Raw genomic sequence first — 72,089 nt, forward strand, 5'->3', positions numbered from 1 at the left:
AGAGTGGCTCTGAATCCTCACTAGAAATGCCTACAAATACCTTCTGTAGCATGAATTGTTAGAAGGTCTTATTAATATTAAAAAAAAAACCTAAGCCAGGTATTGGGGTGAATGCTGAAAGATCAGAGAAAACAGAACCAGCCACAGCTACCTCACCTTGCCAATTTCTCAGCTAATCCTGTTTCCTCAGACTGAAAACCTCTGAGTCCTCATCCAGAATGAATCTCAGCTGAACTGTGCTGCTAGAAGCCTAAAAGCTTAACCAGGCTCTAGTTCCTGGTCCTCGTGCCTTATATACCTTTCTGCTTCCTGCCATCACTTCCTGGGATTAAAGGCATGTGTCACCATGCCTGGCTGTTTCCAGTGTGGCTTTGAACTCACAGAGATCTGGATGGATCTCTGCCTCCAGAATGCTAGGATTAAAGGTGTGTGTGCCACCATTTTCTGGCCTCTATGTCTATCTAATGGCTGTTCTGTTCTCTGACCCCAGATAAGTTTATTAAGGTGCACAATATATTGGGGAACACAATATCACAACCTTTGAAGGTAGACCTCACTAGTGCCTGGTGCATTTATTTACTCATCTGATCAAGTTGAAAATCAGAATTAACCATCACAAGTCCACCTTTGTCAATTTGACAACAAATATTTCAGTTGAAGTCATAATATTCTACATCTGGTTGCCATAGGCTCATAGGCATCTCAATCTGCCAAGCATATTCAGTCCATCATCTTTAACAGTCTTATTACTGTTTCAAAGTACTTTCTAAAGCAATCTTTTAACTGTGAGCCTTCCGCAGCTCCATGTCTGATATCTAGGGCTCTTGGTGGTGTTGTGTGCCTCTCCACTTCCAGCTCTTCTGCCTGCAACATACGTGGCCTCTCTCATGAGCCAATTACACTTAATGACTGCAGCTTTCCTGGGAAAACTTCCCATGTTCCTGGCAATGTTTATTATCTCCAGGTCTCCATTATGGTGTAGAGTTCATTTTCACAGATTTGCACATATCCAGAGAACCTGACTCTGCTCTATTTACTTTCCCTGGTCTCAGGAGATTTCTGGAACCTTGATTCAAACATCCAGGACTTCTTAACCCTTGCAGACTACGTGCCTAGAAAACAAAGTGGCTTCCCACTCTGGATGACATCGGGCCTCCTTGGGCAATCGCTTCAATGTTTCTGTGTTCCTCTGAGGCTGAACCTGTGAAAACACTTCCCTAGACTGCCTTGCATGAGTAGAACGTTTTAGAGGCTTTGTTTTTCTTTATTTGCTGAACTTTCAAATGGAAGTCCAAATGAGTTTGCCGTGTTATTCCCTGTTTGGCTAGGTCTTGCAAGATCCCTTTCCTATTGGCATTATAGTTACTTTGCCCATCCTGTCTGCCATTTTAACCAAGTTCACACCCCTTTCCTCACAAACTCCATGTTTTTCACATATTGTTGTTCTCTTTTGCTATAAATCTGGTAAATGCAGAAGGCAATGATGTCAAAACCTGGGTGGCTATCTATCTTGAAATTTTCTCCACCAGGCAACATTACTCTTGAAATTGACTTCAGTCAAGTTTTCAGATCATGGGCACAACATGGCCAGATCTTTTTCCAGAGAATAACATGAATAGTCTCTAGCAGTTCTTAATGCAGTCCTTAGTCCTCTCTGGAAGCCACTTCTGAGCAGTCTTTGCCGTCCAAATCCTCCTTTAAAATACCTCGTTAAGCTCTTCTTCCAGACTCCAAGGCTTCTCTAGTCAAAGCTCCAAATCTGTTCACATTCCTTCTACAAACTGGTTCATAAGATCTGAACCATTCGATCAGGGTTTATCACAGCAACACACACTCTATATAATACCAATTTTATATATTAGCTGCTTCTCTTGTTATAATCAAATACCTGACAAGAAACAATGTCAGGCAGGAAGGAGCTGCCTGGCTCATGGTTAGAGAGGGTGCAGTCCTTCATGGTAGGGAAGGCACGCAGTGGAGGTGGCTGATTCCTTGCCTGTAGGTATGAGACTAATTGTTCACATCTAAACAGATCAGGAAGCAAAAAAAGGGGGAGGGGTCCCAGGGCTCAATTGGCCTTCTCATATTCCCTTCTGATGCAGTCCTGGACCCCAGCCCATAAAAAGATAATGCCCACATTCAGGGTTAAATTTACCTCTCAGTTAATCTTTCTGAAAAATGCTTTCATAGACACACCCCAAGGTGTGCCTTACTAATGCCCTGGGTGTTTCTTAATCCAGTCAAGTTGACAGTGAAGATTAACTATAGCAAAGAACCGAGACTGGAAGTTTTGATGGGTAGATGCCTGAATCTCAAGGGCCACTTATGGGCTCCGACGGCAAGTCCTCGGGCACTGCTGTAGAACTCCTCTGGTCTTTGTGGAGAATGAGTCGCATCATGCACTGACTTCCTCACTGAGATCAGGAAGGTTTCTGCAGAGCATGGAAGTCTGTGTATAGCTAGGATGTCAGAGGCTTTAGCATGAGCTCTCAGGAGAGACCACAGCCTGGAGAAAAAGTATTCCATAGGAAACATTCTCAGCAGTAGCACTGTGCTGAATGGATCAGATCTGCCTCCTGTTTCTCCAATTTACTTATTTTATAAATCAAAGAGCTCTGATATTTCACTGTATTTAAAACATTACAGAAACCTGGTTCCTCCTGTTTTGTACAATATCTCTATAATACTTACTTATAACAAACATCCCTACTATTCTAAAATACTGATTTAAAAGCTAATACCTTTTAGCTTATGAGCTTTAAGTTGAAATTCAAGTCCCTGGAATATTAAGAGAATACAGAACATATATTTTATTTGATCCACCAAACAAAATCACATTATGAGATATGCCATGCTTCTTATGCTTGATTCCATGCGATGGAATAATGATAACAAATAACCCTAAACAGCCAGGTCCTACCACCAGCCAAACTTCTCTGCTGCTCTGCTCACTTGTCCAGTCTGTTAGAGACCTCAAACACTCAGCCTGCCACGTGACCCCTCCACAACTTCCTGTTGTTCTGCTGCACGTGGCCATCATCGTGAGACACTTAAAACACCAAGATGCTAAACAGGCCTCATTGTCTCAGCAGCTATCTTCTCTATTCCACATGGCTGACAAGGTTAGAGACCCAAAAACATACCAATACCCCCTTCCCTGTTACCCCAGCACACTTCTCTGCTGCACAGCACAGACAGGGCAAGAAGACCTGAAGCATCTGAGATCCTCACCTACCTGACCAGAACATCCCTCTGTTCCATTTGGCCAACAGGGTTAGAGACCCAAGACTAACTTCCTGCTGACTCAGGAACCTTCCCCACTGTTCCCCTCTCCTTCATATGACCCACCATCCTTCATTGGGACTCAAGGTATGTGGGCAAAGATACATCAAAACTTAGAACCAACAATCTAACTCCAGGTTACCAGATGACCCATCATAAAAATAAGCAATATAGCCAGGCAGTGATGGCGCACATCTTTAATACCAGCACTCAGGAGGAAAAGGCAGACAGATCTCTTAGTTTGAGGCCAACCTGATCTACAGAACAAGACGAGAGAAAAACACATAGAAACACTGTCTTGTTGGGAAAATAAAAAATAATAATAAATAATAAGCAATATGAAAAACTGATATAATATGTTCCCCTTCCCAAAGTCACCAATACTATAGAAAGGAGAAAACTCTAGATGATATTTAAGACATAAACAAGAGTCCAAGTTCTGAAAGCTCACAACTGCCAACTCAGGTTATTTGACCCAGCAAAACCGTCTTCTACAAATGATGTATAAATAAAACCAGACTAAATGATCCAGATTTTAAAATGATACTGAAAGGGATACTTGAGACTGAAGAGAAGAAAAAAAAATACTCAAGAGGTCACAGGGGAAAAGTAAACAGTACCAAGATAGTTCATGAAAAGAGGTCTAAGAAAACAGAGCAAAATAAACAAAATGGAAAGAATAAACACACACGTGTAAGTTGTAACTCTAAATATGAATGGTCTCAATTATCCAATAAAAAATGGGATGATAATGGATGAGTCATCCTGAGAAAAAAATAAATAACAGAGAGACTAGGCTTAAATGACACCAAAAATCAAATGGGCATGACAGACATCTACAAAACGTTCTACCCAAATCTTAGAACTGAGTTACAGACGGTTGTGAGTCATCATGCAGATGCTGAGACAAACCTGGGTCTTCTGCAAGAGCCTTAGTGCTCTTAACTGCAAAGCTGTCTCTCCAGTACCTTCTTCTAGTTGTCTTTTCAAAGAAAAAAATTAACACAAATTTTTCTCATCAGTACATGGAACTTTCTCCAAAAGAAATCACATATTAAAACACAATGAAGCCTTTAAAATTTTAGGATATTTGAAATTATTACTCCTGAAATAAAACTAGGCATCAACAAGAGAAAATTCAGGAAGACCAAAAGCTCATGAAGATTAAACAACATACTATCAAGTGATAAATAGGTCATTAAAGAAGTTAAGAAACAAAAGTTAAAATCTTAGAACCAAATGGAAATGAAAACATGACATATCAAAATCTATGTAATACAATGAAGGCACTCCTAAGAGGAATGTTTATGGCCCTAAGTACTTGGGAAAACAAGGAATGGATGAAAAGAAATAATTAAGATTAGGTCAGAAATAAATGAAATAGAAACAAATATAAAATAATTTGAAGAGTCACTGAAACACATACTCGGTTCTTTGAGAAGATAAATAAAACAAGGTTCTGGAGAGATAGCTCTGCAGGAAAGAACAAGTATGGCTCACAGGTTTGGTTCCCAGAATCTACATGGTGACTCACAACCATCTGTAACTCCTGGTCCAGGGTCTCTGATGCCTTCTTCTCGTCTCCACAGGCTCCTACACACATATGATACACATAAACTCAGAGAAGTACACACATATACAGATGAAAAGTTAAAAATAATGTTTAGAAGATAAGCAAAATCAACGAATTCCTAATCAACACCCAAGTTTACTTTTTGTTGCTGTGGTGAACACCATGTCAATGTAACTTGGGGGAAGATAGGGTTTGTTTGTCTTACACATCTGATCACTATCCATCACTGAGGGAAGCCAAGGCAGGAACTTAAGCCATAACAGAGGCAGGGATTATGAAGGAGTGTTGCTTACTAGCTTGCTCAACTTGCTGACTCGGTGGCACACCCTTAATCCTGTCACTCAGGAGCAGAGAGCCGTCTGGATCTCTGTGAGTTCAAGGCCACACTGGAACAGGAGCCAGGCAGTGGTGGCACATGCCTTTAATCCCAGTACTGGGAAGCACACATGCCTTTAATCCCAGGAAGTAAAGGCAGGGCAGAGAAAGGCATATAAGGCGTGAGGAAACAGGAACTAAAGCAGCTCAGCTTTAAAGACTCAGAGGCTTTCAGTCTGAAGATTTGTGAAAACAGGATTGGATGAGGAGTTGGCAAGCTGAGGTTGGCTGTGGCTGCTCTGCTTCTCTGTTATTTCAGTTTTCACCCTAATATCTGGCTCCAGGTTTTTTATTGTCAGATCATTTAACATTTGACACACCCAAGGACTTGAGCGGTCCCACTTTTCTAGTTCTGCCATTTGCAGCACACAGTTTGTTCAGAAGACTAAGTCAAGCTCCACTCCACACCTGCTATTGTCCTTGGAGGAGTCTCACTGTCCTAGCATCTCCGATATGCAAGGGTCTTTGCTGCGGCTGAGGCTACACCTTCATCAGTGATCTGTCCTGGCCTCTTCAGGGTCTCACACCCTGCCACATGCTGCCAAGCCTGCTTTTCTCCTTGACTTCTTCAATCCTGGGGTCTCCTGCTCCTTCACCAATGGCTTCTCTTAGTCTCTTCATGGAGACTCCAAGCCTGACATACAGTGCCAAGCCACATCTTTCCAGACTTCTTTTTGCATTCAAAACTAATACTATGTGGGAAACTTTTACACTTTTCCAGGTTTGTCCCCAGCTTTAGATGTAGCCAAGGCCCCTCTAAAGCTCAGGTAACATCCAGAAGATAAGATGGGTAGAATGCAATGTACCAGAGTATAGAAGGAAGGCAGTGAAATTCCATCCTTTAAACACGACATGAGCAATCATGAACTCACAGCAGCTGCAGTTACTTGCACTGGGCATGAACAAAACAGGCTCTCACAACAGTCAGTCCTAGACTGGGGAGAGGCTGTGGAACCCTAGCCCTGACTGCTGAACTACAAGCTAGTGATTAACTCTGGGAAAAGGAGAATCATTGTCTTCAGTTGTGTAATCACTGGGGTACACCAGGATCAAATGGGTAGTTCTGATACCAAGTCCACACAGACCACCCTGGCTGAACCCAGAAAGAAATAAACAAAACAAAAAGGCATGGATGTGGAAAAAAGGTTAGTAGGAAAGGGAAGGTGGATGGAGTGGGGAGATGAGAGAAGATGAAGTTGAGAGCAATCAGAACAGATTATCATGCATGTATGAAATTATAAAAGAACAAATTTAATTTAAAAATAGAGGCAAAATAAAAGAAACACACCATGTGACATATGAACTGTCACACTGAGTGACCCAGCAAAGGATCTGAGGTTTCTGAGGAGCCTGGCAATTTCAAGGGACAGAGTTTGGGATTTCCTCAAAATATTTTAGGCACTGTATCTCTTCTTTTTAATTTTTAAATTTTTATGTTTAGTTATAGTTATGCGTGTGTGCCCTTTGTTTGTATGTGCATAGTGTGCATGTAGTGTCTGTGCAAGACAGAAGAGTGCATCAAATCCCCTAGAACTAAAGTTACAATCAATTGTGAGCTACATAATGTGGGTGCTGGGAGTCAAACCTGGGGCCTTTGGAAGAGCAGCAAAGTACTTTTAACTGAGCCATCTCTCCAGCCCAGTGTCTCTTCTGACCAGCAGCACAGTCACAGTTCTGCACAGTCACGGGTCTACAGAGCATCTGCTGTTATCCTAACAATGACTGTGGACTCCTCAGCCTTGGGTGGCATCTCTGAGGTTTGCTGGATTAGACCTCTCTGTCTACATGGTCCTTTCCCAGAAAATGGTTTAGCCAGAAGTCACCTTCTTGTCTGCCATGCATTTTACTAAAACTGAAGCCAAGAAATACAGAGCTCGAGTAGGCAGAATTACACAAAAGAGGTGGAAGAGCTATCTCCTCTCAAAGCTCAGCACCCATGGTAACGTCCTCATGCAGGTGAGCATCGTGGTGCAGGACACTGAACTGCTTGCGATCAATCTAATGTGCAGGTAAGAACTCTCCTAATTTTAGCACAGATCCAGATAAACCACTGTCTCAGTATATTTCAGCCATGTCCCACACTTACCTTCAGTTGAACTACAGCCTGCCTGGGGCACCCAGTTAAAATGAGGAGGCATATTGACTATAAGGTCTTCTCATGCTGAGATGAAGAAAAAGTCCATAAATACAGTCCCATTTTCCATGGAGTATGTAAGTTGGACAGCATTCTCAGAATTAGTTATGAATTCAAATGAAATATGCTTTTAACAGGTCTCATATTCTGTAGCACAGTGGCCACTAACCATGTCCTTCCCCTAAGTGTTGTGTGAGAGTTCAAAGTAGACTCTTCTATGTTCCAAGCCTGGGGGCAGCAGCCATGTCTCCTACTACATGTTGTTAGCCAGTACTTAGATTCATTCAGGAAGAACCTTAGATGTGCTATAGTTCCATCAGCAGCAGGAATACCAGCCAGCTTTGGAAGAGCCCTACTGTCAAATGGGAGGGAGATGATGTGGACTCCACACCTTCCTCTGAGAAATCTATGCAAACCTGGACTGGCCTGACTGCATAAAGACAGTTAATCTTTAGAAACTACCTAGCCATGCCCTGCCTTCCTCTACTGAGAAGCCAAAGAAACTAGTCTGAAGGTGGAGACATCCAGAGTGAGACCCAGGGCAGTTAATCCCACAAGTGCCTTCTGCCGCAGATCTCTGTCCTCATAGATTCCTTCCAGAACTCAAGCCCAAGCTTCTGGCCTTCCTTGAGGCTTGCTGGAATCAGACCTTCAGAGCCAGCTGGCCATTGTAGAAGCATTGGGAAGGCACCAACTGCCAGAGTGTGCAGTTGACTGGTATTCTTTGAGAAAGATGTTTCTAGATGGCTTGTTTTTCATTCTGTGTCTACAACCAGTTTGTTTTACTGACAACCACCTGACTGTAAGCGTTTGGAGAGCAGGCATGGCACCTTGCTCCTGCTTCTCAGGGAACACAGTGCCTGCTGCAGTGCACACACCACAGAGCCAGTTAATATTTAATGGGCAGAGCTGGTGCCTGCTCCCAGGGCAGCCCTGGGGTCCATTAAGCTGCCCTGTTTCTCTCTCCTCTGTGGAGATGTCAAGTCTCATCCATCTGCTCTTGCGTTGTTCCATGTTTAAGGCTGAGAAATCGGTCATTCGTGAAGCTTCTATTGTTCATTCCCTCACAATGTGCCCCGTTATTACAGCCAAAGATGGAAGGAGACAGACTCAGACAGAGTGACGTCCAAACACAAGTCCACGTTGTTTGACTTGGGACTCAGTTTTCCAAATTACACATTCATCATTTTATGGCTACTTTGCTGAAAAATGAGGACCAAAAATGAGGAAAAGCAATGGTAAGGAGAAAGGTGACCATTATTTTAGCTTTTATATGGTTGCCCAAAATGGTTTCAATTTCCCCAAGTCCACATGGACTTCCTAGCTCTTGAAGGTATCCTGGAGAAAAGCCAAACCCACACCTGGGAGCAGAGAGCAAGACCCTCACCTGGAGAACACTCAGACTCTCACCTGGAGAACAGTCAGACCCTCACCTGGAGAACACTCAGACCCTCACCTGGAGAACACTCAGACCCTCACCTGGAGAACAGTCAGACCCTCACCTGGAGAACACTCAGACCCTCACCTGGAGAACACTCAGACCCTCACCTGGAGAACACTCAGACCCTCACCTGGAGAACACTCAGACCCTCACCTGGAGAACACTCAAACCCTCACCTGGAGAACACTCAGACCCTCACCTGGAGAACACTCAGACACTCACCTAGAGCACTCAGACCCTCACCTGGAGAACACTCATACCCTCACCTGGAGAACACTCAGACCTTTACCTAGAGAACAGAGACAGACGGCATCTGGAGAACACTCAGACCCTCACCTGGAGAACAGAGACAGACGGCATCTGGAGAAGAGAACTAGAATTAAGAAGAACATATCACAGCCAGCATGATGAGAATGTGAAAGCATAGCTCTAGTTTTCCCTTGATGGGGCTGTTTTTAAATGATAAAATACACTCTCTCTTGGTGCTTTATTGTTTCTAAGAGAGTGGGTGCATTAATGTTTTTCTTTCTTTCCAGAATTCACTGGGGATCTGGTGAAGTCTATTGGGAACATAATTTGAAAATCACAGGACCTGGGCACCACACACTCCCTTCTCCAAATGCCAGTCAGGACCAACCTCCCTTGGCTGGAAAAGAAGGGTGACAAGTACCAATTAACTTGTGGCTTTGTTCAGGCCACTTCTTCACGCCTGTTCTGTTCTTTTAATTGCTTTGCCCCTGCCAAACAGCTTCTGCAACACTCCTCCACCAACAGCATCGAAAGCACATTTAATGAATTGGTTTGAGGAAGACTCGGTGAGTCATGCAACACCTGGAACCTAGGGATGATGTACAGACACTCAGAAAGACACCAGTAACAGCTCCAGTCACAAAAACAGACTGAGTCAGGTAGATGAGCCGATGGATAGGAGCCACAGTGCAGCTTGCAGAGTGCATCCTCCAGAAGCCGCAGGCACAGAATCCAGTGGTACCTCTCCACACGGATGATGCTCTCCTAAGCCAAGAGCAGGCCAGCCCAGGAACATGGACCCGTGCTATACAGGGCCAGCCCAGGACTCTCCAAGGACTGTGCCAGGCTTGACTGAAACACAACCTGCTAGAAAAATGGAGTCCTGAGATGGTGTATGATACAAACACACCATCAGAGAGGAGCATATCTGCTTAATGCAAACCTCAGACCCGCCAACCTGCCCAGGGAAATGTGGTTCTAAGGTTCATTCTAGAAAAACAAATTTTAGTGAAACTGCTCAGCATAGGAAGAGAACCTCACCATTTCACCTCAGTGAGACAAAGGGAGTAATGGAGGACATGGAAAGATGATGGCCCCTGGTCCTACAACTCCCTGTACCAACAAAACAGTATCCAAAAATGGGGAAGGGAAGAAGGAAGGAAGGAAGGAAGGAAGGAAGGAAGGAAGGAAGGAAGGAAGGAAGGAAGACAAACAAGGCTAGTTCCCTGGATGTATTTTATTCTTTTAGAAAAACAGAACTCCCCTGCTCTAGTCAGAAATCTAAGAAAGGAATACCAAACCTGGCCACAATCAATACCCATGGTCTCACACATCAACCACCTTAACTCTTTCCCATGTCATCATACAGTCATTGCCACCCTTTTGTCCTAGCCTGGTAGGACAATGTCACACCTGGCCAAGAGAGCCTATGAGTTATTCAGTGGTGCTGTGCCTAGGCAGGCCTAGCTTCTGCAGCTCCATCCTATACAGACCACGTGCACATAACTCCTCAGGCTTCATTTTGGAGTGCTGCTGTTGTGATCTTGGCACTCCTAACTTAGGGGCAGAGTGCTCCATTGTCATTTTCACTGGGTCCCATCAACTCCAGGGTTGGCCTGTGAGGACTGACTGGCTCTTTGTCCTCAGCATCAAACACCCCTCATTTATTCATCACAGCACCTCTGCCAGGAGCTCCACACACCCCTGGAGGTCTAGCCAGTAAGGCCAACATGGGGCTGCCAGAAACCCAAGGACCCCACTGCCACTGGAGGACCCTGGGCACCCTGTGACCACCCAAACTCATGCCAGAGTTATATTGTCATGTATACTATTTTGGAGTAAAGACAAAGATTTTTGTAGACAAAAAAAATTAAAATTATTAAAAAGAAAACCCTCCCAAAATATGGTTCCACTGACTTTCAGACTCACAAACAGCAAAAATCTTACATCATGGTTTCACATCCTTTCTGTTGTCCAAATCATGCGGTTTGCCTTAATTCTTCAAATGGGCAATTGCCAGTTGTCTTATTTTTATAGGAAAAATTCTCAGTTGTCTTTATTCAAAATCCAGTCACCAAGCCCATGGAACAGAAATGCACAGAATAAGTTTACTTTTGTCTCCAAGATGTCTCCCACAGCTGCTCTCTGTGTTCTAGAAAGGTCAGGAGGGAGCATGTCGGTAGAGTTCTGTTTCCTGCCAGTGGAGAGGGCCCACAGGAGGGGGGACATCCCCCACAGAGATCACCCTGAATGCAGACACAAATCAGTTCCCTGTGAGGGAGCAGATAGTCACACCCTGACCCAGCATCACTAGGACCAGTGGTGGTTGGTTCAGGCCTTGAGCTTTCTCCCTGGTCATGGGTACATGCCAGGCTGAGCCCAGCTCCTGGGGGATAAGTAGGTTTCCCATCTCCCCTTGCTTGGCATCCAACCCAGCTGAGATGCACTCTTTTGGGTATCCTGTAGGCCAGAATGTCCAAAAGAAACAGATGCAAGCCTCATACACATTATTGCATTTTCCATGGCTACACTAAGAAATGGGAAACAGGTGAAAGTAATTTTAATAACATATTTTATTTAACCCAATACAGTCAAGAGCTTACTGCCCCATGGAATCAGTGTGAAGCCGCTACTGATAAACTTCCTTGTTTCTGCACTGAGTCTCTAGTTCCCTATAAAAGGCCAGTGGGGAGTCCACTCAGAACATTGGCCAACCAGCTCTCAGTGACCATGAGTCCTGGTTTTGCTGTAGAAAACAGGACTCCAGGCCATGCCAAAATGCATGCCCTGTGTAATTTTAAATACAAAAATAAGCATTACATCATATTTTAAATGTCCCAACTCAAAGCCAGGACTAGTGATGCAGATCTGTAACCCCAGCTACCATGTGTGGTGATATTTTCCTTGTGTTCTAACAAATAAAGCTTACCTGAATATCAGAGGACAGAGCTAGCCACTAATTAACCACAGAGGCCAGGCAGTGGTGGCACACACCTTTAATCCCAGCATTTGGGAGGAGAAAGCAGGAAGATCAGGAGTTCAAGACCACCCTACGATATAGGAGATTGATCCAGCCTAAAAGAGAAACAGCCAGGTGGTGGTGGCACACACCTATGACTCCAGCTCTTGGGATCTCACACCTTTAATCCCAGCACTAAGGAGGTGGAGACAGGAAGTGATATGACTAGGCAGAGAGGGGAATATATGGAGGAGGAGACAGGAGCTCAGCCCTTTTAGTCTGAGGTTTTGGTAGAGGTAGAAGTCTCTAGTGGCTGACTCCTTTACTTCTCTGATCTTTCAGCAATTACCCTTATATATGACTCCAGATTTTTATTATTTAGACCAACTAGAATTTGTGCTACAACTGGGAAAGCTGAAGCAAGAAGATTCCACGTTCAAGGCCAGCCTGGGTAACTTAGTGAGCCTATATCCTAAAATCTTACTTTAGAAAAAAAAAATCTGTGTGCTGTATGCTCACACATGCACATGCCACAACACATGTGTGGAGGTCAGAAAACAACTTGTGAGAGTCAGTGCTCAACTTCTACCCTGTGGGTTCCAGGGACTGAACTCAGGTTGTCAAGCTTGGCAACAGGCACCTTTACATGATGAAACATCTTGCTGGTCCCACATCCTAAAATTTTAAGAAGTAAAAATGAGGGCTGAAGATTGTATGGTAAATCGATTGTCTAGTCTGCCCAAAGCCCTAAATTTAATCCTCAGTACCAAAACTCAAAACAAAACAAAATCCCAAATCATTTATTTCATTTTTTCCCACTGATTTAACTGACTGTTTAAAGGATGCCAGCACAACACAAAGCCTAGCATGGTCCTTGGGTTTGCATGGAAAAGCAAACATCCAGTGGCAAACAACTCTACAATGCCCCAAGCCACTGTGGCCTGAGTGTCCTTTGCTTGCCATTACTTGCATGGTGTGTAAGAGAGACAGACAGATGCAAAGGGCTAAGTTATGGGCCTGAGGAGGGAAGGAGATAAAGCAGGACTCTTCTAAGATGACTTGGATGTGCCTGAAGCAGGTATCCCAGTCCAAGAGGCATACCTGTGACAAGGACACTGGTTGAGTGATGGGCTAACAGGCACCCCTGAAGAGAGTGAGAACTATAGGTGGGAGAGAGGACAAGGCTGAACTGAGGTGGCCTCAGGGGGAGCCTGTGAGAGCCTGTGGGCTGTGAGAATCCTTGCAGAATTGCACAACTACTAGCCTCTTGCAATTCCTGATCTGACAGGCTTGAGGGAGTTTTACAGCAGAGTTTCAGAGAGGTGCTAACACTGGTACTTCATCTGAAGGACCTTGCTACTGTAGTCCAGAGACCAAACTAGAACCAGAGTCAGCTCTGAGCATGGCAGGAAGTAGTCAGAGACTATGTAGGTAAGTATGTGGCCTCTCAGGCAGCAAGGCTCCAGTTGGTGCCCCAGAACTTGTAATTGCCTTTGAAGGAAGACAGTGAATTAATACAAAGATCGGGGCATTCCTGGTACAATGGTACCTCCTTGCCAGCCTTGAGGACCTAGGGAATGCATGCCACACTCCGTCTCCACTGACATACAGTCACCAAAGACCACCAACCAGCTGATCAGACACAACAACACAGATGGAACCCCAAACTGGACTCCATGGGAAGGAGACCCAGACAGCTCTTCTCAACAGTCCAGGACCTCAAGAATAGACTCGTAATAGACTGAGACCTGACATTCACAGGAAAGATGGTGGAAAAGCAAACCTAATCAACAAGGGTCCACATGAGTCTTGGCCAACATTTAGAAGCATGGCCTGTGGGTCTCTGAGATTCAGGCATTAACCAAGCTTCCTTTTGGGGGGTCACCAGGTTGGTTAGAGAACAAGGTGGATACTCAGGAATGCAGCTGGCTATTTTTAAGAGGTTTCTATGGATTGTTGTGTTTCCAAGTTGCTCCAAATGAGCAACAACCACCAGACACGCCCATCCTGGGGGTAGGGCACAGAGGTCCACTGCCTGCCAGCAGCATTTTAAAGGAAACTTAATGATATGGTTGCAAATCACATCATTGAAGACAGGAGTGGTTACAAGCTATAATCCCATAAAATAAAGATGTGGACAATGGCTTCTTTTGTGCCTGAGATAGAAAAATACTGAAAAGAAGACTCCATCTTGGCAGCTACTTTCTGCTCACTGCTACAGTAGAACACCCAACAAAAGCAATTTATAAGGACACAGTTATTTTGACTCACAGATTGAGGGTAGAATCCCTAATGGTGGGAAAATCATGTTGGCAAGAACTTAAAGCTACTGGTCACACTGTTTCCTTAGGCAAGAAGCAGACAGTTGGTGCTCAGCCTACTTTCTCCTTTTTACTCCATTCAGGAGTACAGCCCATGAGATGATGGTAACCACAGTGGGTCTGCACATCACAGTTAACCAAATCTAGAAACTTTATCTCAGACACATCCAAAGAACAGGTGAGTCCACATCCTGTTATGGTCTTATTAACCATCGTATCTCTACTCTCTGTCCATCATTTTTTTTTATTTTTTTCCTTTATTATTATGTGTTTTAAATTTTATATATCAGCCATGGGTTCCCCTGTCCTCCCCCCTCCCGCCCCCACCCCCACCTTCCACCTAGCCCCTCCCATCCATTCCCATGTCCTCAAGGATCAAGGCACCCCTGGGGATTCATTGGGAAAGAAAGCTTAGGGGAGCAGGAGATCCCAGCTGGATCAAGAACAGAAAGGGAGAATGAGGAATAACAGATCATGATAAATGAAAACCACATGAGAACAGGAATAGGCAGAGTGCTCGAGAGGTCCCCAGAAATCCACAATGATATATCCTCTGTAGTCCATCATTTTTAAGTCATAACCTTCTATCCCATGTCTCTATAGGCTTATGGCCATTTCATACTACCAAATTCATTCAGCCCAACTTCAAAAGCCCCCAGAGTCTTTAATGGTTCCATCACTGTTCAAAAGTGTAAGTAGGAAATCTCTTCTGAGACTCAACCAGTCTCTTAACTGCAAACCCCTATAACAAAAATAAGTTGCATGTTTCCCTTATACAATAACACAGAGTAAACATTCCTATTCCAAAGTGGGTAGTAGAATATAGCATGAAGTATCAGACCAAAGCAAAACTGAAAATCAATACGGAAAAGACCAAACTCTGGCTTTGTGTCCAGCAGTTTGAGTTCATGGTGGAATCACCTGGGTTCCAAAGGGCTTGAATAGCCGTGCCATTTAGCTTTAAAGGATATAGTATACTTAGTTCTCTTGAGCCAATTCCATTCCATATATGGAACTTTCCCATGTGGAGGTCCACACTCCTGGCATCTCTAATATCCTGAGATCTCCACTGAAACTTAGGCTTCAGTGTCATGACTTCATACCCCCTCAGGTCCCCCATGCAGGACATGCCACCCTTCCTCATATTGCCTGCCTTCTGTGAACTTCTGGAACCTTGGCACAAGCCTCCAGGACTCCCACACTTGCATCTAGAATGCTTATACAACCAGTACCATGTGGGTAACACTGCTAAGTCCCTCTGGCAGCTTGAAATGCAGTCGGGGCCCCTTGGCCCACAGTTGCATCATGACTTCCAGGCTGTCTTAGTTATGTTTTATAGTGCTGTGAAGAGACACCATGACCACAAAAACTCTTACAAAGGAAAACATTTCATTGTGGTGGCTCACTTACAGTTCAGAGGTTCAGTCCATCATCATCATAGTGGGACATGGTGGCATACAGGCAGACATGGTGCTGGAGAAGGAGCTGAGACTCCTACATCTTGACTCATAGGCAACAGGAAGTGGTTCACTGGGTGGTGGCTTGAGCATATATGAGACCTCAAAGCCTCCACAGTGATACACTTCCTCCAACAAGACCACATCTACTCCAACAAAGTCACACCTCCTGATAGAACCACTCCCTTTGGAGGCCATTTTCTTCTAAACCACCACACAGGCTGATCACAGGTAAATGCTTCCTTCAAGATTTGTTACCTCAATTTAAGCTCTCTCCCTTCAAATGATTTTGGATTTTTACAAGATGGAGCTTTAAGTGATTATAGTCCTGCCTCATGGAATCTTGCCTATTATTCCAGTGCACAGCAGGGTATTTCTCTGTAATGATCTGTGTAAGTTACTGTTGCTAGGATAAAACATCAAGACCAAGGCAACTTGTAGAAGAAAGAGATTTGTGTGCTTGTGGTTCCAAGGAGATAAGAGTCCATCATGGTGTGTGTGTGTGGGGGGGGGGCCTGGAAGTGGTGTAAGATTTTCAGAGCTTTCTCCCAGTTGTGCTCTTCATGATCATGTGCTTAGGCCTTTGGAACTAATTGTAAGGAGTAATGTAGAAGATTTTGGGACTTTGTGCTGTAAGCAGAGCTCATCAAGCTCATTCTATTGAGTATTTGGAAGATCAGAATGTCCAAGAAATGCATGCAGTGGAGGGCCAGCAAGGCTAACCACCTAAACTTAAAAAAAAAAAAAAGGAAAGAAAAAAGAGTAGCACCCACTTGGGGTCAAGTGTTCAAACACCTGAGACTATGGAGCATATTATCATTCGAACCACCCCATGATGCTGATCTCTTTAACATTTACAATTCCTTCCTTTTCCACAACTCTAACTCCCTCATATTTCCTTCCTCATCAAATTTTGTATTTCCCATATCCTTCTGCATTCTCTCACTTTATATCTGAATAAAGCCGTGGGCAGAAGCTGTGCCACAGCTTGAATGGTCATTGTCTTGGAATTTCCTCTACCAAGGAAACTGATCTGTTTTTAATTCATCCTCACTCAAGTGCTCAGGATAAAGAATGAGGCCAAATTATTTGCCAGGATGTTACTTGAGCACTTCTGGCTCAGTTCCAGACAGAGACCTTGTTCCCCTGTGAAATCTCATGAGTAGGGTTCTGCCACCTGCATTTCTCTGGACTTTCTGGTCTTCCAAAAGCCCAACTGGATGACCCAATAGCTCTTCTTACAGCACAAAATCCAAAGTTCTTCTACATTACTTCTGAAAATAAGTTGCAAAGATCTAAGAACCATGTGGTCAGGAATAATCCCATTCCTGGTACCAATTTTCTATATCAGATGCCAGTGAAAATACCTAATGAAAGAAACTTAAGGGTAGAAGTGTTTGCTTTGACTCACACTGAGAGTAGAATCTCTCATGGCAGAGAAGTCATGTGAGCAGGAGCCTGGGAAAGATGATTGTGATGATGTATTGTGTCCCCCAAAATATTGTGCACTCTAGTAAAGTTTATCTGAGGATCAGAGGAAAAAGCCAGCCACTATAGTAAACACAGAGGTCAGGCAATGGTAGCACATGCCTTTAATCCTATCACTCAGGAGGCAGAGATCCGTCTGGATCTCTATGAGTTCAAGACCACACTGGGAACAGAGCTAGGCATGGTGGTACATACCTGTTATCCCAGCACTAACCATAAAGGTCTGGAGGTCTGTACAGACAGACAGGAAGTGACATAGCTGGGCAGGAAGAAGAAATGATATAGCTGGGTGGAGAGAGGAAATGAGATGGCAGAACAAAAAGGTATATAGGCATGAGTATACAGGAAGTAGGTCTCTTTGGAGACTGAGGTGTCAGTGAGGTGAGGTTGGCTGTGGCTATTCCTATGTCTCTGATCTCTCAGTTTTTCACCCCAATATCTGGCTCCAGGTTTTTATTAATAAGACCATTTAGCAATTTGTCTCACAGATTATCACATCACATCCTCAGATAAGAAGCAAAGAAAGGTGAAGCTACTGATGCCCGGCTCCCATTCCTAGTCCCTTTTATTTAGACGAGGAACCCAGCCTATGGAATGGTGCTGAGAACCAAGTTAAACTAACTCCTTCCCAAACATGCCCAGTTCTTTTCCTCAGTGCTAGTGACTCTGGGCCCTCTCAAGCTGGGGCAATTAGCCAACACATTGGGTAACCTGGGCAGCATTCTTCAGCTCTCTCACCTGACAGTGACCCTCAGCTCACTTACCCACATGGTGACTCTCAGCTCTTCTTCACTTTGGACTTTTTTGCTAAGGTGGTGCCTGGGTAGAATGGAGCATAGAGATATATGGACAAGTGTCAAGCCAAGAGACAGGCCCTGCATGGTCAGTGGGCAAGGTGTACTGGGACAAAGCTCTGAGGAGCAGCAATCCCAGGAGAGCATTAACCCAGACAAGAAACCTCAGCAGGCACCAGCGCTGATGGCTTCATTTCTTGTTGGGCTTCAGCAAGTGAATAAAAGCACCTTCCTGATGTGTTGTTCAGACTCATGGGTGGACATGTGGCCTAGAAAGACAGCAATCACAAAGTAGCTTGTAGCTACATAACCAGAGGATAGATCCTCACTGCCTGCAGGTAGACCAAGCCCAGAGATATGTCACATGATCCTTACATGCTTCACCCCACACTGATCCAGGAGGACCACAAACATGCCACATGGTACTCAAACCTTGAATCCTACTGCTGTGCTCAGTGACTAGGGTACCAAATACACTACATCTGAAGCTCCCATCCTCCATCCCAGCACTGTGCCTAGTAAAGGACCAAAGACAAGGCAAGGGTACCCACAGCTCTGTGGCCAGACAGACAGAAAGTAGAGAACTGCTATAGTCAAAGTAGAGGGCCCAGACCACGACTGCAGCCAGCAGGAACTTGGAGGATGCCAGGTTTACTTTGCATAGGTTGGGAAGTCACAGAGCGGACTAGAGTGGGTCAGGGTGGGGGAAGAGGTGAGGTCTTATTTAAACCTTCCTAGAAAGTGGAACTGTGGAGCCAGGGAGACGGCTCAAGGAGGCAGGCACTTGTACACAGACCTGACAACCTGAGTCCAGTCCGGAGATACCACTGCGTGACAGGAGTGAAATGACTCACGAGAGCTGTCCTCAGACACACACACACACACACACACACACACACACACACACACACACAAGCACACATATACACACATATACACAAACACACACAAGCACACATACACACACAAACATATATACACATACACACATACACACACACACACACAAGCACACATATACACAAACACACACAAGCACACACACACACACAAACATATATACACATACACACATACACACACACACATATACACACACACACACAAGCACACATATACACACAAACATATACACACATATACACAAACACACACAAACATATATACACATACACACAGACACACACACATAACCACACATACACACACACACACACACACAAACATATATACACATACACACACACACACACACACACACACACACAAGCACACATATACACACAAACATATACACACATATACACAAACATATATACACATACACACAGACACACACACATAACCACACATACACCCACAGATGTACACATGCCTACACACAAACACACATGCCTACACCCAAACACACACACACATAAGCACACATATACACACAAACACATACACATACTCACACAAACATACATATACACACAAACACACACACATATACACACAAGCGCATACACAAACACACACATACACACGCAAACACATACAAACATACACATATGTGCATGCACATACTAAATTTTTTAAAACTAAAAAGAAAATGGAGCAGACCCACAGCTAATTCTGTTTCTGGCCATCAACATTCCCACCTACCAGGGAGGACAGAAACTCCCTGGCTTAGATGGTGTAGCATGAATCTTAAAAGTTCTTATTAATAAAAACAAACCCAGAGCTAGGTATTGAGGTAAATGCTAAAAGATCAGAGAAACAGAATGAGCTATATCCAACTTCACCTCGCCAATTCCTCAGCTGATCTCATTTCCTCAAACTGGAAGCCTCTGTGTCCTCATCTGAATGGATCTCAGCTGAACTGCTGCTTAAAAGCCTAAAAGCTTAACAGGTTCTAGATCCTGGTCCTCATGCCTTATATACCTTTCTGCTTCCTGCCATCACTTCCTGGGATTAAAGGCATGTGTCACCATGCCTGGCTGTTTCCAGTGTGGCTTTGAACTCACAGACATCCAGATGGATCTCTCTGCCTTTGGAATGTTAGAATTAAAGGTGTGTGTGCCATCATTTTCTGGCCTCTATGTCTAGTGGCTGTTCTGTTCTCTGACCCCAGATAAGTTTATTAGGGTACACAATATATTGGGGGACACAATATCACCACAAGATGGTACCATTGTCTCCTCTGCCTCAGGCCCCACTCTGGTTCAGCCACTGAGAACTTCTGTCTCTGACATGTCCCGTGCTCCCGGGACATCACCTCAGATTCTCCTTCTGCTGGGGTTCCTACATCACCACCACAGCCTACATCACCACCACAGCCTACATCACCACTCCCTTGGCCCAGAATGCCTGGACCTTTGTTACTTGCATGCCTCCTGCATCTCCAAGATCCTGTTGTTACTCCTGTTAGGTTTAGAACACAGTTAAAGAGAGACACAGAGTTGGACTGACATTCAAGCAAAGGGTTTATGAGAACCAGATGGCAGCAAGGTTTAAAGGAGAAGCCTCAGCCTGCCCAGGGAGAGCAAAGTGTTCTTTTAATGTCCTGTCTTGATCACTGTTCTATTGCTGTGAAGAGACACTGTGACCAAGGCAATGTTTATAAAGGAAAGCATTTAATTGGAGGTTTGCTTATAGTTTCAGAGGTTTAGTGTAATAGTATCATCATTTTAGGGAGTGTGACAGCATTACAGGCAAGTGCCAGAGCAGCAGCTGAGCAGTAGCTGAGAGCTACGTCTTGATCTTAGGCAAAGAGAGAGACTCTGGGCTTGGCATGGACTTTTGAAACCTCAAAGACTACCCCTAGTGACACACTTCCTCCTGTAAGGCCTGATCCTTCTAATCCTTTCAAATAGCATCACCTCCTGGTGACCAAGCATGCAAACACAGGAGCATATGGAGGCCATTCTTTCTCAAACCACCACAGGTCCTTGAAAGGGCTAGGGAGGCAGAAGTGGTATGCCTTAAGGGAGCAGATCCAAAGTTGGTTGTCATTACCCAACTAGGCTAAAAGACAGTTTTTCTTGTAGTTCAGCCTAAAACTAGCATTTAAAGGGACATTTCTGGATCAGGATCCTCTGGAAAAACTATAGACCTAGTTATCCGGAGATGTGGCAGGAGTCACTTGTCCTGCCTGTAGCCTCTCTGTCTATGCCTTTGCCATGTTGAATGGCCTGTTCCCAGGGTCAGGGACAGACTCTCATCTGTGTGATATGACAGTGATGCCCTGATCATCCCCTCTTCCAGCTCTGTCCACAGTCCTGGCTTAGGATTTGATGTCTCCAAGTCCTGCTCATCACAGTCTCTCTGACAACAGGAAGTTTTTCCCAGTGTGGATGGAGAATATTAGAAACACAGTGGAAGGTGTGTGTGTGTGTGTGTGTGTGTGTGCATCTGTGTGTGCATCTGTGTGCATCATCAGTGTGCATCATCTATGTGCACCTGTGTGCAATGTGCATGCATGCATGCATGTTCCTGTACGCACATGCTCCATTTACATAGTGGTTTATATTTTAGTAATTCCTTTCTGAATCAATGAAACAAAGAGAGATACTCAAATGGTCTGAACACCCTGCGATTGAATAGAGGGTGCTGCCCTAGAGAGGTATAAATTCTAAGTGCACAGCTTCACCAGCCACGTGGGTGCAGCAATTAAGATCATCAACAAGTCATGTGACACACCACCACTGGGCTCACATGGGTACAGCAGCAGAAGAAAGTGCAAGTGACCAAGGGTGAGAAGGAGGTGAAACAACAGGCCTTGCCCAGGACCCGTGAGACAAAGACCTTTGTGGTCTGGTTGCAGAGCAGACTGAAATGCACAGCCCAGGTGTGCATTTCCCTTCCCAGACAACCCAATACAGCTGCTGAAGTGCTTACCAACAGCATACACAAGAATTCTGGGAGATTTCCGGGGGCTCTGCTCTCCTACCCAGCACCATCGCCCATATCTGCACAGCTATCTTGCAGAACCTCAGAATTCTCGGGCTGGACTATGGAGGAGAGACCCTCACAGCAAGTATCTTAATTTGCTAATGTAATTTCAGATCTGCTCTCTGTTGCTTCAAGGGAGCAAATGGATGAGCAGTATGTTCTGTGTCTCTTGAGGATGCAGGGAATCTTTGAGGGGCTGTCGGGTTGTCATTCACTGTGAACACTGGCATGCACAGTTCAGCTTCCTTAGCATATTCTCCAGATCTGCATGGGCTGCCCATACTTAAAAACCATAACGCGGTCATCCATGATGCTCTTCATTCCGTCTTGATCAGCCACCCAGCCAGGCCTGCCAGAGCCATCAGGGCATGCAAAGCAGGTGGAGGGAAGGCGCTTTGGCTCATCTCCATTTCTGATGCTTCTCTGGCATGCTGGCTGAGGCAGACATGCAAATGATACCAACAACAATAAAAACAGACAGACACTTAAAGAGGCTGCTCTCCTATTATTTTTTAAGTTCCTAGAGAGCTCCACCCTGCAGACATTAGGAGGATCCAGATGAAACTTGACCACTATGGACACTCTCACCCCTTCTTCATCAAAAGCCGCCACCACCCCCTCTGTCCAGTTTGGAGAGAGTGTACCCACCCAGCCTTTGAACACGCAACAGGTTCCCATCATCTCCTAGGACATCAGAAAGTCATGAAAGTACAGTGAATGTCCATCCTCTTCACTTTAAAAACATAAATAGCAACTGTGCCACGCTGCTGGTGGAAGGCTCAATGCATGTTGCAACAGCAGGTGGGCTGTGTGTTGGTGAAATTGCTCCCACATCACACAGAGTGCAGACTGAATGTGGAAACTAAACCAGTGGATAAGGGTAGTAAGCAAGGGGAGCAGAGGCAGAGGAAGTTGGTAGTAGAAGATTCCAGAAACCTTGAAGCAGGGAGTCAGATGAATGTGTGGAAAACTGGTATGATTGTGGCACTGTGCCTCACGTCTGCTCCATGTGTCGTACAGTGACACTGTACGTACTGTATAACAGCAATGTATACTGCTGGTGAGATGAGGATTCCGGACTCAGGAGCCACGCCCTGGGAGAAGGATGCCTCAGACCATGTGGGGACCCTGCACAGCCAAGGCCACTGGGAGGAACAGCAATAAAGAAAGGCACCTGATTTTGGGACCAGCACCTGTAGTTCTGACAGTCGCATGACCCACGAGGCCATGATGTACTGCTAGAGGCGTTTTAAATAAATAAGAGGGTCCTGTGCCTTTTGTAATGGAGCTGACACCATGCTTCTCTAGGGCCACTGGAGTCAGTTGCAGATTGAGATGTAGAGCCCAAAGGAGTGTCACCCTCTTTTCAAATCCTGAAGACCCCACACGTGGGGAAGGGGGAAACTCCACTCTCTACAAACCACTGCTATCAGGACACTGGCAGCTATTTCCCAGGGCCCAGGGCTTCGGGTGCTCTGGGACTCTGTACCTCCTCTCTATACTCTGAGAGCTTGCTGGGCAGCACCCTATCCTCTGCGTCCATCTTGAGGACATCAGGCCACCGCCACTCCCATTCATAATGAGCGCCAGGGTCATTCACATCTTCTGACAAAGATTCAGCCATTAGCAATTCCCAGGAAAAACCCACAGTGGGGAAACTCTGATTAAATGGATGGCAGGAATATAACCGTTGTGGGCACTCTGTCCCTCTTGACCCCAGCACCTTGAGAAGCTGATGGTGAAGTCTTCAGTGTGTGAGGAGCCTGAGTTGTCCTGGAAACACAAACAAGCACAAGATGCACACAATGTGCTAGATCAGTAGTTTTATTTATGACTGAAAAAGTCATAGACTTTTCTCTTTTGTTAAAACGGAGGAACAAGAAGAAGTTTTTCTTCTGTGGGAAATAGGAATGAGCCCACAATTCTGAAAAATGTAACTCACATTATCTCAACTTCTTTCCAATGGTAAAATACACAAAAATCAGTAAAAAAAAAAAATGCCTAATTAAGTGATCACTGTGTTCTGGGAATTAAACTAAACAGGACAGCAGTTTGGCTTAAGTAACAGTCTCCATGTCATTCATTGTAGAGGCCAAGGTGAGGCTGACCCAGAGGCCCCGGTCTCCAGTTCCTGATCTAAAGCCGTTAGAATTTTCTTTACAGGATACACTCCTGTATGCTAGGGAAACTCGGGCAACAGGTGTGCTAACCCAGGCTGTCTTATCACAGACGACACCCGGCACCATCCCAAGATGCACTGCTGCTCTTTCCTTAGTTGAGGCTTCCTAGATACAATGGTGTAGCCTCAGCTCCTCAGCTGGCTGAAGATGGAACTGACCCATCCTCCCGAGATTGCCACCCACTTCTGGGTCAGACACAGAGTACCATTCAATTACCTGTGCCTTCAAAAGCTCAGAGCCACCATGCTGGAGACATTCACAGGGCTTTGGAAATGAAGACACGGGTCCTTAACTTATAGGAAGATGCCACAGGCAGCTAGCTATTCCAGAGCACAAAGCTGCTCCCCATTGAACACCCAGATTCACTGCAATCTCTGTCAACATCTGCAGAAGCGAGTTTGGCTCACCTCACAGCCTCAGGGGTATTACTGATTCGGAAAGGCAGCTGAGACAAAAAAAAAAAAAAAAAAAAAGAAGAAGAAGGGCAGAGTTACCAGTAGGAGGAGAGTGGCTGGAGCCAAGCCAGACAGTAGCAGCACACAGCGCTCCCTCAACCATGTGCTTTCTTTCCCTGTCTGGTAGAACCTTGGAACAGGTACCTGTTTCCTAAAAGACAGAAGCCCAGTGGTGATCTCTAAAGGCCTACACAGTGCAAGGCAGGGGGAAGTATGGATAGTTGGGCACACTGTCAAACTGCTGTCCAGGCTGGCTACAGGAGCCAGGCCAATCCTGCTGCCTGGTGTAGCCAGGGAAGGAGCATTCATTCTGTCATTGACAAAGCTCACTGAGTGCCAGTCATATGACATGGCCTGTGTCGGGTGCCGGGATGTACAAGGGTAGGTATCCAAACCATGAATCCATGATTTCACAGCACACCATCTCCAGCTTGTTCAAGAGACTTACACAGTTTTATTTTGAACCAATTAACATGGCAACATCTTTCCTGACAGAGAATTGACCATTGTCACCCCCAGGCATTGTGATAATATTCCTGAGCGGATGGTAAAGGCTTTGTGCTAATACAAGCTGGCCCACAAGTGACTCTTATGGAAACTGAGTCTGTAGGTAAAGCCTGGCTGAGACATTAACAAGTAGGAGTCTCCAATAGGACTTTGCTGATGCCTGCATCCTCCTCGGCTCCTCACACTAGACAAAACCTGGGCTCACTCTTCTGAATTAATGAAACTCTTAAAAATTACCCATAAGGTATAATGAATCTAACAGCTAGCTGCTGCTCCTGGGCTTGATAAACTGAAACACTGAGGATTCATCAAGGAAACAGCAAATAAAGGCTTGAGGACACCTCCAGGTCCCAGAAGGCCAGTTCCCAGTCAAAGCAAGGCACCATGCAAGCAGGCTCACTTGGTTACTGGCTTGAGAAGGTCATTTTGCAGGAATATTCCCAACACTGAACCACAAGACACATCTCACATCCATCAGAGCTCCCCAGTCCAAGCCTGCTCTGAAGTGCAGCACAATGGCAGATTTTCCCAGAGGACCTCTGAGCTTAAAAAAGGAACAGAGGAAACATCATGGTCTCCGTGGAGGATGTTCCTAAGCCCCAGAATTCCCAGCATAAAACAATCCGTTCTGTGAGAACAACTTTGATCTATGAACGTAGATGTTTCTGACAACTGTCAAACCTACAAACAGATTTGTCACTGTAACTGCTGTCCTCAAGGCTGTGGTGATGATGTCCTCTGCATGTGGGCAGAGAAAAAACACCCCTAAACAATCATTCAGGGAGGACACAGAATCCCTCCAAGGGAACAGAGATGAAGTGCTTGTTCTGTGGGCAGTGGGGGTGGGAGGGGAATGTTCGTGTGAGTGTGTGTGTGTGTGTGTGTGTGTGTGTGTGTGTGTACACCTGTGCACATGCATGTGTAGTTCAGAGGTCAACTGAAGGTAATGTTCCTCAGTCTTTCACTGGAACCTGGTGCTCACTCATTAAACCGTGCTATCTGGCTAGTGAGCCGCAGGGATTTGTCAATCTCCACCTCCATGGGATTGCTAGAATGTACCATTATACCTGGCTTTTTACATGGATTCGGGAGATGGAATTTAGGTCCTTGTGCTTACACAGCAACCAACTGAGCTACCCCTTCTACCATATTCTGTGATGTTGACAATTTCTCAATGTTGAAAAAAAATTACAGCCATGGCCTAGATGATCACCTTCCATTGTCTCAAAGCTGAGGTCCAGGCCTCACAGGGTAGAAGGGAGGGGCTGTTGAAGAAGTCTCTACTCCTTTCTTTACTTTCTGTTTGGACAATTAAGTGTAACCAGGCAGCCACCTGGATCTGCCTCTGGCACTGGCTACAGTGGCAAGAGGGGGTGGGGAGGAAGAGGGGAGGTGGGCGGTGAGCTGGGCACGTCTGGTCTGTTTGAACCATAAGCCAGTGAGTGTGGGCACAGTGGGGGAAATGCAGGCCGTTAGACGTAGTGATGACAGACAGAGGCAGGGGTGCACAGGCCTATGATCACTGCCCCGCCTCAGGCAGCACCCAGGTGTTGGTGAGGCATGAAGGCAGGGCATGCAAAGACAGCCTCCAGAGAAAGCCCTGGAAAATCCCCAGACAGCGCAGCTCCCACGGTAGGGCTGGTTCATGGAATGAGAAAGAACCCAGGCCTACCAGCAAGGGCCTGCTTTGCAGAGGCTCTCTTGTGGGGTACAGGATAGACAAGGAGAAGGTGGGACCTTGGTGAGTCCTCAAGGTGTTGGGATTTGGATGACCCTTGCAGGCTGCAGGAGCTCAGAGTGCTCAGCTGAGAACCTGGCTTTGCAAGGAAGCCTAGGTGATTAGTTCTGGTTATTAAAGACTTCATGCCCTAACTATTTAGCTGTTGACAATGTGAAGAGCACATGTGTCTGCTCCCCCACAGGCAGAACTCTTGTACTGCATGCTAGGTTGGTGTTGTAGAGCACCCTGTCTATTTTTGTCATTTGTCACTCACCAATAGAAACATTTCCAAGAGCTCTGCAGCTGGTATATTCTGAGGATGAAGATATTAGGGGTAGGAGTGGAGGGTGCCCTTGGCTGCTGATGGCTAAGTCCACAATTGACCAATGAGAAGGTGAGGAGGTAGTCATCTGAGCTCCATCCACACCCACTGTCTAACCAGCAGAAGAGAAAGGGGTAGCCCTGTGCAAGTCTGAGCACCCAGGGGGCTCAAGGTGTCACCTCCGAGGCAAGCCCTTCAGTGTCTGGTAGGGCTGTATCCTCACTGAGCTGTCCCTCACAGCCTCGTTCCTGTGGTGCACACAGCAGCTCCCCGGGGTTCCAGAAAAATCAGATCAAACCTTCTCAGTGAAGTATCACTCTTCTTTGAGTGCCAGCTCTGAGAATCCAGATGGCACCCATGGGTATCGCTAGCACAGCTCCTGGGCCCTCTGCCTTCCTTTAGTGAGAAGCTCTGTCCATATGTGTCCTGAGGATGGCATGAATGCCTATCCTGAGCTGAAGGCGAGAACCAAGAGCTGAATGAAGAGCTCAGAGTGCTCCACTAGCAGCCAACCTCATTGTGTAAAAAGCACTTATACAGACCACTACTGCCTCCCACAACCTCAGTCCATTGGCCCTGTACAGATGCATATACATCATGGGCCAACATGTCTTTCCTCTGGCTGCTTCAGGCAGGACTTGCACCCTTTCCGAAGTATCCCCAGATCCAATCACTCAGAGCTCTGTTGGATTCTCCAAATCTTTATTCAATGAATTGTCTGGCAGTTGGCTTTCAGTCTGTCCAGGCAGTCTGAAACAAAAAGTAACCCTGTTGTTAAGAGCTGGTTGGAGCCACGAGTGGGGACTATTGTCTTCAGGAAGAGCTTCGTTGCTCAGGGAGCCTCCACCGCACTGGCTAGGAGTTCTACCAATTAAATGGTTAAAGTCACTTGAATAGGATCCAGTCATGCAGACGCTGCATAACCATACCACAGTGCCCATGGGCCAGAGCCCATCAAGCTTATATTGAAGTTGGCTCCCACATCAACCACTGGGCTAACTCTCTGACCCTTCAGAGTAAGGTGGATACTGAGGAGAAGCTAAGAACTGTGCAGCTTTCTAAGAGCCTCTGGTGTTCAGCACTCATCTCTAGAAAGTCACCGAACATATGGCCAGGACAAGCCACTTTAGATTCTGACTCAATTTCCCTGTCTTTAAGGTGAGGACATAGCTTCTTCTGCAAGTGGATCAAGATTCATATACGAGGCTTTGTACCAGAAAGAAAAGAACATGACCCCAGACAGAAACAGGAGCCCCTCTCCCTCAGAGCTGGGCCAAAACTAAGAGAGCTCATACAGGCTAGTGCTCCCACTCAGAGCAACCAGGAAGAGCTGGGGAAGCAGAGATGTCTGAAAAGCAGAGTGGATAGCTTCATGAAGACACGGACAAGGGAATGCGACACAGACAAGGCAAGGGACGGTAACCAAGTACAGCCGCTCAGGAAAACCCAGTAGTGATAAGGCCATGGGGACTTCAGGAGACCCAAAACCAGAATTCAGTGGTGTGGGTCAGGAGGAGTGAGAGAGCCACACATCTGAAATCACAACAGTCTGGGAAGTAATCTCCATGGTCCTCTGGGTCTAAGACACTGGCATTTTCCAAGCTATGTGAACACTAGCACAGCATCTGAAGAATGAAGAAACAGCAAGTCAGTCAGAGTGTAGGGTTCACAGAGAATATTTGTAGGAAAAGAAATAAAGAGAGAGCTTATGAAATAGGGCAAGAGGCAACATGGGTGTCTAAACACCACCCTCTATTAGATGGTAGCTGCTTCAATCTGGAAGCACATTACCTAATGCATCAGTCACTCCTTTCTTCACTATAACAAAATGCCTAACAGAAACATCAAGATGGAAGTTTATTTAGGCTTATAAGTTCAGGGCATACAGTCACCATGAGTAGGAAGGGGTTGTGGCAGGAACAGCTCCATCTGTAACAGCCAGTGTGAGAGGTGGTGGTTCCTCACATCCTGACAGATCAGGGCCTGGCTTGACACTCAATGCCACCTCCAATGATCCACCAGCTAGGCCCTATTTCTAGCAGGCTTCACAGCCTCTAGACAACCACTGTATCCAAGAGCACTAAGTCTGAGATGGCTAGAGTCCTGAACACTCTCCACATGGATGCTTCTGAGAGGTAGAATAACAGGGACAAAGAACACGGGATACCAGGGAAGGTCATCCTTATGAATGACCCCTTATGAAGCCGAGCCAACCCCTCTGGGTTCATTATCTTTCTTGTTACTGTGATAAAGCACCATGACAAAAAAGCAGTTTCTAGAAGGGAGATATTGTTTTGACTTAGTGTTCCAGAGGGAGAGCCCATAATGGCAGGGTAGACATGACCACAAACAGCCAAGACAGGGAACTGAGAGATTACATCTTCAACCACAGACACAAAGAAGAGAGAGCAAGCTGGAAGTGGGATATGGCTACTAATTCTCAAAGCCTACCCATAGCAAGGCTGCACCACCTCCTCAATACTGTGAACTAAGTATTCAAATATCTGAGCTCACAGGGGACATTCCTCATTCTAAGCACCACACCCCCTATACCACACATCAGTCATAAGCCTGTGTTTGGTCAGATAAATGGAAACTTTGGTTTACACAAAGCCTGTATGTAGATGTTTATGATAGCTTTGTTCAAAACTAGGAAACAACTGAAATGTACTTCAGTAGGAAAGTGTATAAACTGTGACACTCCAAGACAATGGGATTTGAGTCAATGCTAAAAGAAAATGGGCTGTCAAGCCATGAAAAGACACAAGGGACCTTATATACTCATTGCCAAATAAAAGAAGGCAATTTGAAGACTATTCCATCTAATTTTACCTCCAAAGGAATAATATGGGAACAGATAGTGAGTTATGGGCAATTGCATGCATGCTGAACTGTCCAGGGAGTCACACTGAGGTCTGCGTTTAATCGAATATATATCAAAATCATGATAAAGGTGCTGGAAAGACAGATCACTGTGTGGCCGAAGCATGAGGGCTAGAATGGACCCCCAGCAACCATGAAAATGCTTGTGTGGGCACAGCAGCCCACCTGTAATTCCAGGGCTGCAGAGGTAGAGAGAAGGAAACCCTGGGACAAGCTGCCAGAGAGACTAGCTATACCAACAACCTCTGAGTTAAATCAAGAGAGTGACCCTGCTTCAATGCAGAAAGTGGACATCTATCAAAGAAGACTCCCAGAGTTGGTATCAGTCCTCCACACACAAGCATACACATGAGCACACACACAAGCAAATGCACGTGCGCGCGCACACACACACACACACACACACACACACACACACACACACAAGCACACTCACCATGCACACATTATACAAAAAGGTCGGGGTGCAGCTAAAGGCTCCAAAGTTCAGTCTTCAAAAGTAAAAAGGCAGATAATAAAAAAGTCAGAAGGCAAGTATGGTGAAAGGTTAGCAGAAGGCTCAAAGAATAAACACATGTTGATAACAAAATCAACTCCTTCAATTTACCATATATTTTAAATTTTGCATAAAAGTCTGAGAATAGAAATGTGACAATTGAATGAGATGCAGGGTGACAAAAAGGGATCTAATTTCATTCTTTTACATGTGGATATCTAGTTTTCTCTGCGCTACTTGCTGAAGACGCTTTCTTTTCTTCAATGTATCTTTCTGGCATCTTTGTTGAGTATCAGATGGCTGCAGTTACAGACAATCATCTTCGGATCTTGAATTTCATTAGATTCGTCTAAATGCCTGTTTTTGTGCTTGGAATATATTGTTTTTATTACTATAGCTCTGTAACACATCTTGAAACTTGAAATGGTAATTCCTCCAGTTCTTTTTGCTTAGAATTCTTTCGGCTATCCAAGGTTTTTTATGCTTCCATACAAATTTCAGCATTTTTTTTATATTTCTGTGATGAATATTGTGGTGATTTTGATTAGGATTGAAATGAATCTGTAAAAGATTTTTGGTAAAATAGTTGTTTTCACAATATTAACTCTACCAGTCCATGAGCTTGCGATATCTTTCCATTTTTTTTAAAGATTTATTTATTTATTATGTATACAATATTCTGCCTGCATGTGTCCCTGCAGGCCAGAAGAGGGCACCAGATCTCATTACAAGTGGTTGTGAGCCACTATGTGGTTGCTGGGAATTGAACTCAGGACCTCTGGAAGAGCAGTTGGTGCTCTTAACCACTGAGCCATCTCTCCAGCCCCATCTTTCCATTTTCTAGTGTCTTTCTCAACCTCTTTCTTCAGAGGTCTAAAGTTTTCATTGTAGAAGTTCTTCACCACCTTGATTAAATTTATTCCTAGATTATTTTATTTTATTTGAGACCATTATGAATAAGAGTTTGTCTGTGATCTCTTTCTCTGTATGTTTTTGTTTGTGTATAGAAACTCTCCCGATTTTTCCAAGTTGATTCTGTATCCTTCCATGTTGTTTAATCTGTTTATGATTTTCTAAAAGTTTTTAGTAGAACTTCTGGGATCTCCCATGTATGTCATATCATATCATCTCCAAAGAGGGACAGTTTGACTTCTTTTCCTATTTGTATTCCTTAATTTCCTTCTCTTGCCTTATTATTCCAGCTAGTGCTTCAAGTACAGCAATGAAAAGGAGTGGTGAGCGTAGGCAGCCCTGTCTCCTTCCTCATTTCATTGGAATTGTTTCAAGATTGTCTTCATTTAGGATAATGTTGACTGTAGATTTCTCTTATACAGTTTTTGTTATGAGGAGATGTATTCCCTCTAGTCCTACATTCTTTAAAACTTTTGTCATGATGGCATGTTGGATTTTGTCAAAGACTCTTTCTGCATCTACTGTAATGATCATGATATTTTTCTTTAAGTCCATGTGGTTTATTACATATATTGACTTATATACGTTGAACTACTCTTGAATCTCTGGTATAAAGGCAACTTGGTCATGGTGGGTAATCTTATGTATGTCTGTGTCTGTTTGCAAATATTTTGTTGAGCATTTTTAGTTATGTTCATCAGGGATATTGTGTGGTGGTATTGTGTTCCCCAAAGTGTTGTGCACCCTAATAAACTTATGTGGGGTCAGAGAACAGAACAGTCACTAGATATAGAGGCCAGAAAATGGTGGCATACACACCTTTAATCCTATCACTTGGGAGGCAGAGATCCATGTGGATCTCTGTGAGTTTAAAGCCACACTGGAAACAGCCAGGCATGGTGACACACACTTTTAATCCCAGGAAGTGATGGCAAAAAGCAGCAAAGTATTTAAAGGACTAGGAACTAGAGATGGCTAAACTTTCAGGCTTTCAAAAAGCAGTTCAGCTGAGATCCATTTGGATAAGGACTCGGAAGCTTCCAGTCTGAGAAAACAGGATCAGCTGAGGAACTGGTGGCGAGGTGAGGTGGCTGTGGCTTGCTCTGCTTCTCTGATCTTCCAGCATTTACCCCAATAACTGGCATCAGGTATGATTCCATTAAGAAGATCTGTTAAGGTTCATGCTACAATATCAGACTCTAGTTTTCTTATTTGTTGTGCTTTATCTGGTTTGGTGTTGGAGAGACACTGGGTTCGTAGAAGGAGTTTGAGAGTGCTCCATCTGTTTCTGTTTTGTTGACTGAGAACATCTTTGAAAATCTGATAGAATTCTGCTGTGAATCCAGCTGAGCCTGGGCTTTATTTAGTTAGAAGATTTATTATTACTGATTCAACTTCCTCATTTGCTGTGGGTCTATTTATGTTGTAGATCTCTTCATGATTTAATTTTGGAGGTTTGGCTGAATCTAGAAATCTGTTCATTTACTTTAAGTTTTCCAACTTAATGAATTACAGATTTTTAAAATATTCTCTTATATTAGTCTAACTTTCTTAGGTGTCTGCTGTAATGTCTTTGTTAATTTGGGGTATCTCTTTTTTGGGGACAAAGGTCTATCAATCTTGCTTATCTTCTCAAATAAGCAGCTCTTAGATGCACTGATTCTTTGTATTTTTTGTTTGTAATTAATTATGGCCCTGGATTTTATTACTTCTTGCCTTCTACTGGATTTGGATTTTATTTGTTCTGTTTTCACAATCTTTGAATTGTATTATTGGTTCATTTATTTGTGCTCCTTCTGATTTTTTAATATAGGTGCTTAGAGCTATAAATTTCTCTCATGGGACAGATTTTAATATGTCCCAGAAGTTCTTTTGTGCTGTGTTTTCCTTTTCATTTAGTTTTAGAAATTTTTTTATTTCTTTCTTGGTTTCTTCTTTGACCCATTCATCATTTAGTAATGAGTTGTTTAATCTCCAATAATTTGTGTACTAACTATGGATTTGTTTGCTGTCAATATTAAGTTTTATTGCATTAGGATCTGATAGTTATTTCAGTCCTATTTTAGATAAGCTCCCATGAGCCACCTAGTAGAATGTATATCCTTTGGTGTTTGATTATATTCTGAAGATACCTCTTAAGTTCATTGATATACAATGTCATTAAATTTTGCTGGTTCTCAGTTTATTTTTATCCAGATGACCTGTCTATTGGAGAAAGTTAGGTAATGAAATCACCTCTTAGCTAATGGATTGGTGTTACTCTATGTCTTTAAGTATGGCACCATGGTTCATATGAAATTGGATGCACCATAGTTTGGTCCATATGTGTTTAAGATATTAATGTTTTCTCAGCTAACTTTTTCCCTTGCTAAGAATGGAGTGTTCCTCTTTATCCCCTCCAGTCTTAGTTTGAAGTCTATTTTATTGGGTATTAGGATAGCAACACCTGATTTCCTCCTGGTCCCGTTTGCTTGAAATACTTTTTTCCATCCTTTCACATCAAGGTTGGGCCTATCTTTAAAAGGTGAGTTTCTTACAGATAACAGAAAGATGGGTTCTGTTTCTTTTTTTAAGATTTATTTATTTATTTATATTTATTAATTATGTAACAGTGTTCTGTCTGCATGTGTCCCTGCAGGCCAGAAGAGGGCACCAGATCTCATTACAAGTGGTTGTGAGCCACCATGTGGTTGCTGGGAATTGAACTCAGGTAACCACTGAGCCATCTCTCCAGCCCCGGGGTTCTGTTTCTTAATGAGTTCAGCCAGCCTATGTCTTTGGATTGGAGGGTTGAAGCCATTAGCATTTAAAGTAATTACTGAAAGGTATGTGTTGATTGATGACATTTTGTTGTTATTACTTTGCTGTTTATGTTTTTCAGTTATGGTTTCATTTACTTTTCTTTCTGGATCCTCTTTGCTATATGTAATCCTCTCTTCAGTCCCAGGTATTGCTTCCAGTTTTCTCTGTAGGTCTGGTTTGGCAGACACAAATTCTTTCAGCCTGTTTACACCAAGATTTTTTTTCCTCCTTAAATTATGGCAGATGGTTTCGCTGGGGACGCTAATTTAGGTTACCATGCATGGTCTTTTGGAACTTGAAGGGCATTGCTGTAAGATCAGCTGTTATTCTGATGGGTTTCCCTTAGGGGTGACTTGCTTTTTTTTTTCCGAGACTGGGTTTCTCTGTATAGCTTTCCGCCTTTCCTGGAACTCATTTTGGAGACCAGGCTGGCCTCAAACTCACAGAGATCCTCCTGCCTCTGCCTCCTGAGTGCTGGAATTAAAAGGCGTGGACGGCCGCCACCACCGCCGCCGCCGCCGCCACCACCACCACAGCCACAGCCGGGCCTTCTCCCGCAGCTTTCAATCCTCTCTCTTTGCTCTATATATTTGGTGCTTGGGTTATAATAAGTCAAGTGGAGTTTCTTTTCTGGTATTCTTGTGCTTCTCATATCTGTATGGGTAAATCTTTCCTTGCTTTAGGAAGTTTTATTCTACAATCCTGTTGAAGATCAAGGTCATCAGCCTGGGATTTTTCTCCTTTTTTATGCCTATGATTCAAGCATTTGTTCTTTGCATGCTGTCCCACAGTTCCTGAATCTTCCTTTCTTTTAATGTTGAAAATTTTTATATCCTTTGTTTGTATGGTCTAACTTCTCTACTGTATTTTCACATCCCGATAGCCTATCCTGATCCATTGTACTGAAAGGTTTTCCTGAGTCTTTCAGTTATTCAGTTGAGTTGCTGAGATTTTCAGGTGCATCTTCGTTTCCGCTTGAGTCCTCTCCAGCATTTCGCTCTTTACTGAATTCTGTTTTCAAATACTGAATTGTCTTCACCATTTCATTTGACAATATACCTGTGTTTTCTATCTCCGGTTTTTGTGTCTGATATAAGATTCTAGCTTGCTTCAAGCGGGGCTGGTGCAGGAGCCGCGTTCCCAGACCAGAAACAGATCTGGGAATGTGGAGACAACATGAGTAGGCTTGACTCTGGGGGGACGCACCAGGGAAAACCAGTACAAAAACTAGGCAGCCTCAGCTAGGCCTAGGAGTGTGGGGAAGGTGCCGGAGGTGAAGTTCTGAAGAGCTCACTTTTCCCATCGGATCCAGGCCTGAGAGTGTGAGGGTGGCATGGGTGGGCTTGGTGCTGCAATAACTCACCAAGGAGAGCCACTCCAGGAGCTGCACAACTGTACCTGCACCTGAGAGTGAGAGGGTGATGCTGGGGGTGGGATGGGGAGTTCTGTGGAGTTCCTTTTCACTCAATTGTTTCCTTTGCTGTACAGTAGCTTTTTTGTTTTATGAGGTCCTGTTCTTCAGTTGTTGTCTTTAATCCCTGAGTAAATGGAGTTGCAAGTATTCCTTATATTTTACAGGATACTGCCTGTTTTCTTCTAGCAGTTTCACCATTTCAAGTTTTAGGTTTCATTTGGAGTTGATTTTATGCAGGGTGATGGATATGGGTCTGCTTTCATTCTTCCGAGGCTTTTGTACATGCTAAGCAAGTGTTCCGCCACTGAACTGCATCCCCAGTCCTCCTTACTTTTTATTTTGAGACAGAGTCTTGCTAAGCTATAAAGCAGATCTTACACTCACACAATAGCCAAAGCAGACTTTGAACTTCTGCTTCAGTCTTGCAAGTATCTGGTGTCACACACCTGTGCCACCAGCTCGGGCTTAAACTTTTTTAACTTGAGCTCGTGGTCTTATTTGGTGAGAGTCTTGGTTGGTATGCTATTGCTGTGAAGAGACACCATGACCTCTTAGTTGGGGTTTGCTTACAGTTTCAGAGGTTTAGCCCATTGTCGCTGTGGCAGGAAGTATGGCAGCACACAGGCAGACATGATGCTGGAGGAGTAACTGAAAATTCTACACTGGATCTGCAGGCAGCAGGAAGAGCAGGAGCCACTGGGCCTGGCTCAGACTTCTGAAACCCCAAAGCTCATCCTCAGTCACACACTTCCTCCAACTAGGCCACACCATTTAGTGGTGCCACTCTCTGGTGACCAAGCATCCAGACCCATGATCCTATGGGGACATTCTACTCAAACCTCCGCAGTGAGTGTCCAGAACCTGCACAGCCCACTCCCTTTGACTCTGTAACTCTCGGACATGGGCCTGCCATCTTGCTTGTTCGGTGAAACCCTCCCTCCACATCCCCAGTTATCCTCAAAATAGATCTTGATGGACCTGAGGATGAAGGGAGAACTTTGATGATGTTCATAGGAGAAATCACACTTTTTCAGAGTAATTTTTTTATCACTCTCAAACCCAAGGCATAGGTGATGAATCTGAACTTATTTGTGCTTAGGCATTTTGCTGATGGAAAATTATGTGTAAATTCTACTCGTTCTAAAAGCAGCCACTCTGCTCGTGAATTATCATGTTCCAAAGCAGATGCCATATGAAGATGGATTTATTTATTGAACAACACAAGACTTTGGAATAAAACTGTATTTCCCATGTGACTTAAGCTGCCTGTCTTGAAATCCATGACAAAATTATTTTGAAAACAATTCTGCGGACTTGGAGTTTCTTTGGCGTTTACTTGCAGGGTCTGAACCTTTGTAAATTACCCCAACTTTCAGCCCATTTGAACTGCTGAAGTTCTAAAATCCCAGCTGATTAGAGCTTTTTTTCTTACTGAACAACAAGTCTGAGAAATTGAAAGATACATTTGCTGAACGGCTCTTGTACTCATTTCATTGAACAACACAGCCTGGGAGACTTGAGGCACCAAGAGGAAAATTCCCTGTCTGCTCTGGCTACAATTGATTTCACTGCACCGACAGGCTGCTTTGGCAGTTGTTGGCACAGCTGGCCTGAGGGACACTTAGCTAGCACCCAAATCTCTGGGTCCTCCCCCTGGGTACTTGGCCAAGCCATACAGCCAGGGGCCATGGATACGGTCCACACAAGAAGGGCCAGTATTCAATGAGAGTCATTGTAGCTTCAGACAGCTCCCCATCTTTCTGTTGTGTCCATCCCTAAATCCCTACCATTCAGAGCTAATAACAGCCTGATGATGAGACTGACCCAAACCTGAGTTCCAGGAAAGCCCCTCGGGAATCCTGGTTCTTCCATGAAGACCACAGCTTGCTACTGGCTGCTACAATTCCAGCCTCCCTGACTTTGGACTTGGGGTACCTATGCTCAGTGTTAGTGGACAGTGATGGGACAGCCCCTACCTTTCTGGACTCTTTCCCTGTTCCCAAAGTAGGAAGATGGTGGGAAGAAAACAAAAACATGTTCAAAATAAAACAGAAAAGGAGAGAGAGAGAGACAGAGAGACAGAGACAGAGATCTGATAAATTCTGATTCCCAAAGACAGGAGAGTACAAGAAGGCAGATGGGAGACTTCCCTGGTAGCTGAGGACAAATGTGGAGAGGGATGGGGGACAGCCTCTGATGGCCTGTGCACAGGTCTCAGTGTGCAAGCTGCAGGAGCACTGTGCCAAGACAGAAGAGCATCGGAAGATAAGCACTTGCTTGGCTCAGAATGGACCCTGGTCATGTAGCAGAGCCAGAAGGACAGATCTAGAACAGAACTGCTAACTGGGGAAGACATACCCAAGAGCCTTACGTGGGAGCTAAGTGAGCAGCATGCTGTCGGGGTACACGTGGGACCCTGGGAGAAAAGGACTATGGCTTGGCCCTGGCTGAAGAAATGGAGACTCAATACTATACCTGACAGTGCTGTCTGCCCACGGCTGGCCCTTGAGTGACCACACCCAAAGCCCACAAGAGGAGCTCAGAACAGCTCCAATATCAACACACTTTTGCAGCACCCACAATTCCCAGGGAGATTGCCCATGGACGTCCCAGACAGACCCTGGAATTTTCAGGGTCAGTTTGTACAAGAAATTCCTTCTGAGAAAACTGGAAGAGGTGTCTAGGACATAAAGACCTGCACACAGAGCCCTCACCTCCTTCCTGACAGGAAGGAGCCCCCAGCCTGGTGTGCATGCTTACAAGAAAGGAAGCATGGTGGTGGCATCGGCTGCCAAAGGATCCCTCCTGCTCTAAACACACAGCACTGCTGACCACCAGAGTCTGCATGCCCTCGAGGGACATTGCTGCTGCATTGTTCTAACCAGTAACTTAGGTGGTGGATTTTCTTTCTCTCCACTAAGAAGCAAACACCACTGAGCTGGCTCTTTGGGTACACACCTGTCTGCATGGAAAAGGGTTATAAAAGAGCTTTAGACAGCACTCATTGCACTTCCTGACCAAGAATCCTATGGAACTACCAATCCAGCAGCCTGGGATCAAGCACAGACACGGTGTGTGCACGTTTGAGTTCACTGGATCACCATGTAACATAGTATCCACGTGCTCAGGTTCACTAGCTCATCGTCAACAGCTGAGCAAAGCCTAGTAGCCAGGCATTTGCCCTTACTAGGTCATTGTAAAACATCTAAAGACAGCTCTATATGTTACTACCGCTCTAGATTTCTCAATCACAAACTGCACATATAAACGATTACATATATCTTTATATAATCTAGGAGCCACAAGTGAAAGAAAACATGAGGAATTTATCTGAGACTGGCTTAGTTCACTCAATATGGATATCTCCAGTTGAATACATTTCCCTGGAAATGACATAACTTTATTCTTTTAAAAACTATTTTAAAAATCTGTTATATATATAAACCACATTCTCTCTCTCTCTCTCTCTCTCTCTCTCTCTCTCTCTCTCTTCCTCTTGTTTTTTGAGACAAGATTTCTCTGTTTCTCTGTGTAATAGCCCTCGCTGTCCTAAAACTCACTCTGTAGACCAGGCTGGCCTCAAACTCAGAGATCCACCTGCCTCCGCCTCCGCCTCCCAAGTGCTGGGATTAACGGCATGCACCACCACCGCCCAGCTTAAACCACATTTTCTTATCCTGGTCTCTTTTGATAGATACCTAGGTCAGCTCTATAACTCAGCTCTTGTGAGTAGTGCTGCAACAGACATTGTGTGCAAGCGTCCCTGTGATGTAGTGACTTGAAGTAGTATCCTGGGTACCCAGGGTTGTATGGTTGACCTATTACTGTCTTTTTATGAGAAGCCTCACACTGATTTCCACAGTGGCTGCACTGGTTTACATTCACACCAATAGTGTAGGGAGGCCCTTTGGTCTACACCCTCACCAGTATTTATTGTTATTTGTTTTCTTAATGACTGTCATCCTGTCTGAAGTATAATAGAATCTCAATATAGTTTTGATTTGCATGTCTTTGATGGCCCATGACTGAACATTTTTCACATGTCTACTGCTGTTTGTTTCATCTTTTGAGTCCTGTCTATTCATTTCACTAGCCTCTTTTGTTGATTAAGTTGCTTGATTTCTTGTTACTCATTTTTTGAGTGCTTTATATGTACTAGATATTAATTTCCTTTGGAGGCACAGCAAGCTGAGAATTTCCATCATTCTAACGGCTATCCCTTTGCTTGGTTGTTTACTTGCTATGAAGAGGCTTTTTGGTTTCATGAAATCATATTAATCAAAGGGATTGACAGAGCCCAGTGTGTAGGCCCTAGGACTACATAACACCCAGGTCATGGGCCTCACCACAAGGATGAGGCCATCAATGATGAAATGGGGGACAAAGGAGTGACAAGGAGTTCTCCCCAGCCCCTTTCTGCCTTTCATCAGCAGGACTAGAAAAGGAGACAATACACTGAGCTTGCTCACCCTAAACTCTCAAACAGAAGAGAAAAAATTGGCTCATTTTTGTTCACTGTGGTTACAATCTAATGTGAGCACAACCTATATTCAGGCTAAAGGAAAATCTCCCTCTCTACCTCTGTGTAGAGGGACCAGACATCTTCCAGAAAGAGGCATTGCATCTCCCATAGGCCCTGGCCACTGCCTGGCCCAGTCTTGATAAGAGCTGAGTGAGGAGGGACGCTGCCTCTGTGGGCCTGTGCTGCCACGTGGAAGAAGAAGGTGCCAATGCCTGGATAGTCAGGCCACCTCCATGCAGGCTGCTCAATCCCCATCGGCTCTTCAAGGAGGACAGCCACTGACCTGAGGACCCCCTAACATTACTAGGTCCACCATCAGAAGGCTGGTGGCTTCCTGAAAAGGAAGAGGCCAGACAGCAGGGCACACCCACAGAGACCAGGCTTGCACTCAGGCAGAAGGAACAAGGATTTCACACACACACACACACACACACACACAGAGAGAGAGAGAGAGAGAGAGAGAGAGAGAGAGAGAGAGAGAGAGAGAGAGAGAGAGAGATGAGCTAGCGTAAACCCCTTCTCCAGCCAGTGACTCCTGGTAGGGAACTCATGGTAACCATAAGTCCTTCCACCTCTGGTGTCCAAAGTGACAAGAATAAACCTCAGCATATTTTCCAACTGATTATTCATTTCATCTCAAAGACACTGAGTCTTAGTGTCTACCCTGGAGTGTGATCTCAGCCTGGGGAAGACCAGACAATTCAGCTACACAACACAGAGCCCCACAAAATAAATGTTCACAGCACAAGGAGCTGCAGAGAGGGCCTGACACCACTTCCATAATAATTCAGCTTTTCTTTACAAATTTTGAGATTTCTGGTGTTATTTGTTTGCTCGATTTTGAGATGAGGTCTCACTATGTACCCAGGCTGCCCTGTGACTCCTTGCCCTCCTGCCTGACCCTCAGGTGCTGTGATTACAGGCCTATACTACTGCCTCACAGTGGTTGGTTTCCTTTTTGTTTTTGGAAACAGGGTCCTGTTATGTAGCCCAGGATGTCCTGGAACTTGCTATATAGACCAGGCTAGCCTCAGACTCACAGAAATCCACCCAGCCTCTACCTCCTGAGTGCTAGGTTTAAAGGCATGCACCACCACATCCAGGATGTGAAGTTATCTCAAGGTGATAATCCTAAACACTACACTCTGCTAGGACCCTGCACCAGTAAAAATCTGCATCCCTACTGACTAGAATGTGTGTGTGTGTGTGCGTGTGTGCGTGAGTGCGTGTGCACGCACGCGCTCATGCCATGCCAGTGTTATGCAGTCCAAGTCAAACGTCTGCCGGACAACAGTGAAGAGCAGAACCAACCCTAACCAAACACAGGGGCCGGCACCTTTCAAAGTACAAAACCAAAGCAGGCACGGTCAAGAAACACGAGCGAAGACAGACCTGCAGTGGGCGAGCAGAGCCCAGGAGTTATTAACCAAGTGAAAAGGAAGTACAGGAACATTACTTGGAGAACCCATAGATATCTAAACACTTCCTGAGCATGCTCAGTTTAGGATAAAAGAAGAAGAGCATTTGGGGAACTGCTTATCTCAGGATCACATAGCCCAAATTTAAAGTTAAAATGGTTGCAGGAACTCTGGACATGCTCATCTTGCTGTAAAGATATCAGACAGCAACACCTCTTGGCTTTTGCATAAAGTTTTAGCTGCAAAAGGGAAAAGACACTGTGACCAGGTGCCTGGTGCAGACAATTTACAGGAGAAAAGTTAGATTTTGACTCACTGTTCCAGAGGGTTCAATCTGCGGTTACTTGGCCCCAGGCTCATGGGCTGAACCTGGGTCATGGCAGACAGCAGGCAGAGAAAAGGTGAACACAGGAAGAGACCAGGATGTGATACCTACGGATACACCTTTGACTAACTTCCTCCACCTCAGCTCTACCTCCTACCTTCCCCATCTCCCAAAGGTGCCATCATATTATGGATCCATCAGGATCCCTTTTGCTGACTAGGTCTCACTGTCTCTGGTAGCACCACCAAAGCACACCCTGAGGTGACCTCCATTAATCCCAAGACTTCTCTTGGTCCAATCAAGCTGATCATGAAAGCTACCCACAACAGTCACCTCGCAGTTGACAGCCAATGCTCAACACTGCACCAGAATGGAAACCAATCACCAGAGTGTATGTAAGGGATACCATTCATGTCAGAGCTTTAGAAAATCAAAGATCATATAGATATGAACAGCACCAAAGGCTGTCTGCCCCTGAGAGTGGGATTGGGATTAGCAAGACTTGAAGGGAACACAGAAAGTGTTCTAAGACCGGATTTGGATTGGGTTAATATTTACCAAAATTCTGTATTTCTCAAACTTCAAACTGGACATTTAAAACTTATGCAGATAAACCAAACATCAATAAAACTGATTTTAAAAAGCATATTGAAGAATAGAGATTTTCACCGGGCAGTGGTGGCACACACCTTTAATCCCAGCGCTCAGGAGGCAGAGCCACACAGATCTCTCTGTGAGTTCGAGGCCAGCCTGGTCTACAGAGCGAGATCCAGGACAGGCACCAAAACTACACAGTGGAAACCCTGTCTCAACAAAAACAAACAAACAAACGAAAAATAGAGATTTACAACCTGCAGTTCTATATGTAGCCAAACTTCCTACCAATGATAAAAACGGTGCTTTTTTAGAGTCTCAAGGCAACTGCTCCCATGTACCCTTTCTTAAGGTACCACTGAGAAGCAAATCTAGAGAGAGAAAGATGGTAAGGGGAACAGATTTGTAAACCAGTAGGAAAGGAGTGCTCACTACCGTGTAGGAAGACATCAGAGGTCCCCAAGGCCAGTGCTCCAGAGAGGACACCAGGCCCGCTGTGTGGGAAGAAGTATCCCTGGAGGTGAGAAGCTGTTGAACCATTTGGTCTGCTTAAACGTTTGGAAACACTGCTGTTGGGTGTTTAATAGATCAATGATATCTTGGAAAACATGTCACCACTTCCCTGGAAAAATAAAGCATGGAAAACAATCATGCAAACCTTAACTCCAGGTTAAGAAATGAAAAGTCATAGAGCCAGGGGAAATACAGCACACCACTTGGCTTAACAGTAAACAAAAACAATTCAATTAAAACTATAGGTGCAAAGATATTAGAAAAAACAAGAAAGTCATTCAAAAAAAAAAAAGAAGAAGAAGAAGAAGAAGGCCTAAAAATCTAAGAAACTTAGACTTCAGTTACTGCAGGAAACGTCCACAGATCAGATCTGAAGACGAGAGGCAAAGGAGGAGAGCCACGGCATTTAAACATAGAGGAACTGGAAGCTGAAGGCAGGGACAGCAAAGGTAGTGCTTCTGGGACAGAGTTATCTACTGGATGATTTTTGTCAACTCGACACAAGCTAGAGTCACCTGAGAAGAGGAACTGTCTGTCACATTGGCCTGTAGGCATGTCTGTGAGACACTTTCTTGATTAATGGTTGATGTGGGAGGGCCCAGCCCTCTATGGCAGAACTATCTGCCACAGCCCCTGGCAGATTGTTCTGGGGTGTATAAAAAAGTTAAAAAAAAAAAAAAAAAACAGAGCAAGCTGGGGGAGCAAACCAGTCAACAGCACCCCTCCGTGGCCTCCGCTTCAGTTCCTGCTTCCACGTTCCTGCCTCCACGTTCCTGCCTCCACGTTCCTGCCTCCACGTTCCTGCCCTGGCTCCTGCCTGGCTTCTCCTGATGGACTGGAACTAGGACAGATAAGCCAAATAAACACTTCCCTCTTTTCACTCTTTCATTATTTTGCTACAGATGAATAAACTCTCCCTGGTGGGCAGTGGCCTTCCAGAGTCCACAGCACCAGACAGTTCATGGAAAGATCCCGGCTCCTTTGTTCAGGAAGGAGCCTTGCTTACCCTTCTCTGTGTTCCCTTCTTACCTGGAACGTAGGTGAGGCACATGTGGCACCAGTAGCCACTCTGAGGCCACTTAGGGCGGAAGCCATGTGAGATGGCACTGGGGACAGAAGCCCCAGTACTGGAGGAAGATGGAGTCCTCCGAACCCTGGCTTGTCTTTCTATCTGTGAGTCTGTCTTTCCGTCTCTGGATACCTACAACAGGCAGAGACTGTGTTCTGTTTTATTGAAGTTACTGGCATTTCTGGTGTTGTTTACTAGCATGAAAGCTCAAATTCTTGCTGATGGAGGCCGTGGGTCCTTCCCTTTAGTTCTCACCTAGTGGCCACCCAGCTTTTCCTTCTGGATACTTCAGCACAGACTCTGCCTCTTCAACAGGGACTTCACTCATTCATGGAAGCCAAGCAAGGAGCTCAGGGTTGGAACCCTGTTTTCTAGAGTAGCCTGTTCCCACTTGGGATCACTCATTTAATTTCTCCAATATTGATCAAAAAACACCTTTCCAACAATTCTTACCCAGGACCCAGACTCTTTCCTAAGCCGATGGTTCTTGCTCCATTTCCCCTTTGGCTTAAGCAACACTCTCAGTGGTTTTGATCTCAGCCGATGGGATGCAAATGCTCCTAGGAATCTCCTGGAAAGATCTCATAAAGCAAAAACACACTCAGAGGGCCTTCAAGCCCAGCTCTGTCCAGGCAAAGCTTCTCCCTTCTCTGATGAAACCACTGTCCTTGGAGCTGCACCCCACAGTCAGCCGGGGTAAGACGGCAACCCTCGAGGACATCTATGTCAAACACCCCAGGGATGTTACTTTTCTTGGAAAGGGGTCTCTGAAGAAATGATTGGGGTTGGGGGACTTAGGCTGAGGCACTCATCTGTAGCACCTGGCTGGGCCCCAGATCCAAGGACAGATGTCCTGATACTATACTAAGGGTAAATAAAATTAGATAACACATCAGGAAGTAGACCACCAAAAGATGGAGACAGGGGTAATTAATATAGATTATCGTATCTTTTTATCATATAAATATAATATAGCTATAAGCCCAGGAACACTTGGAGCCACAGAAGCTGGAAGAACTAAGAAAGATCATCCCTAGAGCCTCCACAGGAGCAAGGCCCCACCACACCTTAACTCCAGACTCTGGCCTCGAGAACTGTGGGGGATGTTCTGGAGTTTAAGTCACCAGTGTGTGGTATTTGTTACAGGTACCTTGGGACAATGCGGACCCTCCTGTGTCTGAGTGCTTCTGAGCACCAGGGCCAGCATTCCTCACTTCAGATTCCTCTTTGCACTTGACCAAGACTCAAGCCTTTGCCCATTGTCTGCACTCGACATCCTTGAGGGCACAGGATAGGGCTCTGTGCCCCATGGAGGAGATGGAGGAGATGGGAATGTGGGGTGTTTCTCCTGTAGTCTCCCAACAACATTCTCTTCGTTCTAGGATTAACAGAGGTCCTATATGCCACTGACCTCCTTGGAGCCCCATCCACACACATAGGAGCGGCTCTGGCTAAGCCCATCCCACAGAAAGCCTCAGTCTCACCTCTCCAGACACAGGAGTTACAGGGCGCAGGTTTCTGGAAATCACTATTTTTATCATTGAATTGATCAGTTCTGAAGTGTTGGCCTTTGGGAGACAAAAGTCGGCTTGGCAGACTGTTCCCTGCACCTGACCAAATACCACACAGCAGAAGCACCTGGGAGATGAAGCCGAAGCCGGAGTCCCTTACTGAGGTAGGCAAACATAATGATACTTAGCAGTCTGAGAACTCACTTGACTTGATACACACACACACACACACACACACACTTCCCTCTGTAGCCATACAACTTTCTTTGTCCTGCCCCAGTCCTGTGGTCCTGCAGCTGCTTTTAAAATAATAATTCAGAGGCTTAATATTAATTACAAACTGTTGGGTCTATGGCTCAGGTTTATTGCTAGCTAGCTAACTAGCTATTACATCTTAAATTAACCCATTTCTATTTATCTATGTTTTGCCACATGGCCATGGTGTTACCGGTCTGCTGGCATCTTGTTCCTTGGGTGGCAGGCTGGCATCTCCCTGAATCTCTGCTTGGATTTCCCGCTTGGCTCTTATCCTGCCTTACCATGGGCCAAAGCAGCTTTATTTAGTAGCCAATGGTAGCAACACATATTCACAGCATACAGAAAGACCATCCCACAGCATTCCCCAGTAAAGTACTTAGCAACCTGGGACCTCTCCTGCATCAGGCTGTACACACATCCCTCTCTAAACTAGCTAATGGATCATTCTGACTTACAGCTCCCTAGCAACCCTTAGTAATGCCCTGTTATGGCCAAATGCATCCTAGAGTGTGTCCTAGAACCAGAGACAGTGCATTGACTTGGTCGGCACTAGTTTTGAGTCTAAGTTCAGTCAAGCCCACTGTGTTCTTTGAACGAGCAACTGAGGGAAAATCTTACCATCTTACATCTATGCACAAGTGCACATGCATACTACTAAAATCAGGTGCATCATGGGAAAGGACATGTGCAGTGAACAAAGGTTTCCATAACCAAAACCTGTCAATCAAAACAGATAACCACCCACATTCTAACCCTAGCAACCAATTGCTCATCCTTCTGGATCTACAAAAGGAAGCAAACACGAAAACAAGGATTGTGGAAGGCACAAAAATCCCTTAACAGCATTTATCTGATTAGACACACCTGGATTTTAGGGATCTTAGAGACTTTGCTTTGCTTTCAAAGGTCTGATAATAAACTGACCTGCCACTTGGGTTTACAAATAAAATTGTATCCACACACTGTGCTAACTCACATATATGTTGCTTGTCAACAGAGTTTTATAAATACATACCAACCAATCCTCTGACAGTGTTTAAAAAGAGAGTTGTGTTGGCATGTACCATAGCATCTATTTATATGTGTTAGCCAGTGAAGTTTTATTTACACACAGGACACAAATTTGCTTATGTGTGTTTAAAATTAAAGTTTTATCCATGTTTGGGGCTATAGGTCAATTGATAGAGTGCTTTCCCACCATGCACAAAATCCTGGGTACCATCCCCAGAGCTATGTAAAATCAGGCATGGTGAAATCCTGGTACTTGGGGGGGTCAAATTCAAGGCTGCATAGGGAGTTTGAAGTCAATTTGGGCTACATAAAAACCTTTCTTGAAAAAGAAAAAGTGAGAAAATCCTCTAAATACCACACAAATCATCTTGCACGTGTTTGTAAATAGTTTTACCCACACACTCCACTTACCTATTACCCCTAGGGCCTTTCCACTGCACTCTGTGCATTTGGATATTAGTGACATGGTTTTTCAAGACAAAAGTGTTGGGACCTGGTCCTTATAGGAGCCTGCTATCCCTCACATTCATAAGCCACAAGAATACTTACATGGCCTACAGTGCATTCCCATGGTGCAGGTGATAATGGTGGATTATACAAAATTTTTTCGAATTACTTGAAGTAAATTTGCAGAGGAGATGAATCACAGCCACCTAGTCAGTGGCTCCCTCTGAGCAGGAGGGCTGGGAACAATTTCTGTTGCAGAATGTTCTGTATTTTCTAAAATGAGCATTGTAGTCTTTATTTTCAAAAGAAATTACGAACGTTGTCATCACGTGGAACTGAACTGATGTTGGTTGCTCTCTGTGTGTCTTCCCAGGCAGATGGGAGCTTCCTGGAGGTGGTCAGGTAAGGAGATCAAACGAGAAGGCTGGCAGATGAAAAGTAATAAAGATGCACCCTAGGGAGCTAAAGGCAGGAGAGGGGCTTGGGGGGAGGGGAAGGAGAGAGCAGAGAGAGAAGGAGAGGGGGAGGGGAGGCCAGGATGACTAGCTAGGGGAAGCTAAATGGAAATGGGAAGGGAGAAAGAGAGAGATGCCTCTGGTTGCCAAACCTGCAGAGCTCTAAACAGAGCAGTGAGAGCTGAGCTTACTGGGAGGAAGCCGGGTGCCCTGGACAGGCAGTGAATGCGGGGGTAAACCATGAGCCTCGGTGCTAAGTGACTTGCTCCTGGCATTGCCAATGGGAGACAGAGCTGGCTTGTAACCTACAGGTTGAGGCCATGTGGGAAGCCCCACATCCTAGACCACCACACCCTTTCTGCCTCTGCTAATGTGTCAGGGAGAGATGGCCAAGGGTCTCTAGCCTCATCAGGCCACCCTGGAGAGATAGAGGAGCCACCCTCCTCCTGTGCTCTCCACTCTCCCACCTACATCATGGCTGTTTCCCTGTCTAGAGGTGGGTGGGTGCCAACGTCCTGGTCCTCAACTTTCCCACAACCCACAAGTGCCCATGGCTAGTTGGTACACATAGGCAAGAGTCTCTGCTGCAGGGCCTTGCTTCCAAACTCCACCCTGTTTCTCCACAAAGTCTGTCAAGTCTCTTCAAGATACAGTGCACCTTGTTTTATACAAAAGATGTCCCAGAACACAGTGACTATTAGGAGAATGAACATGTTAGAAGTCGTTTGGTTAATCATCTCATATTGTATTCATCAGTCATGCTACCACTTCACACTCTGTGAATATGTGGTTATTCACATAATATTCAGTTACAATGAAAATGCTAAAGCCTGCAAGATGCATGTGCATTGGGCTAAGTTGTATGGTTAATGTCTTAACACTGGGACTCACTGGTCCCCAGCCACCCGCGCTTCCTTCTGACTAGCCACAGTCCCAGAAGCAGGCAGAGTCTGGCTGTGGTGATATTGTGTTCCTCAAAATATTGTGCACCCTAATAAACTTATCTGGGCTCAGAGAACAGAACAGCCACTAGATAATAGAGGCCAGAAAATAGTGGCACACACACCTTTAATCCTAGCATTCCAGAGGCAGAGATCCACCTGTATCTCTGAGTTCAAGGCCACACTGGGAACAGCTAGGCATGGTGACTCACACCTTTAATCCAAGGAAGTGATGGTAGAAAGCAGAAAGGTATATAAGGCATGAAAAACCAGGAACTAAAGCTGGTTAAGCTTTCAAGCTTTCGAGAAGCAGTTCAGCTGAGATTCATTCCAGATAAGGACTCAGAGGCTTCCAGTCTGAGGAAACAAGACCAGCTGAGGGATTGGTGAGGTGAGGTTAGCTGTGACTTGTTCTGCTTCTCTGATCTTCCAGTATTCACTCCAATAACTGGCCTCATGTTTGATTTTATTAGTAAGAACTTTTAAGATTCGTGCTATTGCTGGTTTTCCTGATCCAGGAGTGAGTGGAAGATCAGTGTCCTCCTGCATTCATCAGTGCATTCCAGTCTTTGGTGTTTTACTCCTCAGGTGTTTGGAGAGCCCACTGTCCAGCCACATTCAGCACTGAGCTGTCCTGCCCCTCAGCAGGTTGCTGTGGAAGCAGAAAGGCAAACCGATCTATTACACCTCTGTGCCTGTCTCCAGAGTGTGGAGGACTTAGAATCCAGTTCTCCTGCAGCCAAAGCCACAAGGCTTTTGCCTAGGAACCCCTCCTACTGAACCAGCCCCAACTGGAGGTGTGTGAAGGGGTGGGCCTTGTGAAGACTCTCTTGACATCACACCCAGTGCCAAGGCCAAGTATCTGGAGACATTTGACATCTGGGTTGAGTGCGGGACAGTGGATGCTGCAGTAGTCCTTCACCCAGATGACCCTGAATACAGACAACACACAGAGCTCCTGTGAGGTCAGCCTCAGGACTGGGGCTTGGAATCAGCCTGACTCTTCTTCAGGGTCTTCTCAAAGCAGAAAGCACCAGTTCAAGGCATTGCCTCAGGCCCCATTGTACTGTACCTCACTGGAAGAAGGCACATCAAAGACACATGGGCTCTGGATGGCTCTGCAGCTGTGCCACTTGGGTACCACCTCCAGTCCCCATCACCGTAATGTGGCAGCTATAGCCCTGGGCAAGAATCTTCAGCTGCTGAGCCATTACAGACCAAGTATCAGGGCTTTCAGTGTGTCCAGACCAAAACCAATTCTCACAGAGAAGAACTTAAGGAAGGATCCAGAGACCCAGCAATTGATGACAGGATGTGGGGATCTCCAAGAAAGGTAAGAAGACATGGGGAGCCTAAGGAAGTAAGAGGATATGGGGACCCCACAAGAGGGGAAACTGATGTGGGTCTTCAAGGCAGAAGACAGAGATGTGTAGTAGCTTTAACCACACCCATAAGGGCAACCCCTCAGGCCTGAGACCCACCCCAAGAATGTTCCACTTATTAACACTGTTACCATGGCAATTAATCTCATCTGGGGTTTTGGATGAGACCCATATTCCAACCAACATAGAAAAGAAGGCCACTCTCTAACATTTCACTCTGGACCTGTGTGCTGAGAATTTAGGCATTGGGCACAGAATTTGAGACTCAGGTAATGGGTCACCCAGCTATGAATGTGCACTGAGGAGGACAGTCACTCCACTCTTAGGGACACCCCAAAGAGCTCAGCTAAAGGAAAGGCCTCAGTGTGGTCATGATGGAAGAGGCCACCCCAGAAAGCTCCTTGGCCGAAGCAGCCTCTGTGCCAGGACTCTATTACAAAAATCCTGTACCAAGCTGAGAACTCTAATTCTGATGGGGGAGGAAAGTGCTGAGGGGCCACATTGGAGAGCCAGGCTGGTGACATTTGTTCATGGTTACTACACCTTGTGACCTGGGCTTCCACTCCCAGGCAAAGGAGATCCGTGCTACAGCTCGATGAACAAATCCTAACCCTCCATCCCAGTGAGAGGCTGCAGGGCACCTGCCCCTGGGAACAGGATGGACCCTGAGTGTGCCTCCCTCAGTGTGTTGGTGGGCCATGTCAGGAGGAGGGCCCAGCCTGGGTGGCAATGCATGCTCTGTTGGCTGCAGGAATCTCCCCGGTGAAACCGCACATCTCTATTTCCCACAGATTGTTTTTTCTTGATTAAAAACTGATTTTCTGCTGCGCTCTCAGAATTGCTTTTCATTGCCTTTGGAGGAATAGAAAGAGAGGAATAAAAGCCTGCTGTAAATAATCTTCCTAGGGAAAGAAAGGGGAGGAAGGAAAAGCCAATTTGTCTGATTTCTTTTGGGTAAAATGAGCCGCACCTAATGAAAGTGGTCCTGAGGTGCGTTCATCATCCTCATGCTCCGGGTGAGAGATGGGAGACCACTCAGCAAGACCAGAGTTGGCACATGGGAGCCCACGGTCCCCACGGGATCCCACAGTCCCCACGGGAGCCCACAGTCCCCACGGGAGTCCACAGTCCCCACAGGGGCACTTGCAGGGTGTGCTGCGCCTGTCCCCATGATGCAGGCGAAACAGACGCTGACCCAACTGATCGGTTCATCACTTACACTCTACAACTGAAGCACTAGGAGTGGGACCAAGAATGTCCTGCCTTCAGGAAAGGGAAGCCCTGCCCTGCAAGGAGAGGGACGCCTTAATAATGTGTCTCCAACTCTGTGCGGTGGTCACCTGAAATATGAGATTTTAGATGGAGAAAAAGAACAAGGAAAGTCCCTCCCCCACACTGCTGCATCTCTCTCTTTCTGTGTGTGTGTGTGTGTGTGTGTGTGTGTGTGTGTGTGTGTGTGTGTGAATGTGTGAGTTTGGGTGGGCTATAAGTGTCTGTGTGTGTGCCTGTGTGTGTGTTTGGATGGGCTGTGTGTGTCTGTGTGTGTGAGCCTGTGTATGTGTGTTCATGAGGGGACTGTGTGTGCCTCTGTGTGTGTTTATGTGTGCCTGTGTGTATCTGTGTGCCTATGCGTATTTGTGGTATGATTGTATGTTATATGTGTCTATGTTCATGTGTATGTGTGTGCCTGTGTGCATGTGTGTGTGTTTGTATGTATGTGTGGTGTGTGTGTGTGTGTAGTATGTGTGCCTTTGTGCATGTGTGTGTATATATATGTGCATGGTAGGTGTGTGTGCCTATGTGCATGTGTGCCTGTGTGCATGTGTGTGTGCCTCTGTGCATATGTATGTGTGTGTTTGTGTACATGTGTATGTGTGTGTACATGTGTGTACCAGTGTGCATGTGTGCGCCTGTGTGTGGCTGGTGCAGCCCATTGCTATGCAGGTCACTCCACCCTCTGCCTTGTTTCCAGAGCCGCAGACTGGCAAGAAGAGAGAACAGGTTAGAGGTTGAGGTCTCCACCAGAGCAACATCTCTCCTTTTTCATCAGAGCCCGCCAGGTCACATGTGCAGTCTTCAGACACAAGGCCCAAGGCAAATGAAATAATGCCCTTCTGGGTGTGACCTGAGGTTAGAGAGAGGGTCCCAACCGGCTTTCCTCAGGCCACCAAGCCTCCTCTCTGTTGAGCTCTGAGCCCAAGCTCACTTTCCCCAGAACAGCCTGACAGGAAGACAGCAGGGTCACAGAGGAAGAGAAGAGCTATGAGGAGGTCCTCTCCTGAACAAATGCATGTGGCAACTGAACTGGCGCCTCCGGAGCCAGATGGAATAGGACAGAGGTCTTCCCAGCTTGTTCCTCCCCAAGGTGCAGCTGTATCCATCAGAGCAGCCCCAAGTCCCCACAGCAACCTGACTTCATTGTGGCCCTCCATGGCCCACCCCATACCCAGTTTCCTCAGGTCAAAGACCACGTTTGAACATGGCACAGATTATTACCAGCCACACAGTGTGCTGAAGCCAAGACAAAGGTGCCAGCATGCCTGCAGGTTGAGAGAGAGCCGCAGCCTACACAGCTCCGTAAATGGCCTTCAGAGGGCAGATCTGGCTTCAAAATGGTGTTCTTCCGGCACAACTCACTTTCCATAAAATTCATCAATTTAACGTGTGCTGTTCAATAACAGGAGAGCTTCCACCACCCATAAGAAGCCCAGTACCCAGGAGCACTCAGTCTCCATCCCCAATACTTGACCTCATCCCAGTTACCTGAAAACAGCCACACAGTAGGTGGCCTTTTGTGATGGGCTCAGTTAACTTACCCATGACTGTTCCCTATTGCAGAATTCACAATAGCTGCATACCAACTCAGTGCCTGCCAGATGGTGGGCAGAGAGACAGGGTGGTCCAGGCCAGTGGTGGGGTGCTGCAAGGACAGAAGTCCAGATGAGTGGGCAACAGGAGTGAGATGCTGAAGACCTGAAGTTCCTCAGCTGAAATCCACAGAGGCAGCTCTCAGGCTGTGCACTAAGAGAGAATGGTAAAGCCATGGTGCGGCCATGAGGCTGGGGGAGGCTGAGGAAGAGAAGCATCCCTGCTGGGGTAGAAGAGGGGCTCCATGGCCGGCCGGCAGAAGGGCGACCAAGATGGAGTCACCTGCAGAGAGAACTCCCAAAGGATGCTGCGGGCTGGGCTGGCAGAGTCTTGCTTTGGAGTCATTGTGTCCCTCCAGTATTGGAGCTGGCTCATTTGGTCTGCCCCTCCTGGCCTAGTGCTGGAAGGTAACTGTAATGGCTGGCATGCTAGTAGCCATTTAGAACCATGCAGTGGCCTCCACGATAAAACCTCTTTACCGGGACTGCACAACAAAAGAAGCTTGGGTCTTCATGAAACCCAAGCGTCAGGAGGCCAGCCTTGGACTTTTCTGCCTGCAGAGTGGCTCATGTGAGCAAGCCATTTTAATTTGTTGATGCTGTCATCATCTGAATACATTCCCTAATCCAGTGGGATGCTGGTCAAGTTGTTCCTAGTGTTCTCTGACCAGTCACACCATATGAATAGGTTAATTGCAGTATATCTATTTATTTAGTGTTTCTTGGCTTCTGGTTTTAATTATTGTCTTTCCTGTGGATTTGTACAGTAATGTCTCTAAAAGTCTACACTTATTTTTTTTCATGGCTCTCTGTACTGGTACTGGAAACTTGAGTACACTCATTTGGCGGTCTGTGGTCTCTTTCCAGTTTCATCATGGCTTTATGCACAGATCTAACAGTGGCCCTGGCTGGGCCATGTGTCTTTCAGAGACCAGCCATGGCTCCTAGGCATGATGACAGAAGACCCAACAGCCAGAGCATAGGCTTCAGACATAGGCAGGCGTCCAGCCTCTCTGTCCACCACACATGCAAAAGTGCCATTATAAGGAGGTGGTAGGGCAGTAACAGCCCCTGGGGACATGGCCTCTAAGTAGGAGAGTTGCAAGATATAATGAGTTCTCTCGTTATCCACTATGTTTAAGTAAATGTGTGCTGCTCCCTGAGTGCTGGCATCTTAAAGGGTTTATTTTTTTAAAAAACAGATCAAGTGACCTGTGCTATGTCAACACCTGGCATTTGCAAAGCCCAGAGTCCATGTGACACACCATGCTCACCTGGCAGAGACTCTTCTACCACAGCATACTGGCCTCCACATCAACATTGGAAGTATTGGCATGCAAAACACACCAACTCATGAATTTGCATGAGATTTAGGAAGAGGGAGAAACAGCTTGAAAGCTATATGTCAGAGGTGGGACTAATAAAAAAGACAGTGTGGCTTTAAGCACACTGACTGCTGTGCACACATGCTTGACACGGACATGACACCATCTCTCTTCCATTCTGCAGGAACATTCCTGTCTTGGTTCTTCAAATCAGAAGTCTGTGTCTTCTAACACTTTCTCACCCAGTCTCTGGAGACCTATCAATTATTTTAAGTTTTCACAGAACTGACTCGTAGTCTTATTGCTTTTCTCTATTGTTTAATCCAGTTCCCATTTTAATTTTTTTTTTGATTGGATTGGATTTCATTTCCTTTTCTGTTCTCGAGAAGGAGAATGTGCTTGGCTCTCAGCCTCTCTTTTGCTGTCACTGTTTGCTGCTATGTGCTCCCCTGCAGCTGCTGCATTGGCTGCAATCAACATGCTGATGCATCACACTTCTGTAAACTGAAACCCTGTGTTTCCCTCTGCCTGACATTTCAGTATGATGTCACTAGTACTGATGTTTTGTTAAACACATATTTGTTTTGTAGCTGTGCCTCCTGGTTGATCTGGTAGCAGTCCTCCACTCTCTTAATTTACACTGCAAACCTTGAATTCATGTTACCTCATTTCACGAGCAATGCCATATTCTTCCCTTCCAAACTTTCGTATTGATGTTTTTTTAACATATTCCATTTCTCTATTTATAATTTTACTTTTTCCTACATCTATCAAAGAACTTGCTATGCATTTTTAATTACTTTTGCTTATTTGGTAAGTTTAAGAGGACCCAGGAAAGGGGCACTTAACGTTTATCTCACTGCTATTGCTCTCTGTGACAAGTTTCACTTCTGATAGTTAAGCTGTGTTTACTAAGGGGGTACGGATATGTGCATCTATGTATACCATGCAGTGGTGGGGTCAGGGTCAGTGGCAGGCTCGCCACTTTACATGTGTATCATTTTTAAGTGTTAGGAGCGGGGAAGAATCCTTTCCATCACTTGTTTGCTGCTGGCCACCTTCATCCCACTGTTTCACAGAGCACCTGACATCTTCCTCCAGTCCTCCAGCACCATTATATCCAGAACTGTCCCCTCTGTGTTCTGCCATCGTCTTACAGTTAGTGAGACTTCCCAGGGTACTAGTTCAGTTGAAAATGAGTCACTTACAGCTAGGGAGCCACCAAGGGACCCACCTAGGCCCTCTGCATCTGGATGACAGTTGTGTAGCTTGGTCTGTTTGTGGGCCCCCAGCAGTGGGAGCAAGCCCTGTCCCCGATGCATGAGCTGGCTCTTTGGAACCTGTTCCCTATGGTGGGATGCCTTGTTTAGCCTTAATGCAGCAGGGAGGGGCTTGGTTGTGGTGCGACTTGATATGCCATGCTTTGTGGATTCCCAAGGGGACCTTATCCCATCTGAATGGAGACATAAGGAGTGGATGGGGAAGGAGTAGAAGGGAGGTGACAGGAGAGAATGGAAGGAGAGGAGAGAGAGGAAACTGGTTGGTATGTAAGAAAAAAAGTTAAGTAAATGAGTCACTTAATTCTTGCTTATATTTTTTGTTTGTTTTTGTTTTTTATGTGTAGGTGCAATGCTTAGCGCTGAGTGATGGCTTTAGTGGTATCCTGTGACTTTTTCTTGGGGCACATGAACAAATGTCTATACATCCCAGATAGGGCACCAAAGATTTGGCCCCACAAAAATCCAGCTTGGTGAACCTGTGAGTTTGTTGTCTACAGAAGAAAGGGTGAGTCAAAGGGTGAGGCTTCTGCACCACTCTGCATCTCAGAGTGACCGGCAACTCGAGGAAGCCACATCCCTGTGTTTCCTGTGCAGGCAGCTCTACTGAACAGTCTTCTCTAGCAACTGTTTATAAGGGGCCAGCCTCGTAAATCTAGTTTTCCAGCACTCTGAGTCTTGTCACCCCCCTGTTCCCGGAAGAAGGAATGAAGAGTTAGCTAGCTGAATGGCTTCAGAATTCTAGCAGAGGCTCCGGAGCCTTCCATCCTTGCAGCACAAACCTGCTGGGGTCAGCCCTCACTTGGGCATTCTAGTGCACATCTTACTTCATCCCTGGCTGATTGCAGAGTCCCTCCACACTCGAGGGTTATAGACACTTACCCATCACATCCCTGTTTCTATTCTCATTGGGGTATTTTCCTACTGGACCTTAGGGTACTGTAAGACTGAGCATTCAGACTTGAGAAGAACCCTACACCTTTGCCCCCTCATGTCCTCCTGGGCTGCCAGCTGTCACATCTGTTCTGTGGTTGTGGTCCACATATTTTTGGCTTCTTTTCCCCTTCAATGCATTTTATTTCATAATCTGGAGTCTGGATCCCTTCTATTGGCCTGTTTTTGAGGGGATGTGTGTAGTGGGTAGCCATTCCAGCTTTGTCCTGGAAATACCACCCCCTTTGAGGCTTCAGTAACTGTCACACCTACAAGCCGAAACCAAGAGAGGACCCCTTGAAGACCCGAGATCCAGATGGGGGAGCTCACTTGGTTCCTGGACCCTGGACGCTGGAGGTAGACCAAACAGAGTTCTCCAGAGAACACTGCCGGACTGCGCTACACCTTTCCCAGACCCTGTAACCTATCCCTTCACTTGTATGTTACCCCACAAAATAAACCTCCCTTTTAACTGCATAGAGTTGCCTTAATAATTTCACCAATAGATGTGTCCTCTCTTCTATGTCCAGTTTGCTTTTAGCTGAGAAAATGTTTTATGTAAGAAAGTGTAATTTTCATTTCTGGACTCCTCTTTGTGCCTTCCTACTCTCTAGTTCTCTGCTAATATTCTCCACCCATGGTTTCCTGTAAGTTCTATCTGTAGTAGATTACAACTCTGACAGTGTTTCTGCTCATTCAACATGCAAGTCATTTATGGATGTGAGTCCACCTGCTTTCCTTTTTTACCTTTATAGAGTGTCTAGTAATTTGGGTTTACATAGTAGACACTGAACAGAGTTGTAGGGAACCTCATGCTGATATCTTCCACTACAGAGTGCTGAGTTTTCTTCTGGCAGATGTTTTCCAAGGCAGCCTCAAACACATGAATCTTCACAGCAAACCCATTCAGAACTTGATTTTTTAACTTGCACACTAACAACTTGTCATTTTATCTCAAATATTTTATATCCAGGGTAGATTTAAATAAAGTTGATAAGATAAAATAATCCGTAAACTCACAGACCTTGACATGGCATCCATGAGACATGCACGGCCTCCCATCTTCCTCCAACCACTTCAAAGCTTGTGCATCACTGTGGGATTAGGCAAGCCTTTATCTATGGTGTGTTGAGATAACCCTGGGTAGAATAACTAATCCTCTAGTCTGGTGAGTTGCCTCTACAAATCTGGGACTTGTCCTTCAAAGCCCCCTGGGTCTGATCAGCAATGACAACTCATGAGGCAGCTGTTCTCCACACGGAGACTCAGTCAGCAGCCTTTTCTGCTCAGCCCAAGGTCCCTGTGAGCTGCGAGATGAGGGAGAGAGAGCTTGGACAACCATCCAAGGTCTCTTCACTACCTCCACTCGGAAAAGACACCATGAGACTCAGAACCAGCCTCCTGACCTCATCCAGCCACAAGGAGGCAGGTGCTACAGCTGAATACGAAATCTCCCTGGCAAGCCTGTGGGTTGAATGCTTGTCCCCACACAGTGGTGCTACTTTTGAGATCCGGGAACATAGGACCTGGCTGGTGGAAAGAGGTCACTGGGGTTTGTACCTTTGAAGGTCACACCTAGTCCCCAGTCCCTTCTCCTCTCTCTGCTCCTTTCTACCATTAGATGAACCATTCTCCACCACACACTCCTCCTGCCAAGGTAGTTTCCCCAGGTATGTGGGGCTGAAGCCTCTGAAGCCAGGAGCCAATATAAGTCATTCTCCCTGTCGGGTGCTCTCTCGGGCAAGTTGTCCTGACAGCCAGAGAAAGCTAACTAATACACTGTAGGTACAGATCCCTCAGGAGGGAGGCTATATACCATCCACCCCTCAGGTCATAGGAATTACCCATGATGCACACATTCCTGTCTAACCATGTGGACGTTCTGGAGCCCCTAGCTTTATTCTGGCCCTAAGTTAAAGTATGTGCCAAGTGTCTCCAAACTCCCACTCAGGATGGAGCAAGGCCCCCAAGCAGCCTGATCAAGGCGAACATCCTCCTCCTGTTTGCTGAATTGGAGCACCCCCTTAAGGATAACAAAGGCTCTTTCTCTCTGGAAGTAAGAGGCTCAGGCTCTCCAGGATGCTGGTTTCTGGTTTATCTTCCCTTGAATATCAATATGTAGTAACTGAGGCTGCTCAGCAAGGGAACACTGGCCAAGAACATAGACACCAGTGTAATCATGGCTGCGGCAGTGATGCACCAGCCACAGGTCTGTCTTTAGCACCATTGCTCAAGCCCAAGTCAGGACTGTCCTAGATGAAGGAAGATGTGATTGTTAAGGTTATGCAGAATGTCCCATATCTTTGCATGGCTCCTAGAACAAATCCAACCCCTCACATATCTCTAATACCCTGCTGTCTGACTGCCACATTCCCCTCAGCCTAACTGACCTCTCTAGCCCCTCGGCCCTTCCATCTCTTCTTCACTCAGTCTGTCCCTTCAGATGTCAGCTCAGCACATGGGGCTTCTCCTTCAGGACTTTCCCCAACTCTCCTGGAGCAGGTGGCCTCCTCATAAACCCATCCCCATCATTGTTCTTCCCCCTGACCCTCTCAAGTAGGTAGCACTGTCCTAGCTGCTGGGGACTGTGGTGGTATTGTGTTCCCCGAAATATTGTGCATCCTAACAAACTTATCTCGGGTCAGAGACAGAACAACCACAATATTAAACATAGAGGATAGGCAGTGGTAGCACAAGCTTTTAATCCTAGCATTCCAGAGGCAGAAATCCATCTGTTCAAGGGTACAGCCAAGCATGGTGACTCACGCCTTTAATCCCAGAAAGCGAGCCTTTAATCCCAGGGAGGGACGATAGAAAACAGAAAGGTATATAAGGTGTGAGGACCAGAAAAAACCAGCATTTGGCTAGTTAAGCTTTTAGGCTTTGGAGCAGAAGTTCAGCTGAGATCCATTCAGATGAGGACTCAGAAGCATCCAGTCTGAGGAAACAGGATCAGCTGAGGAACTGTCGAGATGAGGAAGCTGTGGGTTGTTCTGCTTCTCTGATCTGCCAGCATTCACCCTAATAATTGGATCAGGTTTGATTTTATTAATAAGACCTGTTAAGATTTCTGCTACAGGGTACCAACAAAACAGGCAAAAAGAAGTGGAGCCACTGCCTCCCCAGGAGGAGGGACCCCTCATTCTGCCCTTGAGTAGTAGAACATGTCTCCCAGCCTTTGGGTAGTGACACCATGGGCCCCTGGATTCTGACACCAAGGGCTGAATTCTACAGAGCTTGTCAGCCTCTGGGTAGATGTGAGTTGACCCCATTATGATTCTTCTCCCTGTACCCTTCACTTCTAAGTCACAAGGATTCCAATTCTCTAGAGACTCTAAATGACCCAGCACTCAGGTGAGCATTCTTCATAATCATACATCTCCCTATGCACCGTTAGGCCCCACTTCCAAAGACTCAACCAACCAAGGCAGCAGGAAGGCCCTGCAGATGTGGTGATCCTGGATGTTGTGGATGCAGATGCCTTGCAGAGCCTGTGGAGACAAAAACATCAGACCTGACTAGGAATCCTCATTGAGTAAAAGCAACAGAGTCCCTGCAGAGGTGCACTGGCCACGTGTGAACAACTGAACAGAGGGGACATACTCACCCCTTCATTCAGACACATCTGCTAAGAACACACCACCTTCAAGTTCTGCTGAGGGCCTCAGAATGTTAGTGAGAGCCTGGGAGGAATTTCATGTGTCTGAGGAATGGCTTCAAAGCTGCTTCTTGGCAAGAAGACCATGGCTTGTCTCGGGCTTGGCGTCCTGCTGCGCTGCCATCAGAGCCTTCCTCATGGTGCCCCCAGAGCCCTCATTGGCTGACTCTTCCTGAAGCCTCAGAAATGGGACAATGAATTAAACCATGGAAAAGTGGTTGAGAGAATTCTGTCATTTTTTTTTTACATCAGCCTGCTGGCAGACACACTGAAGAATATTTCTCCAATGAGGTGCTTACAAAAAAAAAAAAAAACAAAAAAAAAAAAAAAAAAAAAAACAGTTCTGAGTACCGTAAAATCAATTGTTTAGACGAGAATGCTCGCAGTTCCAAGGAACTTTGCTACAAACTTGTCAGGAAAGATCTTCAGCAAGCAGCAGAGGGGAGGCAAGTCCACAGTGAGCCCGCCACAAGGAGTACCCCAGCCCTACCTGAGGAGGTGACCCAGCATGCCACAAGGCCAATCAGTTTTCTTATTCAATGCAATGGTTCTTACGGTAAGACTTTAAGGGAGGTAAATAGTGACAGACAGTGTGCCCTCTAATGAGCACTGTCCTCTGCCTTTGGAAACACCTGGAACTCAGTGGAAGATCCGCCTCCCTCTGCTGAACACCTCTCTGCCAGCCACCCTCCCTCTACTGCAGCAGACCACCCACACAGGTTTTCTTCTTCCAGAGATCCCTGGGAGGTTGCCGAGGGAAGCACAGACTAACAAGGGCTGGGAACAGTGAAGGGGACACCAGAAGACTTGAAGCCTAGAGACACAGGTAGCCCAGAGTTGGCCAACCTGACCTTATTCTGGCCCATGGGGTAAAGTTGTTCCAGCACTCAGCAGCTCCTCCTGTAGTGTTGGGGTTGTACTTCAGGGAGTTGTGGACTTGTGCAACCCTCATCTTGAGCAAGGGCTGGACCTAGTGAATTACTCATAACAAACAGAATGCAGAAAGGTGATCAATGGGTTTCTCTGGATATCACAGCAGAATTCTGGGGAGCACGTGCCAGGGTACCCTAAACAGAGTCCTTTAAGTTTTTAGTTCTTTAGTCCCTCCAAGACTCCCCTTTGTGCCACAGACCACTGCTGCCACATGCATCCACCTCCCCAGCACAGCAAGCCCATGTCCATGGACGTAAACTACAGGGCCTTACTCAGACAGTGGCAGTAGAATTCACTTTGAGAAAAAGAAAGCGTGTTTTTTCAGTCACCACCTTGAAATGAGTCCCCAATCCATTAGCATGATGTCTCTTTTCATTGATTAGAAAGGTATCCAAGATAAGTCCAGAGAATCTTGTTTTCAAACATAGATGCTATCAGAACTCCAGGGGCCATGTCAGAAGAACCCAGTGAACAGGCTCGCAAGGCTCCTAGTCACTCAAGAAGGTGCTGCTGAAGCCTCTGTTAGGATAAGAACAGATGGATCCAAAGTGCAGACCATGTGGACCGTGTTTAAGTCAAAGGAGGAAGAGTCTCGGCAATCTCTAACCACGGAACTCAGGTCCCCAAAACTATTCCAGCTAGCAGAAGAGCTATTGGAAGAAGAAATCAGAATCCTTTGAGCCCTGCACTCCATTTTTCAGACAGAATCCAAATTATAGTTAACTTTAAAGCCACCCTTGCCCCCTTATATCCACTCTTGGCAGCATGGCCTTGCCACTGGCCTGGATCTTCTAGGGACACCCTGTGTTACAGTGACAATCAATCCCTGGAGCCCATCGGCCTGTCAAACTCTGCTCTGTCTTCCCCTTTGTGAACTGTGTAGCCAAGCCACTGAGGAGAAGATACACAACCAAGATACAACCCACAGGGACTTCCTGGCCTGTTCCCTGACTCTCCAGCAGCCTGTAATGTTAGCCTCTTGTCTACAGGACACTCACTATGAGGAAGAGCATCTGAACCAAGCAGAGCTAAAGGTGAGCACTAGATGGATACAGTCTTTATCTATGCAGGTAGTACTCTGAGACAGCCTGGTGCTCATCAACCACAAGCTGCCACTTAATGCCAAGGAGATGTGAGAATCTGCAATTTGAGACTGAGAAATGAGAGTCCAACCAAAGCCATAATCCAGACACAGGATCAGACTGTGAAGCTGACCTAAACACACACACACACACATACACACACACACACACACACACACACACACACACACACACACACACATCAGAAGATGAGGCTCCTGGAGGCAGTGAGGCCAAGAAGATGTGCATTGATTTCCTGTTGGGCACAGGCTTCAGGGATCCGCAGCCAATAAAGAGATCTTGCTCCACTGTGTGACAATAATCCAAGCTGTCCAGGACTCACAATATTGAACCAAGCTGCCATGACTTACAGGTGAGCTTAGAGCCATCATCAAATTGAACACAGTCTTTTATTTCTGAGCTTCCTGTAGAAACTGCCCCTCCCCACTCTATCTGCTATTCTCATGATGTCAGCTGCATGTGGCTGCTCCTGCCTTCTCTCTGGACTTCCGTCTTATCCCAGCTACAAAATGAGAATTAGGGCAAAATTCATGTCTGCAAACCAAATACTCTGTGCTTCTCAGTGAGTCACCCACAGAAATCTCTTTGGCTTACCCAGTGCTCAGTTGGTACCACAGCTCTCAAAACTGAGGCAAAGAGAGAACATCAAATGCTTCCAAATGCCATAGGGAGGCAATCCAAATTATGAAGATCTAGGGCATCAACTGGAGAGGGTAGCCTGGGTTTGGAAGGCCTCCGTCTGAATAAAATAACAGTCTCATTTACCTATACAAATGCAGAGTGAGCTTGAGCAAGCAAGAGAAAGAAAGAAAGAAAGAAAGAAAGAAAGAAAGAAAGAAAGAAAGAAAGAAAGAAAGAAAGAAAGAAAGGGGTCTCTCTCTCTCTCTTTGCTGTCATTACCAGAGCATCTCCCAACAGAACAGCAGTGCCGGTGCGTAAGTTGGCAAAGGGCATGTAGATAAACCACTCTGGAGACAGTTTCAGGGAACAGCATCTGCTTGATTGTACATGAACAGCTACACATATAGTGGGGGCCTGTCAGCTGTGATTGGTTAGCACATGACCTCGGACTGGACAATGAGTGCCCATACCACCAGGGTCTCTATGTGCTTACATTAAAGGAGATGTGGACAGTGCAGACTCATTGGCAGGCCAGCTACTAGCTACTCACGTTACTTCAGAACTCAGTGTCCAGGCTTCTGGAGCATGGTGTGCCATTCTTGTTATTTATAAGCAGTATGCCAAATAGGCTGATTGCCAGGTCATGCCTGCATTTTCTCCTACATCTCTCAAGGACCCTAGAGCAAGCATCATTGTGAGAAATGAGGAGTCATTCTGAGGAATAGTCTGAGGCCAGGTGGGGTGTCCACAGAGACCAGACCAAGATGCCTAGTAAATAAATGGCTTCTTCCATACAGCCAGAAGGTAAAGCCTTTGTCCAGCCAGTTTCTGAGCCTGTGGAGCTTTCAGAAACTCAGGAAACTGACAATCTACCATACAACTTCAGCTAGCTCACACCAATCAGTCACTAGTTACTTCATCTCTCACAGCCTCCTTGGATGTCAGATGTCACCAAAATGCCAAACAACTTCTTTATCTTAAAGCAAGAGAGGACAGTGTGGCTAAGTTGAGAGGGGTCTTTTCTCAGGAGCCACAAAGCAAACACAGCCAGCCCAGAGGTGGGCAGTGATGTCTTCATTCGCCTCCATCCTGTGGTCAGGCCTGTACAGTGTGCTGGGCATAGGTGGGAATCCCTCACTAGCCAGAGCTTATCAAATCTTCAACACGTAGCTTGTCAACTTGGTCAGACTCGTGTTGAAACTAGAACAGGATGCTGATGCAAACATTGTGTCAGCACTTTGGGTAGTCAGTGTCTGATATCTACAGAGGGAGCCACTGGCCTCCTCAGCCCATGTGCCCTTCTCCCCGAGGAAAACAAGATGAGCTTTCCATGACAAGCTGCCACATTGATGACTCCTGGAATGTGGCCCCACACTTAAAGCCCAGCTAGCCAGGTAGTGTCTGGGGTGTGTGTCTCAGAAAGTTACATGTTGAAGCGTATGTTCTCACCATACAGTAACAAATGTATGTTGTGTAGTAATGCCATGGAGAGGCAGGCTCAAAGGATGGAGATTAAGAGAAATAGCTCACTGCATTCAGTCATTTTAGCAAGTTTCCTACTCTTTACCCAGAGCAGTGTGGCCACTAACACCTTTACATGTGTATTCCACATATGGACAATTCAGACCACAGAATGTGTGACACTGGAAAACCATCACCTGATGCTCTAGACCCACTAGCCCTTCAGCTGCTGCCCAGGGAAAAGGCTCACACCTATCCAGGTACACCCACCCAGGATGCTGTCCTTGAGCAGCTGCACCAGCTGTGGATGCTGCTTCTGCCCAGGTACATACACCCTGCATGCTGCTTGTATACATATACACCCACACCCACCCTCGTGCCACATGCTGCTCCTGACCAGGTACACACACCCTGCATGTTGCTCCTGCATGTGTACACCCACCCTGCATGCTACTCCTGCATATGTACACCCACCCTGCATGCTGCTCCTGCCCAGGTACACCAACTGTAGATGTCACACCACTTCCTTATTCCCTTTCTCATTGCCCAGGTCAGCCTCTGTCATCATTCAAACATCTTATCTACCGTACAGCAAGTGCCACACATGAGGCTGCAGAGAAAAGCATGTCACTCCTGTTGTATATGAGAGCAGGCAAATGGGGCCAGAGTTCATCCAGAACACCAGCTAGACCTGATCAGCAGATGGAATTCAGATCTTGTGATTTAGATGTGAAATTCCACTCCCATGTGTTCATGTATTTGAACACCTCATCCCCAGCTGATGGCGCCGTTTGGGGAGGTAAGGCACAGCTGGTAGAAAAGGGCCACCAGGGGCAGGTCTTGAGAGCTATGCTGAGTTCCACCTCTCCATTTCCAATTCATTGCTGAGATCTAGCAAGCCACACTCCCAGTTCCTGCTGCCCTAGACAGTCATTTTGGCTGCCCAGCTATGGTGGAGGACAATATACCTTAAACCAAAGTGAACTTCACCTCCCTTAAGTTGTTTCTAATGAGAATTCATGACATTAAGAGAAATATAATTGGTACTCTAGAGCAGCAGCAAAATGCTCAGTGAGTAGAGGCACTTGTGCACAGGACTAATGACCTGAGTTTGATCCCCAGATCCCACAAAGTAGAAGAATTGATTCTTGAGAGCTTTTTCTTATCTCCATGTTTGTAATGCCATGTCCACATCTGCACAACTTGTACACACACACACAAAAAAAAATAAATAAATAAATAAAATAAACAAATAGTTTTAAAATTAATATATCGGGGGCTGGAGAGATGACTCAGAGGTTAGGAGCACTGACTGCTCTTCCAGAGGTCCTGAGTTCAATTCCCAGCAACCACAGGGTGGCTCACAACCATCTGTAATGAGATCTGGTGCCCTCTTCTGGCCTGCAGGGATATGTGCTGTATACATAATAAATAAATAAATAAATCTTTAAAAAAAAATTAATATATCAGCCAAAGGGTAAGTCAGAATGGGCAGTGAACAACTTTCTTTGAAGTCATATCCATGCAAAAACTGCAGCCATTACGTCCTCCCACATCTCGGTGGTGAGCGTCACTGCAGAACCACACATAGCTACAAGAGGCTAAACAGTGCAGTCCACAAGCTTTCCCCTTACCAAGAAGAAAGTGGAGGCACACAGCAATGAACATAGTGTCTGGCTTACTAGAGACCCTCCTGATCTCTCTAATGTCATCACTTCCTTCTGGGATCATTAATCTCCCCCACACTCCATACAGCACATCTGTTATTAAATCAATATGCCATGTGGACAACCGAGAGGTGACAGGGTTTACATGCTCCTACAGTTAGACCAATCACTTTATATATTATAACAAATTCCATTGTGAAAGATTTATACTTGAAGAATATAAACAGGAATGTCAGATCCATGTGATAAAGACAATGTCTTTAGTGATAATCAGAGGATCAGCCATAAACAAAAGATTCTGAGTCCTGCCTTACACCATGTCCCCAAAGCATGAACTTCACAGATATCAAAGGCCTGCATGTGCAAACTGAAATTATTTAAAAAATAACAGGGAGCAGATAACTTAATAGGAGGTGATGGGTTTGGCCACATCAAAATGAAACATTTATGTTCAACCATTAGTGTGCACCATTGGTATTAAAGTTATCAAATATTAAATGTTTTTACTTGCCTTAAACTATAGAACAATGGCTTGGGATTTGGGAGGCAATATCAGAACATCTCTGGTCTTTTGCACATTGAGCCGGCATCCTGAGTTTTACTAGTATTTTTCTAGACACACTGACAGATCCCTCAGTCCACACAATTTGCTCATAACTGTGATCATGGAATAGGCTACTGCGGAGAAGGCCAGAAGAATAAAACAAACTGGAAAATGGTGTACTCTTGTTCAAGGTTCCTGTGAGAACAAAAGACTATAAATTTTGGTTTTCCAGTACTGCTGTGTGTGTGTTTTCATACAACTGTGTTGTTGTTGTTTTATTATTATTTTATAGTGTTGAAGATCAAACTGAAGACCTTGCACATGCTGAATGATTATCCTACCATTGAGCTGCATCCTTGACATTGTATATGTTGTCTTTACATTGTATTTCTCCTGTAAGATCATATCTGTGGTTGGACAGTGATGGCCCAGTGGATAAAATACTTGCCTATTTGCCTCAAGAGCCTGATGACCAGAGTTCAAGCTTCAAAACCCACACAAAGGTGGAAGGAAAACACTGACTCCACAGAGCTGTCCTATGACCTCACATGTATCACATACACACACACACACACACACACACACACACACACACACACACAATAATAATAATAATAATAATAATAATAATAATAATAATAATAATAATCTGAGCTGGATGTGGTGTCATACACCTGTAATTCCATGTAGGTGGAGACAAGAGGAACATTAAGTCAAGCCTGAGCTACATGGCAGAGAGAACGAATCTTCCCATGCCCTCCTCCAGGATATAGCCCGATAAATGTAGTCGTCTCTTCTCATCAAAGAAACTTCTTTTTGAAACAGAGGGAGAGCATTACAGAAGACCATAACCATTCAAAATGCAGAGTTGTAGAGCCCAGTTCCAATGGCTGCATCTATAAACAACTCCTACACCTAAGATCAAGGAAACATTGTGCAAGATGTCACAGAATTGTACAAGGCAGAGGCTCCGGGAGTTTGCCGTGAGATTTTGTCTTCTAGGAATGTCGGAAGCTACACTCATAAAGTCTCACAAATATGAGCTGAACAAGGACAGTTGCAATATGTATGCCCCAGTGGATGGAGGAACGCCCAAAGGCCTCAGCTCTGCACAAAGAACTTCAGGGAAGTAAGGAATGCTGGAAGCAGGAGAAATAGCCTTTCCTGGGGAAGAGCACATTAATTGGTTATACAGTACCAAATGTCTTCCCTGATCTGAAAACATATACATATAAGTAACATTTTGCAGACTTACCAGGTTATAGTTAATAAGATGTATGTATATATGTATACATACCCACTCATGTACACATATCTGTGCAATGACAATTAATGAAAAAAAAGAAACCGTGAATTTTCAAGCAAGCAAGAGGAGTATATGGGAGGATTTGAAGAGAAGAAATGGAAAGGAGAAATGATATAATAATAATCTTAAGAATAAAAGAAGCTGGGCAGTGGTGGCGCATGCCTTTAATCCCAGCACTTGGGAGGCAGAGGCAGGGGGATCTCTGTGAGTTTGAGGCCAGCCTGGTCTACAGAGTGAGATCCAGGAAAGGCACAAGGTTTCTACACAGAGAAACCCTGCCTCGAAAAAAAAACAATAAATAAATAAATGAATAAATAAATAAATATTTTAAGAAAGGAAAAAAATCAAGGACTTGGAATATAGTTCAGTGGTAGAGAACTTGCCTAGCATGTTCAAGGCCTTGGGCTCCATCCCCAGAACCACAAAATAATACATATAATACTTCTGTATTGTTGCTTCCTCTATGGTAAGATCATAACATATAGTCGCATAATCCACAATGGTACTATAATATATAATTATAATTCACAGCTCTACTATCCCATAATGATATATAATCCCATTGTGATCTTATTCATCTGGCTTGTATCAGTGGGATGGAGCAGCCTGTGCTACTGTAGCTAACAGCCCTGGTATCACAGAGGTGTGCAGAGGCTCTGCTCCATGTCACCGTATCAGGTGACTGCAGGGTTTCTGCTGTTTGGAACTCCTCTTGCCACAGTAGGGGAAAGGGCAGAGTGCACTGCTCAATGGCTCTTAAAGGCTTCTGCATGGAAGGGTCAAATGTCACCCATTTCATTCCTTCTGCCAAGGACATTCTGGGGCCCTAGGGGACAAATGAGGTAAGCTGCACTAGGACCTCACACAGCCTGCAGTGTGCCATGGTTCCCTGACAGGGAAAGCCCAGTGTTGCCCAGAAGGGGGAAAGTGCCAGAATCAGTCCCACTCTTGTGCCTGTCCTCCTTTGCTGCCTCTTTGTCCTCGATGACAGCACCCTGGATCTCTGCCTCTTGGTTCTCTCCATGACTCCCTGTGAGCCTGTGTCTGGCTAAGCCACACCTGATACAGCGCGGAAGACTGAGGAGCATGCTTTGCACTCATTCTCCTGGTCACATTTACACACTCATCCACAGTGTGGTAGGTGCTGTCACCTCTCTCTGGGTGCTCTCAGACCACAGCATCTATCTTCTCTTCCTGTGTTCACAGCATACATCCAGTCATTTCCACATCAAGAGGTGGCAGGCACCCCGTGTACAACCGAGGGGTTGGTAAAATCTTAGGTCCCATCCAGAATGACCACGTGTCTCCTTGTCTAAGCTGCTGCTAAATGTGCTCTTTGCTCTCCTTTCCTGGAAGGTGTCAGCCATGCTTCTTTGTGTACTTACGTCATCAGATGTCTGTCATATCCTCTGTGCCAGGAGCTGTGCAGCAGAGACACCAGAAAATCAGAGAACAACAAACGCAGATATTGAGGAGCACCCATGGCTCATCAGGGAGGGAACAGCAAAGAAAAACACAGACCACTCGGAATGAATGTCAGGCACTGACCAAGTAACAGTGCTAAGTGTTGCTTCCTACGGTGCTGTCAAAAGGCTCAGGGGGCAACTTCATGAAGTTAGAGGCCAAGAATATGGTGGGATCTGCCCTAGAGGACACTGGAGGAGAGGTGGGGAGTTCAGAGGGAAACGCTCACACTTCTGGAAGCTGTAATGAGGTAACTAGAGTCTCATGTTCAAGCTGACGAAGTAAAGTGATGCTAAAGGATGGCACTTTTAGGCACCTATCCATTGTGAGTTGGTTTGTGTTCCTAATGTCCAGCATATCAAAATGTGACCTTATTTGGAAGTAGGACGGTTGCAGACACAATCATGATGATGTCATGCTGGGGCAGGATGGGCCCCAACCAATGTGACTACTGTCCTTAAAAAGCACAAATGCAGGGAGCCCTCCACAGAAAGAAAAGGCAGAAGGGCCTGCAACGTGTACAGGGGACTCCGAAGTTTGCCAGCAACTAAGGGAGAAGAGACTCGAGCCAGCTGCTCCTCCAAGAACCCTGGCACCAAGCTCCTGAGCTCATGTTTACAGCCTCCAATACTTAGAGACACAGAGTTTCTGATGTCTGAGGTGCAGCCTTCTGCCTGTGTTAGGAAAGACACATGCAGCCTGCTAGCCAAAGAACCTGGAGTCTAGAGCCCAGGCCAGTTCCAACCTGGTGTCAGCCACAATTTCCTCTCAGGAGATTGAATCACGGACATATCCTCATCCTTTCCAAATGGAAAATGAAAAGGTTGCTAAACGCACAAGTAATTTTAACTGATTCGTTCATCGATCTGACTACTTTTAAAGTAAGACAGTAAGTATTTCTGTCACGCTTTGAAGTTGAGCTCCACAGCTCCATCTCCCCCCTCAGGTGATTTTATAGCCATTAAGAATGTGTTCCTTTTATCTGGGGCCTTCAATTAATTGAATTTCAAAAAAACACTATGAAACATTTGTGTGTGTGCTGGGGTGTGCATGCCAGCGTGCGCCCACTTCTTGAGGACGGTCCTGTGTGATCTACTGCCACAGTTGTTAGTGGTGGACATTATACAGGTCACTGACTCCAGCTACTTTGGAGCTTTTTGTTTTTGTTTTTGGGTTTTTTTTGTTTGTTTGTTTTGGTTTTGGTTTTTTTGAGACAGGGTTTCTCTGTGTGGCTTTGGAGCCTTTCTTGGAACTCACTCTGTAGCTCAGGTTGGCCTCCAACTCACAGAGATCCACCAGCCTCTGCCTCCTGAGTGTTGGGACTAAAGGAGTGCTCTGCAGCCTGGCTTACTCTGGAGTTTTTAACTGGGAATTTGTGATGTTCCCTCCACTGGCCAGAATAGCACTTGAATTTTCAGAGCTGCCTTTGGGTGACTTCCCTCAGTGACCACTTAAAGAGGAACATCAGTAAGAACGGGGCAGCCCACTGCAAACTCGGACCAATAAGTGTTCCCTAACTTTAGAGGCTTTTTCTGGGTATTGCTGACTTGACCCCAGCTGATGGGAAGCCCTGGTAAGGAGTACTAGACATCAGGTCCAAATGACAAACTAAAGTGGGAATTCCTCCGAGAGATCAGGCCTCTGGATTTCCAGGGGAGCCCAACCTCTTGTGCCCACCCACTCTTCTTATTTCTATACTGGCCAGTGAGAGCATCATTGGGTGCTGTGATACCATCCATTTACCAAAGTGTTGTCTACCTGCAATCACATGTATGCATGTGTGTAAGAGCCTTTGGAGAGCAGCCATGTTAATTTTTTATTTTCACCATTGGGTACTGTCTTAGCCAGTGTTCTATTACTATGTAGAGATACCCTGACCATGGCAACTTATATAAAAGAAAGCATTTAATTGTGGCTTGCTTATAGTTTCAGAGTTTTTGGTCCATTATTATCATGGTGGAGTGCATGGCAGTGTGCAGGCAGACGAGGTGCTGGAGAAGCAGCTGAGAGTTCTACATCCAGATCTGCAGGCAGCAGGAAAAGAGAGAGACGTTGGGCCTGGCTTGGGCTTCTGAAACTTGAAAGCCCATCCCCAGTGACACATTTCCTCCAACAAGGCCACGCCTCCTAATCCTTTCAAATAGTTGCCATCCCCTGATGACCAAGCATTCAAATCCGTGAGACTATGGGGGGCAGGATCATTCCTATTCAAACCACCATAGGGGCATATTCTTTCTCCTGAAAACTCCAGACAGGAAACCTACAAGGTCCCTGTGTTAAGGCTCCTCCTCATCTAACTGCTGTTTAATTTTTCTGTGAGTCCTTCCACAAATATTAGTTCACTCACATAGGGTATCTTTGTACATTTCTTCTCTGCCTACTAAAGCGCTTCGATTTTATGTGAAATCAAAGGTATATGTGCTGTTCACAGGCGCCTATGTGCTGGCATCTTCCTGAAAGATTCAAAGTACACCTCATGTGGCTGACCTTTCCAGCCTGGGTCTTTATAATCTGAGACTATTTGATAAACATTCCACACTCACACATCTAGAAGGATGGATGATGTTTGAGCTAATAGCCTTTCATTGTTAAATTTGCATTGGAAAATGTGCTGATGCATTTTGGTTCTGAGAGCCAGCCTGATGGCCCAGAATGGAGGAGAGGAAACCTAGATTTTCCTCTTTGGGACTTTTTCCTATGCTACAAGGATGGAGCAGAAGGAAGAAATAAGATTCTGGGCTAGGAGCTGCCTTCACTAATGTCCCAGACACAGTCACTATCAGC

This window comes from Onychomys torridus, chromosome 15, assembly GCF_903995425.1.
Source record: "Onychomys torridus chromosome 15, mOncTor1.1, whole genome shotgun sequence".
Lineage (NCBI taxonomy): Eukaryota > Metazoa > Chordata > Mammalia > Rodentia > Cricetidae > Onychomys > Onychomys torridus.